This window comes from Protomyctophum bolini (assembly GCF_963924005.1).
Source record: "Protomyctophum bolini genome assembly, chromosome: 9".
Lineage (NCBI taxonomy): Eukaryota > Metazoa > Chordata > Actinopteri > Myctophiformes > Myctophidae > Protomyctophum > Protomyctophum bolini.
Genome location: NC_137870.1, coordinates 38,164,637 through 38,236,725, shown reverse-complemented (window position 1 = coordinate 38,236,725; position 72,089 = coordinate 38,164,637). Strand labels below are relative to the sequence as shown.

At 42.5% G+C, this 72,089-nt stretch overlaps 1 protein-coding gene across 1 annotated transcript; it reads right to left on the bottom strand.

The window, feature by feature from the left end:
- Window positions 1-34,938: 34,938 nt before the first annotated feature.
- On the bottom strand, window positions 34,939-61,051 carry tbx4 (T-box transcription factor 4; the record flags this gene model as incomplete). The annotated part of the gene is made up of 8 exons (XM_080771508.1): window positions 34,939-36,585; window positions 36,696-36,934; window positions 37,402-37,490; window positions 38,088-38,240; window positions 43,692-43,839; window positions 46,390-46,509; window positions 58,805-58,899; window positions 60,905-61,051. 8 exons carry the CDS (start codon window positions 61,049-61,051, stop codon window positions 35,912-35,914), a joined length of 1,665 nt encoding a protein of 554 aa, XP_080627634.1. The 3' UTR covers window positions 34,939-35,911.
- Between the last annotated feature and the right edge of the window lie 11,038 nt (window positions 61,052-72,089).

Below are 72,089 nucleotides of genomic sequence, written 5' to 3'. Positions count from 1 at the left end.
GACCAACACGCTCTGCTTCCTTCATCGCAGCTCAGGTCCACTACCCTCCAAACCCATCGTCAGACCAGGTGTGTGTGTGTGTGTGTGTGTGTGTGTGTGTGCACGTGCGCGTGTGTGTGTGTGTGTGCGTGCATAGATGCACACAACTCTCCAACACAGAAAGTAAACCTCTTAGAAACTACAGTACACTGACACAAGGCCTACTACAGTACATACGCTCTGGCAAATTTTGGAGTCAGTTAGACAAAATATGTAGTATTACTTGCATAAATTGTGTGTTGAGGAAAATGCAAATCTTGTCGGGAAGAATTGGGAGATGTGTCATGGACCATTTTCTTTTTTTTCAAAACGCGAAGCAGGCTATTGCAGCACCATCATGACGAAGATTTGAAAAATAATTGGGGTGGAGGGCGGAGGCTCTTCATTGGCCTACTGGGAGTGTGTGTGCAATGTTTCACACCGATCGGTACAGCAGTCGGGGGCGAAAAATAATGTCTGGCCTTTGGCCGTCCGGCCTGGTGGAGGTAATTAAGTCAAGTCAAGTCAATTATATTTATAAAGCACATTTAAAAACAACCAAAGGCCGACCTTTGGTGGCAGTGGCTCAGGGGTAGCGGGGGCCGGAAGACCGGACGTATGGGGAAACCGTGAGGTTCCCAGTTGGATCCAGGGCTCCCCCAGAGTTGGTGTCCAAGTGTCCTTGTCCAAGGCTCTGAATAATTGCTCCTGATGTGCAGGTTGGGGCCTAGCCTCGATACCCAGGCTTTCATTTCGTCTGCGTGAAAAATGAAAGCCTGGATTTACGCATGGGCTGCACTGGCCTAAAAGTGGGATCGCTCCAAATGATGTGACGTCGGGGCTCTGAGCGGTGTGCACCCCTCAAAATAACACTGAGGAAATTATTACCAGTGGAACTTAAAACGAGGCTATGCGAGGAAAATGAGAATGGCTGAAGAACCCACCACACCGTCTAAGAAATAAAAACAACATATGCCGACAATGTGGAAATAACTTTGACAGTCCGTTAGAATACTCCAGCAACCAGTGGTTTCTGCTTTTGGTAGACACAATAACAGTGCTGCACTGGGGGGGGGGGGGGGGGTAGCCTGGGTAAACCCCTCCCCCCTCGCCAGATTTGCATTCTGCCTGAGGGGAGAATGGAGAATGAAATGTTGTCCAGCAGGGGGAGTGGGTTTACCCAGGCTAGGGGGGGGGGGGGAGGGGAGGAGAGACCGGGGCTGACGGACTGATCGGTGAACCAATCAGGGTGCAAATCTGAGCCGCAGCCCTCCCACCTAGGCCAGAAAGGTCTAGCCGAGCGTTAGCTCAGGCTAGTTGGTTAGTAATGCACAATCTGCCTAAAACACTCGATAAAAGCACCATTTACAGGATTAAAAAAATGTGTACATTACATTACACAAGACATCAAGGTTAAAACAACAAATAATAATAACGGAGCATACAATAAAAAAAGCATAAAATAAAAAATGTCCAAAACAGGAGGCAAATGGCCGAGGAAAGAATGTACTGTAAGAGGCTAAGAGCACATGCATTTCTCCAAGGCAAGGAGGCGCTTTGATTTAATTAAGCGGACGTTAACTGCATAAACCCATAACTTACTTCGATAACATGAATCTTAAATGGTGGAATTGTATAACCTCAGTCACCCATGGATTTATTCATTATATCATGGTTGCAGCATTTACTATGGAGTCAACTACAGTATGTGGTTGTATACGGACGTGCAATATGTACAGAATACAGATTGATATTTTGGAGGTTGGCATTGGGGTGGCACAAGTATAAAGTACTCTCCCACCACCATAGAGACTGGGAGTTGAATTTCTTTGTTGTGTGCTCCAACAAATACAATTGGGTGTGTTCATGAGTGTGAAGCCGACAGGAGGTGGTGTTTTTTTTACTACACTAGCACTGGTTGACGGGGCGGGGCACCTGTTAACCAGAGAGAATGCAGAACTTGTGGATTGCTCGTGCCTTTGCATGTGTTTGACGTGATTGACACTGATTGTCTACAGTACACCGTGGCCAGGGCAACAGTGTGGTTAGCAGAGATAGGCACTGTTTATTGTGTGACAGACTGTAAAAACAAAAAACACGGGGCCGCAAAACTATAGTTAACAAGCCGGGAGTCTCGTTCGTTATCGGAATCAACCAGACAAATCACTCCAACTAAGAACGGCCATGCACCACCACCCACAGAATCGAGAAAAAGATAGATTAGAGATTGAGAAAATGGTCACCTACAGTACATGTCTTGTCTTAGTGACGGGCCTATCAGATGTCTTGTCTTATTGACAGGCCTATCAGAACACTGGTACATGTCTTGTCTTATTACGAAAAATGTTCGTCAACGAACATTTTTCGTCAACGAACATTTTTCGTCGACGAACATTTTAGTCTAGTTTATTTTTGTTGACAAAATATTTGTATATCATATTTAGTCATAGTTTCAGTCATCATAGCTTAGTTTTCATTTAGTTTTCGTCTGTGAAAAAAGGTAGTCGACGAACATTTTTCGTCGACGATTTTTTTTCTAATGGACTACATTTAAAAATCAGATATTTTGTATAGTGTCTTTGCCTCATTGTTTTTCCCTTCCTGGTGCTTAAAACCAGAAGTGTATGTGACAGATGGAGGTGGCATGCAAAACAATGTCTAACACTGTAATAATTGATTGGGTGCTTGATGCATGAAGATAATAAAATATTCCTGCCGGGTGTTCGCAACATTAAGCGGGCACTCTTAAATTAATCTGGGAACATAAAACAAATGACGTTAGATTAATGCTTTATTCTGGGGTTTGTAACTTAACTTCTCTATCGTGCACAAAGAGAACACCGGTTGTGCCTGGAGGCCTTTGTAGATCTCAATCAATACTCAGCCCCGCCTCTCACAGCTCCCAATCTGCCTTACAGTCAGTAGAAATGAGTTGTGGTAGAATTGAGCTTTCTGGAATGCTTTTGCATGCATGCATGTTTGTGTCCATATTATCGATTCACAAAATCCTTAAGCAGCTTTTGAGTCTACAGGCAGACGGAGATGTCCTTCACCTATAGGATCTGTTTATGTGGCATGGCAGTTAATATTGCATGTGGTCGACCACATTAACTTTATTGATTACTTATTTTTAATTGCGAAGCAGTGAGCACTTACTATGAGACCTAGCAGATCATGTCTGTCTGTCTGTCTGTCTGTCTGTGTGTCTGTCTGTCTGTCTGTCCCGCTTTTGTGCCCATATATGGAGCTGAGTGATTTGTGTCACCATGACTCAGCCATAACCATATAAGGAGTCCCCAAAGCAGCTATACGTCCAAAACCCAAATATGTATGAGCTGCGTTCGCTTCCCGCGTTTGCGCGTCTTACTGGTTATTATAGATGTTTATAGTTTCTTTCCGAAGTTAAGACTGTTGTGACGCCGGCATTTGGCCGGATGCGTCGACCACATAATCATAACGTCTGCGATTCAATTCTGCCTTGAGACTTGTATTGTACTGTATATCTGTTGCTCTCTCTGCCTTCTGTTTCCGAATATAAATACAGGGAAAATGTGTGTGCATTTCATTGATCATCAATGAAACACTTTGAAGAGGCACATCGTTATAGCAAAATTAAAGTGACAGCAGCATAACATTAAAATATTAGTTTTTATCTTGTTTAGCAAGTCGTACTAGTTTAGGGTAATTATTATAATGTATGGTTCAAGAATTTTCTAGGATTATTTACACTTGTTTAATAGAATAAACCATCCAGTTGGTGATGTGCAGTCTAAGGTGCTCTTTACACGAGGATGGTGTTCATAAAAAACGGCAAAATAAAGTATCGTTTGCTGCTGTCATTTAGACGAGAACCGTGTTCACAGGAGGTGAAAACGCAACGAAGTGAAACCACCTCCCAGAGTGGAAATCTTTTAGAACGCCCTTTCCTATGGTCTCCATATAAACAGGCAAAACGGTGGATACGCAAAACTTGTGACATCATGGCTTACGTCAGCTCTGGTCGGTCCGCCCCGTGTCCTACGTTTTTACATGGTGTCATAGGCATGCGTCAGTTGCTAGGGGAAACGAACAACAACAACCATGTCGGATAGTCCGGTTTGCTGGAGGTGTTGCGTTTGTTTACTTTCTGTGTAGAAGAAGAACGGAAGTAGTTCTGCGCATGCGTGACTTATGTCTATGGTTTATATAAGCGCTGCGTCACACGGACCCCACAAGGACACGCGCCATCTAGCGACCTGGCATATATATGCATGCACTTTGTAGCGTGTTCATTCAAGTGTGCGTTCTCATGTAAATGGTCCAAAAAAATGAGAACGCAACGGGACTTTGACGTGTTATATGGAGATGGTCGCCGTCTAAAAGAGGCCTAAGTTGATCGGTCGGTTGGTGCATCGACACATTTATTGGCATCCTTGGACTTGGTCTGGTCCTGTGCTGCCCTTGTCCTGTTTGTTTTTTTTGGTGTTTTTTGCCTTTATTGATAGGGTACAGTAATTTGACAGGAAAGGGGGAGAGAGATGGGGAGTGACGCGTGTCAAAGGCCGTCGGGCTCGGGAGTCGAACCCGCGGCATGCCATCCGGCTGCCTTAGAGGCCTAGGTGCCCAGACGGTTGAGAAAAAGGTTTTTGTAATGCTTTATTTTATTTGATTAATTATAATAATCTTGATCATCACAGAAAACTGTCAGGATTTGGAAGGCATTTGTAGAATCGTCCTCAGGTCGAAATGGGTCAATTGTCGATACATTGACCAGACCTAAATAAAATATACACCAATATTCTTATTTTATGTATAGTGATACTATTGTTCTTCCTTATTGTACACACCAAGGCATGATGACATTGTTGAGATTACGACAGTGAACTGTCAGATTAGAAAGATTAACCCCCGATTGACAGGTCAATCAAGTCAGGGTTAAACTGTAACTTTCCAAACCGTATACTACCTTCTGAGCTGTCAGTCTCCAACTACATTTTTTTATCACAAGATTTTTGTAACCCATTTTTTTCCCCACCCAGTGTCAATTATCTAATGTAATCCTAGGTGCTTACACTCCCTCTGCCAACCTGGGGCGAGCAACGGACTGACCTCATGCTTCTTCAGTGCATGAGGAGTCTTTTCACCTGACGGGGGGGGGGGGGGGGGGGGGAGTTTCCCCGGTTGGACGTAGCGAGTGGAAGGAACTGGGGATGCATGGGTCCGATTAATTGTAATACTATAGGATCAAAATTCATTATTAAAAAAATATCTAATATAATTTTATAAAAAATAGAATTTGTTGCAAAGGCTATATTGTCATCCAATCCCTGTGTGACTATGAGGATACCATTTATTTAGGCCTACTGCAGGTGACTTGAATGTAATATGGTGCAATGTTGAGTACAGGGCTACACATTGACTGTAATGGTATCTGTTATCACTAGTCTGATTGAGGCAACAAACTGATTTTATTATTATTATTTTAACCACAATTGATGCTTTTTATATGGTTTATTTTAAAAAGATACTCCCGCCCCCCCCACACAGAAAGGCCCTTTTGCCAACCCCCTCTTTTAATTTAGAGTCTGACGCGGTAACATTTTCGGGCTAATTGGGTCAAATTATTGATTCAATTACCGGTATAATACTCTTTGATGGACAGGTGGTGGTTTTTATTGGAAAAATGTGGTGACATTTGTTTGGTGACAGTGAATTGTGGGCGGAACTGTGTCCTTGTTTCCAAGTCATTTATTGGATAAACCCTTTTCAAATGACTGGACCACCTGTTTTCTCTGAGCAGGGACAGTTATTCAGGCGACTGGATCATATATTGACTTGAGTCTAGGAGATGTTTTCGGCACGTTCTGCTACGATTATGGGTTTCTGTGATCATATGCTTTTGTACTATTGACAAAAAAAATATTATCATTTATAAAATAATAATACATATTTATATCGGTATATGAACAGTCAAAATAACTCATCAATGAGTTCAGTATAAATCAAAAGTTTCTAATACAGTACCTCTAGTCTTGAACAAAGATGTCAAATATTTTTCTACATTTAATTCTGTACTCATCTCATTCAGTAGTCATTCAGTTGTGACAAAGGACATTTGGAAAAGAGTATATTTATTGAATACTCTATAAACATGCTTTGGGCCAAGCCCCTAGGGCCTATAGGCTTGTTTCCATTGTGGGTCCTCTGTATAATATCGGAATCGGTCAGAATCGGCATCAGAACATATGACCCTGCATTGGATATCGGTCATAATTTCATAGTCGTGCACCCTGTCCCCTATATATATTCTTTGTTTGGTTGGTGGGGGTCTTCTTGCACTAGGCGTTCGACGTTCCGGCTGTTGGGTTGTGAATTCGGACAGACACCATATTGCACTTAAACCTTTTGGAGTCTGTCTGCATGCAATCGCCAGACAGCTCCGGGCTGTGTTCTTGAGCCATATCTACAGAGTACAGTACACTTGACTACAGCATCGTTGGCGTGCGGCACGACACACTTCACCAAGTTTGCTTGGCATCATCAAACACGGATTCTAACACGTTAATCTGATTTGGTCATTGTTTTTCATATAAGCTCAAGTTGTCACGTGCGTTTCTTGACCCTTTGCCCTCCCCAACACCTGCTTTTGTTGTCCAACCTTTATCTCAGACTAGTTGTATAGTCACGTTTTGTTGTGGCACAAATTACATTTGAACAATGCGAAATTGAGATCTACAACCTCATATTTTTTGGGGGTCCTTGAAATGAAAATGAACGACTGATATAGAAACATGGATTTTTCAGACAACTGTCAGGATTTGGAAGGCATTTGTAGAATCGTCCTCAGGTCGAAATGGGTCAATTGTCGATACATTAAATTAACAAGAAAGAATTGTAAGAAATTAGTGAGAGGATCGAAAACAGTGGCTTCCCTCTACTTGGGTGTGACTGACTGGAGAATTACTGCTCCAAATATTTTTCCACACAAGACGTGACACAATCAATGAAATATGTAAATTACCTGTGGCGATAGCCTGGTGATTAAGGTTACAAGGTACAATGTGCAGTCACACATGGGCCCTAAAGTCTACCCCAGTTCGATTCCCAGCCGGCTACACTATTTGTTGCATGTCACGACTCCTAAACTCAGTCTCTGTGTGTAAACTGTCTCTCTCCATCTGACATAAAAGGCTCAAAATGAGGCCCCAATAATAACTATCATTTCCAAATGTTACAAATGTAATTGCAGATAAACAAAACATTGATCAGAGCGCCGGTCTGTCGTCGAGTTGCGTTTGAAACAGACTCCCGTCACTTCTCCCTCTCTCTCTCTGCCCCCCGATTTCCTGTCTCTCAGCTCTTGGTTACTTGAACATTTTGGACAGACCGACAGAATGTGTGCCTCATAACAAATGCCAGCCGAAAGTCTAATTAAAAGGGCGTTTGTGTGCAGTGGTACTTAACCCATTCTGACCTGAGATCAGATTCATACGAGGTTTCCACTGGACAACACACTGGTCTGATTAACCCATTCTGACCTGAGATCAGATTCTAAAAATGTCAGTCGTTCTTCGATTTTTCAAAAATAGCAGACCTACAAGCTCGTAGCGCGCCACTCGGTGGCGCGCTATGAGCTTGTAGATCTGCTATTTTTCAATAGCTAAAGCATGACATGATGCTAACACCAAAATGGGTGCCCGTTCAGAATGGGTTAAGGTGACTAGATAATAGAATTCATTTCTTTAAACATGTACTGTATAGCTCCGTCTGGATTGCTTGAAGAGAGGGGTCTTTTGAAATCCGTCTGCTTGAGCAGCTGTTAGATCTTGGCTTGAGTCATACAGGTTTGGAGCCCCTTGGATAATAAACCCAGATTTATTTCCAAGGGTCAGTGGAATTAGACACCTAATCTACCCTATGTGATTTCATAAGTCAACTAATCTTGGTATAGACATCCGTTATTCGGGCTCATCTTTGAGTGCTTATACACTGTAAGCTGCCTAATACGATAAGTGTGATTGTGGCAACCATTTGTCAGTTGAGGTCCTGAACTGATGCCCTTTTAGTTTAGTGCTTATTGTAGGAGAGAACTTATCACACTGTATGTTTTAAAAGATGTTACTCTGCCTTTTAATCTGATTTTCATCTTTGACTGACTGACTCCAGGGAGAACTGCTACTGTAGATGGAACTCATTGGTGTCATTCTATTATTCTGAAATGCAACTTGCTGCCTTTGTTGACAAAGTATTGCAACCTAAACAGTTAATTCTGTCTTTTTCCTGATGATGCTAGTCATGGCTACTATGTGGACTACAGTATGATGCATCAATGACATATTACTCCCCAATTTGGGCAAGGTTCCAGCCCTGTTTTTGTATTTTTATTTATTTCAATGGTTGACAATACAAATAAACCACTGAACAGTTCTAGCGGTTTGCGGGATTAGCCTCGGAGAATCAGACAGGCCGACCCATTTGAAGACATCCTGGGCTGTATTTTGCGCGTCTTAAGTAGCAGGTCTTATTCCCTAACTTGAGTAAACTAAAGACCTGGAGGCGTGGTCAATGCCATTTGGCTATTCTGAGTGGCCAAAGAGCATTGATCACGCCTCCAGGTCTTTAGTTTACTCAAGTTAGGGAATAAGACCTGGTACTTAAGACACGCAAAATACAGCCCCCTGTCTCTTACAGACACCACACCGTAAGATGGGCTGCACCGTGACCAGAGAAGGTCATGACGTCCAGCCAGACTGAAGGAGTATATCTGAGCTTTGATAGCAGAGCCTGGGTCTGGTAGTTTGAGTTTGATCAGCCCACCATTGATGTCCTTTTACTAATTGATGATTCATACAGTACGCTGAAAGATAATTGTATCGCTTTGCTCGTGAACTTTACAATGGAATCGGTTTCATCACAGATAGCTATATACCTTGACAGCTACATTAGTAGTTCATTGTATCAACCCTCTTTTCATTGCCCACTTGCTTTTAGAGGCCATATATTTTACAGAGGTACATAGTTTGCATTACTTAAAATGATGGTATCTCATAAATCTGTCTCTGCTAAACATTTGCTTCTCATTTGGAAGCAGGGCTTGGGTTCGATTTGAGGTTTTGGTGCAAGCGGATGACCTCCTCGGTTCTGTCTTTAAGCGTTCTTGCATTAGCTTGGCACGCTGCTAAAGTTAAGTGGATTGCCTTTCATCGGGACGAACTGAAATATTAACGCACAGAGCTCTGTGTAGTCTCCCCAAACTGCAGCCCCGTTGAGGAGGTAGGAAGACTGTGGATCTCATTCTCGTTGGAGAGCACTTTAAAGGCGTCCCGTATCTGCTGTTCGGTGGTAAATTACCAGGTGCCACAGGGTCTGGCTTGGCTGTGAACATGGCAGGAGTCCCAGCAGGTATCGGCGCGCATTCTCGGTTTCAGCCCATCCCCGTCCTGAGCCTGCTTGTAAATCACAACTCTGTGTCGGCCTTGCCTCAGGGAGCCGTGGGATTGAGGAAGTGATATGTAGATATCGCAGACTCCACAGCACCATACGTCTGTCCGCAGTGAGAGGTGTGTGTGTGTGTGTGCGTGTGCGTGTGTGCGTGTCAGTGACTGTGTGTGTGTGATTACATTTTGTGTGTACGGTATATGGCTGATAAATTCACAGACATCTAGGGATAATCGTTTGACCTCTGGTAGAACAAATGCCACCAATAGGCAGGGTCAGCTTAAACTTCCACTAATGTAACCTTAATAACAATAACCAATATACGATGCTCAATTACATTATTCTTAGGAGCACAGCAGCTATAACCAAGGTGAACTTGTGGGAAGCTGCAACACACCAGCAGATGTGGGGAAACTCCCACATATACGCTTAAGCGCTCACATTTGGGAATCCTTGTGCAAATATTTCAACAGATCAAACATGTAACTTCTCACTCATCTCCCTCCAAAAGCTCAGCTTTTCTGCCCTCAGAATGACGGATTGCATCGCTTTTGACAGAGTGTGTGGGTGAAAGGTGAAGTGTAAAAGCCGGAGCAATCCTTTGAATGTCATGTTAGAAAGCCAAGTGTGAATTCAGGGCTTAAAGATATGCACAGGGACGTGTTTGCGAGTGGGAGGAGAGAAGGCCCTGTGCCGTTGGTGGTCCCGAACCTGTGTAAATATTGTAAGTGCCGAGACGCAGTGTGTCAAAACACGCCACGGCTTCAAGGGGTCCGCTAATGAATGCAGGCCACATATATGTAATGTCCCTAGTGGGTTGTTTATGCAAATAGAGTCTGCTGACAGATGAGCATGGTAAACGGACAATGCGTAAGACCCTCGCGGCTGTGGTTCACCATGCAGCCTGTAAATATACAGTTAGTCAGTCTTGAAAGTATACCTGGTGTGTACCTGATACCTCTTACAACTACTACCGTATATCCTTCCATTTCCAATTAACTCACACCTAGTCCTGCCACCCACACACACACACACATACACACAAATCCCGGTAGAGCAGTGATGAGAAAGTTCTTTGTTCTGGCCTCTTAGTGGAATCTATTAGTGCTGACAGACACAACTATTTAAGAACAGGAGCTCTTAAAAATCAAACAAGGCACACTCACTCTGTATTTCTGACAACTTGCTCCAGAGCTTGCCCTGACTCATCACACTTTCAAAGCTCTCTGGCACGCCTCGTCATGGGAATGGCAGCTCTTAACCCCACGGGCTGTTTGAACAGGTTGATTCCACTTGCTCTGTTGTTTTGCGTCAGGCATTCACTGGCTTCCGCCACAAATAATGAGCGCTGGCTGATTGCAAGTGACCAAACTTGAAAAAGGGGAATAAAAACATTTTGTTATGTTGAATACAAGTTATGCATGTGCACATGTATGTTCATGAAGAGTTTGTGTGTGTGCCTGCCCACCTACACCTTCTGTTTGAAGCATGACTTAATCCAGTCGTATTGTTGACAACCTGGCAGATGTGCTAAGACACAATCCGAGAGGTGTAGAAGGATAGGTATTACTACAGCCTGCTCTGGGAGCCCCAAGAGTTCATGCTCAGTGCGTTTGTATCCGATGTACATTTCGCTTCGCTTCCCTACCACTGAATAGTGCTTCTCAAGTATTTTCATGGCAAGGACCCCAAAATGTATAAGGCCATGGTTCCCATTCGGAATCTGAGTAGTACGTAATAGTACGTGATAGTATGCCATCATTGGGCCAAAGTTGGTGAAATAATGCAGTAGTAGATGCTGCAACTGTCCTTTTTTGGTTGCAAAATCAGTAGGTGTCCACTAGTCCACACATCGGTGTCCACCCTCCTTCCCTACAACCCCTGTTCGTGTCAGCAGACAAAGGCCTTACAATACGTAGCCGCTGGGGCAACCAGGACAACACCTCCAAAGCAAACAATTCTATACTCGCTCTTTACAAAAGCACCATAATGCTCTGCCTTTGTGCTTTCCATCACTCCTCCCTGGTCTTCCATGCCCTGCAACAGGTGTCACTTGAAGGTGCCTTTCGGCTTCATTGTCTCCCCTGTTCCTGTGCCCATCTCCTCTTTTATTTGCATCCCTAGCAGACTTTGTAGGTGACTTTTTTTTCTATATGCACTAAGCAAACGTTATATGCTTTGATTCTGTGTGGGACTGTCAAAGCATGGCTCAGGAACAGTGTGTGTTTGTGTGTGTGTGTTTGTGTTTTGAAAGCTTCTATGAAAGATGAGATTCTGATTGGCACAGCTATTCTTCCCTGACGTTTAGTGAATGATCTGAGACATATATATATAATATATATTTATATATTAAATATATCTTATTGTACAGGCATAGTATAAATATGTAACCCTCTTACTGTAGGTTAATGCAGATTAATATTTACGTAATTTCCGGCTTCTAATGTTTTTTCTTCACAATATTCTTTATCTTTTTCCACCTTTTCTCGATGCAGTCTTTTTGCCAATTCCCAATTTTCCCCACACTCATGTGTGTTACTGCTAATCCCTACAGTTGGTCATGTGGGAGGGTGTAGATGAGTACATGTGTGGCCACCTGTTTCTTTTCAACTGTCAGTGAGGAGTTTCACTGGGAGAGTGCAGCATGTGTGGAGGAACACGCTAGTCTGACCCACTGTAGTTCCTCTAGGCCTGTTGAAAACTAACTTGTAGGAGTCGCTACTCGCTAGTGCAGCAACAGAGATTGCCCTCCCCACCCTTGAACACAGTCATGTGTTTATGTTGTTTTATCATTTTCTTTAAATATTTGATTCAGCATTGTGTATCTTGGACCAGTTCATAATAGTCCGGCAGCCTGGAGGGGGAAATTTTGTCCGGCAGCATGGAGTGGGAAATTTTGTAGTTTTAAAAAATATATATTATTGGCCTAAAATATTGTCTATATACATTCATGAATCCACTTGCTGACCGGCTGTCAGTATTGACCAATTTGTTTTATAGGGGTTTATAAGTGACCATACCATTGACAACCTACTATATAAGGCAAAAATGTCATACATTTCATTATGCTTTAAGTAGCATGTGACATGTCAAACTAGGAGGTTTTCATGATTCTGAATCCATCCCAAGCATTAGTTTTGCACACAAAAAATAAACTCCTTGGGCTAAAAACGTCCATTAGCAGTCATCACAAAATGTGATGAGGTCAGCACATTTGGGCTAAGTAGTTATGGCCGTTTTTAGCCCAAGGGCAAGGAGTGTTTTCTTTTTGCAGAACTAATGCCTGGAATGGATTCGGGATCATGAAAACCCCCTAGTTTGACATGTCACATGCTACATAAAGCATAATGAAATTCTATGGTCACATACATATATAAACCCCTATAAAACAAATTGCTCAATACAGACAGCCGGTCAGCAAGTGGATTCATATTATAGACAATATTTTAGGCCAATAAAAAAAAAACATACCAAATTTTCCACTTTAAATAAAAGAAGCCTGTTGGCTGCCGGCATTGGGAGTTTATGATGTAACAGAGAATAATGTAATTTTAGTATCCTTAATTGCTGTAAATATTTTTTACTTTAATTATCTTAGATGCAATAGGAGCTGCTGACTGCTTGTTGGTCGTGTCTAATCACCTCAGTGATGCTCAACAGTTCACAGCAGTTCATGCAATGGCCTAATGTAAGCAATATGTGATGTAATCAATACAATAAGATTATGTTCGTGAGAGGGTTATCCTCAGGCGCTGAGGTCACAGGCGTTAACGCAAAGGTCAAATGTAGACACTGATCAGTGTTATGAACTCAAGCCAGTAGAGCTTTCACTTGAAATTTGGTGACCCCCCCCCCACACACACACACACACACACACACACACACACACACACACACACACACACACACACACAAGATCTTTACATTTGTATCTCATGATTAGCTTCTATTCATATTATATTGTATTCTAGTCATCTGCGAATACAATCCATAATCCATAGGTAATAATGCAATTGTGCAGACAAATATTTCTGCTCAAAAGTGTATGAGAATTGAGAATGAAACCACACCACAATATTCTTGATCTGATATGCATGGAGGGTTTGTCCATAACCCTCAACCTATTATCCCCCACCATCCTGGAAGAAAATATAGATTGACCTGGTGGCCATGTCCTGTTCTTTAGGTCCCTAGTGTGGCCTCTTGCACCATATAATCGGAATCGGCCATAAAAATGCCATATCTGTATCGGATCGGTCTCAAAATAATCCAGATTATTTAGTTTTTCACCAGCAAAATAAAATATATATGACTTTTAAAAATTCATCAATGACTTCAATATAAATCGGACAAAAGTGTCTAGTCTAGAACAAAAGCCAAATAAAATATGATGTAAAATCTTGAGTAAAAATAAAATGTTCTACATTTAATTCGTGTACCCATCTCATTCAGTTGCGAAAACAGACACTTGGAGAAGAGTATAGGCTATTTATTTTTTGATTGACTACTTTATTAACAGGCGCGGCGCGTTTTGAGCTTGTATATCAGCTGTTTTTGCTATATTTTAATTGAAATCCTGAAAAATTACCTTTTTATTTCATTTCAAATTAATTTAGTTATAGTTACCGGCATGTTAACTTTATGAACTAAATCCAAACACATTGGACGTACAAAAGCTGGTCATGTTTGGATGCTTGGAATTGTAACAGCTGAAATCAATAATATATCAGTATTCTGATATTAACCCGCGGGCCGCATTAAGTGAAGGTGGGGGCCGCATGTGGCCCCTGGGCCGCTAGTTGCTCATGTATGCCCTAGGCCCTAGGGCCTAGGCTTGTTTCCAATATGGTCCTCTGTATAATATCGGAATCGGTCAGAATCGGCAGATATGACCCTGCAAATAATCGGATATCGGTCATAATTTAATAATTAGGATTTATAATTGTGATCGGGATAGTTTCCCCCAAAATGACTTTTTTTTCTCCTATTGATTGACTGAGCCAATCATTTGATGACCAGATCCCTATACTCCATATGGAGACACAAAGGAGACTCAATGCATAGGCATAGGAGCGAAAATAATCTAGTCCTTTGTTTGTGCCGAATCTGGTTTGCACATGGTTTGTTGAACTCCCTATGTAACTATACCATAAATGTTGTACAATGTTAGAAATAATAAATAGTATAGATATTGAGAAATACTGAAAGGTTACTACTCAATTTGTCTAGTCTCATTAACCACAGTTTTTCTCATTAATATGACATATAGACTTTTAAGGCTAAATATCACAGCTATGAAGATTATTAGGCAAACAAACCAAGATGGTGTTATTTTCTGTTAAATATATCTTCTCAAATTCATAAGGTTCTCAACACCCCTAGGTACTGTACAACCAAGTATATGTTAAGTTAATTATTATTCTGATGAATTTAGCCGATGCAAATCTTTTTTTAATATATATTTAAAAAATCACACCCGTGTGAAGTGAGGGCCGCTCTAATCATCGTACATCATCATCAAGAATGGCGGTCCCTTATTGGTCAATTTTAAGGGTTCCCACCGACATACATAATTATGCCGATTTGCTCAGACACATATGGCGTAAATTTTCCATTCATTGTCAATGGCAATTAATGTTTGTGTTCAACACAAACATTAAACACTATAGCTGATTATAGGAGGGGCTAGCACCCCTCAAAAACAAATCCAAATCTCCCCAAAATCTCAAAAGCATAGCCAATACACAATTTATTGAGATGTGTCAAGCAGCAATAGCATGCAGAAAACATGAAAAACAGAATAGGTACAGGTAATGGTAAAGACACGCACGCACGCACACACACACACACACACACGCACACGCGCACACACCCCCCCCCCCCCCCCCCATGTCTCTCTCTCTAGTCTAAAACAATGTTTGCTCAAGTGGGACAGAAAGGAGAGATGAAAGGCACCCACAAGAAAGTAAAACATGTTGGTAACTGCTGCTCAATTCATCCCTGAGAGCCCCATACATTCATTAACCATACAGCTCCTGCACTATAGTGTGAGCCACAAGCTACGGGATAATGAGTGTGCAAACATGTTCATTGACATAGAGACACAAAAGACGTTTTAAGAATAGTCTCATCCCAGCTGTGTCTGAACTTTCAGCTATAGCACAGCACACAGACATGTACACAGGGAGGCAGGACCAGGTGATACAGCAGTGTTATAGAGAGGATATTATGTTGATCTATTCTATACAGTACCACCCCACCCCCCCCCCCCCCCCAAATCCACATTTTGTATGCATGAAGCTTGTGATTGTTAGTGTCTTCTCCATGTGTTTTTTTTGGGGGGGGGGGATTATGACCCAGTTTTGGAGCGACAAGCCTCTTGCACCCCTGTTGTGCTTTTTAAGAGCTATGTGTCCAATTAACAGCCCTGGAAAGGGGGGGTGGGGGTGAGGGGTGGGGCTATGTGTTGAGTGCAGTGTCTGTTTTTATGTGCGTGCATCTGCCTGTAGTGATTATCAGGCAGCCTAATTATCCCTTTTCCGTGACACGGAGGTGTTGCGGACACGCTCACTTTGCCTCGGCCGTACCTCCTGTTTGCTTCAGTAAGCCTTATTGGCCTTGACAGCGTGTAATTCAATCATCTGCTGGTTGCCTTATCTCCTGCAGACAGAGAGGGGCGCTGTTCGCTCACGTAGCTTTTCTTGTTGGCTGAAAGAGACTTCCCTGATCAAACTTTGTATACTGCCTTGTGCACCTTTGCCCCTACCAGAGGCCCACAGTTGGACTGTTTGTAAGTTTGACTCTAACAAAGTGTCTGTCAGCACCTATAGGCATCTTACCTCTGCTTCTAAAAACAAATTCCGCTCTTTTGCCACCCAGACAAAGCTGTCTAAACTGAGAGGCTGCTGAGCTTACCTAGAGACAACAAGGCACGGCCAAACATCAGCTCTTCTCATTGTTCAACTGTTTTGTTTTACCAGCCCGTCCACTCACCAGTCTGAACTGGTTTACTCTTCCAGAACCGAGTAGTCTTAGAAGTGTTGAAACAAGTTAATCAGCTGGCCAAATGGGTCCCATGATGGCGTCGGCTCACTGTGTAAATTGTAAATATTGCGGGGCCTTTTCAGAGACTAATGGAGGCCATAAAACAACACTTTTCCCCTGGGGAGAGGTAGCATCAACACTGGTGACCACGAACACAAGCACCAACTGATGTATGGATGAGATCCCTGGCTCGGTCTGGGTTTGGCCCCCAAGCCATTTACTAGCTATAGCGCCCACTTTGGCCTGCAGGGGAAGAAAAAAAGAGACACTTTAAGATGGATTTGGACCAGACTTGTGTTTTCTGTTCAGGGCGACACTGAGAGCGGAGCTGAGTTTATTTTGAAAAGTGCTGGTGGCGATGACATCATTAGCAGCTCATCTCATTCACACTCCAGGGCTGTGTTTGCCTGGCTTTGATTTCCATCACGTGGATGTCACGCCTGTTTGCTTAGGTGACAAAAGGGATCACAGATGAGTTCCAGTCACGCACAGTTAGTTTAAAGTGTGAATGTGTGTTTGTGTGATCCGTTGGTGTAATACCATTTTATTAAGACCTCCTTAGCCTCCTTCTTTTGCTGCTGTGGTTGCCTTCTTCTGCTGTAGTTGTTGCAGAGTCTCACAGATTTACTAGCTATAGGTCATATGAAACAGATGTCAAAGTCACGACATGGAGTATATAAGACCTTACTGCCCACCACTGTAAACCGCACCAAAACAGCACTTCTGCTGCTAATGGCACCAAGGGTGTCAACCTTCGCAACACGCAGGGAAAACATAGGGATTCTCCAAAACACACACGCTGTCACTGGAACAAAGGCGTCCACACACACTCTCACCCAGTAGGCACACAACTCTCAACACAAACAGCAGCGAGAAAAAGCCAATGCCAAGCCAATGGGAATAAGCTGCAGTGCAAACAAGGGAGTGGAGTAAGAGAGACCTGAAGGATTCCTCAGGCAGCAGGCCCTGTGGCTGTTAGATCGACAGAGCTGCACCTCTCCCCTTTAGAATTATGTGTGTGTGTTTGTGTGCCCAGGCATTTGCCTGCCTGTCTGTCCCTGTGTATGTTTGCATGTAGGGATGGATAAACGTGTAATGTTTGCCATCTTGGCCTGCTTGACAACTGTCTCTCAGCTAAACACCCCCATTTCATCTTTGCCTTTCAGTAGGAATTGGTGCTAATGGAAAAATAAGCATGGGAATGAAAGGTAATTTGAGAGACGCCATTAGTTTCTGTCAGGCCTTTTGTGTTTGTTTGACTATGAGAAATGGATAGCTATGGATCACTGTCCTAATGAATTTCCTCCACCCAGTCCGTGTTTACTCCATATTAACGTTGTGCAGGTTGATTAATACTTCGACAAAGGGCAAGCCTGACGCAAAGAGATGCTGCAGCTTTTCCAGGCTATATAGAATCAGGGAGAATGAGGGAAATATTTACTGTATATTATTATGCCAGAATGCCATGCACACATGACATGATGCAACCAATGATAAGTATAGGGATGCAGAGAATTGCAGAGAATACATGAATCACTCTGAGAAGTATGTTGTAACTGTAAGATGCTACAGTACAATGTCTGTGTACAGTCAGCAGTGGGCAACGTTGAAGCCGCCAATGCTGGACAAAACTGGAACTGTAGGACGTTCCGGGACGTTCATGTGATTTCTTTCTACGTCCGAGCATAGACATGGAAACGCCCCGCCTGCCTCTGATTGGCCTACCGACACTGCTCGTCTTGCCTGTCCTCCGAGATGCAAGGCTACTCCGTGGTGGGAAATAATACATATATAAGTACAAGAGAATGACAACACGCGACAGTAACTTATAACTTAATTTTTTGTAGAAGAGGCACACTAATATTGTTTGTGCCGTTTGCTTTGATTGAATAGTTGATTGAACAACTATGATTTGATCTGGCTGTGTTCTAAATTAAAGTGTTATCTAATTATAGTAAACTAATACTAAAAAGATATTTATTTATTTCCCACCACTGAGTAACCTCGTAGCCTCGGTCCCATCTCATGCTTACTCTGCAAAAAGAAAACCTCGCGGCAGACTATCCAGCATGTAACCTCGCCTAACCAGGCTTTCCACCACCTCGGAGGAAAGCCTGGTCTCTGTTTCAAAAGTCTGTGTGATCCGGTCGGGAGCTCTTCTACAAAGAATAAAGTTACAAGTTACTGTCGCGTGTTGCCATTCTCTTGTACTTGTATTATTTCCCACCACGGAGTAGCCTTGCATCTCAGAGGACAGGCAAGACGGGCAGTGTCGGTAGGCCAATCAGAGGCCGGCGGGGCGTCACCGTGTCTATGCTCGGACGTAGAAAGAAATCACGAGAAGGAGAAGGGCATCATGACGAAAAGGGATCTCAAAGTTGAGACCGCTCTCAACTTCCACTCGAGCCAAACATAGGGTTATAATGGTACTTCCGGGCAGTCATCCGGGTGCTTCAAAGTACTTCCATTGAAATGAATAGCTGGGGGGCGGGGCAGTCCTCCCTCTAGTTTATATAATAAAATAACTCGATGGGAGTCGCTGGCTGCTGAGTTATGGTATCGCCGCACTGTATATGTGGATATACTATACAGTATGTGATGCATGAATCACAGCAGAGTTGTTTATTTACGTCATCTATCGAACTATAAATACACCATGTCTCTGTCTGTACATAGGCCTATACGTCTGTAATGCACGGAACTCGAGAACTGTTCGCCCCACCGACCTCAAATTCCCCCGCCCTCCCCACCACCAATACAAACTGACTGCAGAAATAACCTTAATAATAGAGAAAATACATCATAAATGAATACTGAAACCAGATATAATTAATATATAATATATAATTAATATATTAAGGAAAGTTTTTATGCATGCACCACATACTATGGAAACTCTTAATTTCCATTTTCCAGCCATTCAGTTTATTTTTAAAATAATTTGGGGACCCCCCCCCCAACATAATTTGGCGATCCCCCGAGGGGTCGCGACGCACGGGTTGAGAACCGTCACAAAAGGCTCCTGCCCAGGCTCCATATATGGAGCTGGCCTGTTCTGACACAACACTCCATATTTGAGCATGCCTGACACAGACATTCCATATAGGAATGAAGGGACACAGAGAGACAGATACAGAAATCTCCATATATATGGGCATAAAAGGGATACAGACAGATGGGTGGCCAGTGGCCACGGGTACTCTGACACGGGTACAACAGGTATTGCATAGCCGGGGGTGGGGCATGGATCTCCATTCTCCAACTTCCATCGTTGCCGACTCTACTTGGTGCTCTACAGCCGGGCACCGGTCTAGTTGTTATAAGGAGACACAGTGGTGTTGTTTTTCCGAGGGCAATGAGTACACTACTATACAGATATATGAGAGCGCAGACAAATAAGGTCCAACCATAAAGACACACATATTTAGGAATATAAACCTTCTGATTCATTAAGACATCATTAAACACTTCCCTGGGGAGATTTCACAACACTTCAATCATCAATATTATTATTATTATATTAATGATGGATTTATTTACGCGTCTTGACTGCCTTTTGCAGCCCATCCCTTACGGGATTAATATTCAGACACAATTTACAGTACAATATATTTCCTGTGCCAACACGTTGACACCCAAAATATTAAACAAAAGTAAATATCATACAATGTATACATAACATAATCAAGATTACTGTACATTCAAGATGCAACTAAACTTCAATAAAGCTTCTAGAAGTCACATACGATATTGCATTGTCACTACCCTGCAAGTTCACTTTGTTTTGTTGTTTTGTTCAGCTTGGTAAATACTATAGCTGTGTGCACGTGTGTGTGTGTGTGTGTGTGTGTGTGTGTGTACTGTCTGCCATCTATGCATATCTCCTCTGTCATCTCCTGGCCCAGGCAGACATTTTATCCATATGATCGTCACCCAGGGAGCTCTGGGTACCCGCACTGCAGTGCCCTTTGCCCACCCATCCTCCTCTCTCTTCCTCTATCTCACTCAATGTCTCTCTCTTCTCTCTCTGTCTCTCTCTCTCTCTCTCTCTCTCTCTCTCTCTCTCTCTCTCTCTCTCTCTCTCTCTCTCTCTCTCTCTCTCTCTCTCTCTCTCTCTCTCTCTCTCTTCGTATATAGCCTGGGCATCCGCTCTGGCCTCTCACCGGAGCAGACACGCAGTCTTGTTAATTTCCTGATTGTATAATTATATCAGGAGGTTGTTTGTGCTGTCTGAGATGGGCACTCATTGTATGGGATGTGTGTGTTTATATGAGATGAGAGCCAGCGATAGAGTGCGTAGCCGGCTCCGTGCTAGCGTTATCTCAACCATCGCAAGATAACGGCCTCACCACACACACACACACACACACACACACACACACACCCCTACTGTAGAATTGCATCCACTCGCTGACATGTTTGCATACTACCTGTAATCCTAACAAAGAACTTCACCCAACACCACCTTGTTCTTGCAAGGAGGATCGGGCTGAGGTTAAGGTGAGACATGGAGCATCGTCAGTGTTGTGATTGTGACGTGCGTCTTTCCCCCCCCCCGGCTCGATAATTTGGCAGAAGCGACGTGTTCGCAGGGCAAGCGGATGTTTTTATCAACGAGAGAAGACATAGATCGTATCCAGCCCATTAACTGTAATTGTGCTCGTTTGGCGCTCATTTGACAAGGAGAGGAAGAAGGCAGCGGAAGGGGAGGTGTCGTCCTCTCACATCAGACATGGGCCTTCTGAGGCAGGAGGAAAGAGGGGGTGCAGCTGGGTGTAGGCCGCAGGGGACAGGGATTAGAAGATGGATGTGATAAGTTCTACTGCCTTGGCCCACCCTTCCTGGCCCTGGTGATGATAATCGCTCAATTTGTTTTGCCACTGCTGCTCCATGCTAGAAGCCGAGGGCTAAATGACAGACTCTAAACAAACACTTTAGATGATAAAGGGCAGGCGACTGGCTCTCGCAAGTGGGACCAGCCATGCTCTAAAAAGGCTATCTATTATGCTGGACAGTGCTATAAGGGGCCTGTTGTTTGTTACGCGTAACACTAAGTAACTAAGTGCACAAAGAAATAAAGAAGTGACATCCTGTGTTATTTCATGCATCTCTACTGCCCACGCCACTAATTAGGTGTAAAGGTGTGCCGCCTGGCTGTAGTTTACAGTATGCTGTAGAATCGTAGATGCTTCTAAGGCCAGACTTATAATTACTTACTCTGGTGTCTCACACACCCGAAAATGTCAGATCTACAAGTGACTGGCAGCTGAGATATGATGCCAGGAGGAAATGACGTCTGCCGGCATAAGCTAGTATGACGCTGACATATACCGTACTAATGGAGCTTAAAGGAACCCTTGGCCATTTCTCAATCTCGTCGCTATACAGACCTCACTAATGCTCACTATAGCACGGCACCATTTCTGTCTCATTCGCTTCGTGTCTCAGAGGCGAGCTGTGCATAACTCAAAATTGGCATGGATATCTAATGGACTCACTCGCACAGAATGGGACACCATTTGCTTTTTTCCCTATAGGAGTAGCCACTGCTCGTTCTGGAGATAATGCTATGTTACTGTATACGGCACTTGACTTATTCTTGAATCACTGAAGTTTGCAATTGCATTATATACACAGATGGACACTCAATTCTGTATCGGTAATTCTCATTACTTTAGTTTCCCTTTAGTGCTTTTGTTGTTGGATCAACACTTTGGTTTTGCTCCTTCATACGAGAGGTGAAACAGGATTGTGCTGTGCCTCTATTGTCCGTTAAAAGTAGTATCTTTCATTGTCTTCCGCACTAAATATTGTACATTCATCTCTACAGTACTGCAACAAGGAAATAACTGTTGTTCATGAGGTTCTTCTACGATGATGAATGATGACGATGAATTTAGCGCTTTTCCAAACATAGTTACAAAGTGGTTTACAGAACATGTTAAAAACAGCAAATAATAGCAAATGCAAATAAAGAGAGCCTATAAGTAGCCAGCAATCAGAGCTGACATAAGCACATACACTAATGCTTTGTTCACCTGTTTTAGATCATGCCTCGTTCCCAATCCATCATAATGGGATCATGCTGTAATAGGCCTTCAAATGACCCATTGTTACACCACATGCCCCGGGCCACCTGCCTTGCGTTAAGCGTTAAGCGTTAAGCAGACACCTGATTTGGTGGCCACGGCAGTCGTGTCTTCACGGCCATATCAACGAGGATCACCTGCTAAGAGTCTTTGTAGTCTGAGCGGAGGTCTTAAATCCTATCTTTTACCTTTCTACCTCTGCTTTGGGCACTTACTGTGAGATTGGTTGGGGATTAGGATTCCTAGGAATGCCACCCGTGTGTGTGTGTGTGTGTGTGTGTGTGTGTGTGTGTGTGTGTGTGTGTGTGCCACTCGTGTCAAACTGGGATGCACGTTGGGGTCAGTCTGTGTCATTCAGCCGTGACCTGTTGCTGCTAGTGTAGCAACGGACCACTCCGAGGTTCGTTTTTAAAACCCTTTTCAGAGTTCAAATGTTGATATGTGGACTCTGAACACAACACCGTGAAACAGACAAATTATTATTCTCGTAATATATCCTGTCTCATTACCATGATGACCTGAATTAACACTGTATGTCATTCCTTACATTAAACACACCACTACAGTTACTAAAACAGAGTAGTTCAAAGAACTGGCCTCGGAAAGAAATATACATGCATTGCATACATGCGATTAATGGGTTTTATACATGACAAAGTTAAGAGTCTTCCCTTTGTCTATAAAGAGGTCCGTCTGCAAAGCCAGAATCCCTTTGACGTTGACAGTTGTTTGAAGCATTACAATAACATTAACCTCTTAACCAGATCCACTGTGTATATGAGGGTCTGGCTGAACGGCGGTCTGAAAGGCGGGGGGGATAGAAACCTGAGCATATAGTGTCATCAACGAATGCAGCTAATAACCGCTAACTGCACAAAAATTATATCAATGGCACGGTGTTGTATGGTGCTTTTTCTCTGAGGCTGTTACGTTTTTTTTTTATGAGGCAATGCCAATAGTAATCATTATCTCAGTGATCCCATCCTTTTGATCTAATTATTTAAATGATTGTTACTTTCTTAAAATATATTTTTGAACCAATTTTTAAGCATTCAGGAATTCCAGGTATACATTCACGCTAACCCCAACTGCTGCAACTCCTCGTTTAGTTTAGTCTAGATCTCCTCGCACACGCCGCGTGCAGAATGACGAGTACAGTTGTCTTGTGCCTCGTGCAACAGCCTTTCTTTAGCCACCTAATCACCTTCATGGGGATTGTTTCTCCTTTGGCCAGTCGGTATAGCGTGTGATCACCGCTAAGCCGCCTTTATCGAACTAAAGAGGAGATCCAGACTATAGGCTGGTGGATGGAGATGAACCCTTGAGGCTCAGAGCATTTCAACCAGAGACTTAAAAGAGGACAAACGTCTTAGTGGGTTATCTGTGGCCGCTTTGCCGGATCTGTTCTCTAGATCTTCCTACAAGCTGAAGATTCCTTGACGTACTGTAGCTGTAATCCGTCCAAAGAAGCTTTGTGAGGAGGTGCTGTTTCTGGTGAAGCTTGCAACAGACACTGATGAAGACCAGTGGATTTATTCCAACACACACGTGTCACCTACAGTATATAAATACATGTATATTTCTTTGGCACTGAATGGCACTTAATGGTGATAGTGTTTTTAAAATAATTGCTATTGCATGGGTTAAAGGAGAATTCCATGCTAGAAGGCTTTCTTACCTTTATTTGTAGTTGTTATGTCCCCACCAAAGAGGTCCAGGTGTTATTTTGTGCAAAAGGTATTGGCCATTTCCCCTAATATAAGCCCTCAATGGGGGTTGGGTTTTTGTGCTAATTCGCTTATTTCCATCTAACTAAGTAGTAAAGTGTGCCAATTCAATTTATTGAGGGCTTATATTAGGGGAAATAGCCAATAATGCACTTTTGCACAAAATAACACCTGGACCTCTTTGGTGGGAAAGTAACATTGTACGTACATTTTCTTCCGATTTATTGAGAACTTTTTAGTAGACAAATGACACAGATCACGAGACTTTAACTTAATTTGAAACTACAGTATATTAATAATGTACTATATATATATATATAAAGTAATTATGTTATGAGAGATCCAAAAAGTGTTTTGCTTGCTATCTCGTAGGCTGACTCACATCTAAAGATATTTTCAAAACTAAATAAATGATAGAAATAGTACTCATTAGTCATTAGATAGAAATGTAATGATATGATTAATACCTTTAAAGCTACAGTAAAATGATGCTATATATAACATACTCTCAATTAAATATTCTGGATGTTTTGGGATAAATACCTTTACGTCCAGTTTTAAGAAGTGCTTTCCACAGAAACTGAGATATCAAAATAGTTGCATAATGTTCTACCTCAGATATTATGTTTGGGAAATATGGCTCTGGACACACTTTGCTGTAGTTGCACTTTTTAGCCAGCAGAGGGCATATGCACACCAAGAGGAATGTCTGTCTCTCTGGTAAGCCTCATTATTGTCTCAGTAGTGCTGCCATGCAGTCAGGCAGATCCCTCTTATCACTGCGGCCCATCTATACACTGTATGTGTATAGCACTGATGTCATACCTCATTACAACACAACAGCGGGAGCTGCAGTCGTCCATTTTGAGAGCCGGCCCCCTTCCCCCCCCCCCCCCCCCCTTCTGTGCATCAGCTGGTGCAAGTTCATTTGTCACTATTGGATAAACAAAAAGCCTGCCCACGTTGTAGATGGATCTGTCTCACCCCCCCATGCAAAGGTCAGCGTCAACACCAGACCTTCTGAAACCAAAGGCACAATACCTTTAAAGGGGATGGTTGTTGCACTGTCACACAGACTGAGGGGAGTCTGTCTTGAGTGCCACCTTGTTTAGCATAGACGCAGGGCTGAAGACGGTTTAGTATAGTCATGGCTCTTACCACACCTTGTTTAGCATAGACGCAGGGCTGAAGATGGTTTAGTATTAGTCATGGCTCTTACCTATAGCGCGGCGGGTCTCAAAGTGGTGTCCCGGGGACTCCCCAGGGATCCTTGAGGGGGTGCCAGGGGGTCCTCACAGCAAAATCAGTTAAAGGAGAATCCCATGCTTTCTTACCTTTATTTGTAGTTGTTACGTCGCCACAAAGAGGTCCTGGTGTTATTTTGTGCAAAAGTGAATTATTGGCTATTTCCCCTAATGTAAGCCCTCAATGGGGGTTGGGTGTTAATTCGCTTATTTCCATCGAAATAAGTAGTAAAGTGTGCCGCTTGGGATACTATTTACTATTAAAAAAAAATGAAAATTGAGCGATGGAAAAAAGCAAATTAGCACAATGCCCCATTCAATTCATTGATGGCTTATATTAGGGGAAATAGCCAATAATGCGCTTTTGCATAAAATAACACCTGGACCTCTTTGGTGGGGACATACAGTAACAACTATAAAGGTAAGAAAGCCTTCTAGCATGGAATTCTCCTTTAATATTGCATCTTTATACATGTATAGCATGCACTTAAACCATATACGATATATATATAGGCTTTGTGAATTGTGTTGGATGCATCGTGAGCTTGTAGATCTACTATTTTTAAGAAAGCTTGGAAAATGAAAAGAAATTGGTCCGTGGCCAAATACATGTTAATTTGGGGGGTCTTTGACGTGAAAAGGTTTGAGTACCACAGTCCCACCAAGCCACACCATCATAGACCTCAGGAAGGGATTATTGGTGGACCCCAAAATCCAAATGGGTGTGCATGTCTATAAGGACAGTTTCTGGGGATATTCCAGACTCTTGTAGGGAAACACCCTATCATGTAAGTCAGTTTAAATGACTCATGTTTGTTTATGGGAAGCAAATCATTTTAACTCCTTAAACTGTGTTTTCCTGTTCAGGTGCAGTGCTATAATATGATTACCTGCAGCTGGGCTTTCCTCACACCAACAGCGTTTCCTTTGAAAACAAAGACTTTCTGAGGATTTCTGCTTATTCCATGAAAGCATTTGTTTTGCTGGCAAAGAAGGGAACATGGATAATAATAGACTTTACAGTCCAGTCAGTAATTACAGTCTTATATCACCTGTTGAAACACTGCCGTCTTCGTTTACATAGGGATTTATTGGAATCTCCCAAAAGTTATTGCCTATGCTATCCTATTGCTGCTAAAAACCTGGAATATACCGTAACCTGGCATTTACATGCAATTTGACACTATATAAACATATAATCTTACTCTTTCTAGACAAAATAGCAACCATAAATTACATAACATTCTGTGGGTTTGAATAAGTGATTCATGAACAATTCAAAGTGAGCACACAAATCGGTAGACAATGTGCATTATATTGATCCAGGTTAGAATTTGACTTTTCACGCTTTTGAATTCCTGCGAGACGAATGCATTTCTATAAACAACTAAACAAGTAATTTAAAAACAAATAAATAATACATCTGAATATAGAAAGTAATGTAATAAGAATATTATATCTCATGAACGTGATCAGCTCAAGTCGTAATACCAGCGCCCAGCTAGATAAGCTACTTTCCATTCACATTCCTAAGATTTGGAATGTATCTCTTATTTTGCCGCATGTTGTTGTTTTTCTCCGTGTGGAAGTCTTGCCTGACTGAGTTTAGCGATGCTTTTGGATTTAAATAACTTAATTTTTTTCAGGTTTATACGTTAAACTCGGTAAGCAGCTTTTGTCTGTAGTCTTGTAGTCATAAACCGTGTACAGTACATCCTGATTGGCTATCAGTATTAAGTAAGTGTTGAGGAGGTTTTTGTACAAAAACTAACTTTTTCTTATGGGGGAAAAAACAGAACAAATAAAAATAAATATACACACACACACACACACACACACACACACACACACACACACACACACACACACACACACACACACACACACACATCTTGGTCACCCCCTTTTCCCCCTCTACGTCAAATATCTTCATGCTCTGCCAGCTCTCAATGTGTTTGAGCATTGTGTGCTTATAGTTCAGCTATTTTCACAGAATGTTTGCCTATTTCTTGCTGAATTGTCTTCTATTATAACATGGCCAGTGAATAGGAGCATTAGGGTGCATGTGTTTAACACTAGCATGACTGAGACGTCATTTTGACCGTTTTTTTTTATTATTTTGAAGTTGATTATCTTTGCCCATGAAGCTTACAGAAGGTCCCCCTTCCATGACTATCTATCTCAGATTTTTTTTACATCTGAAAAATGTCCTATTTATTAATTTAAGCACATGCTACTTCTGTCCCTTTTTTCTAAGGGCTGATTACATGCCCGGCAATGACACCATTGTTGGCTGGCTTAGAAAAGGGCTTTAATTGGATCTTTGACAATGCTTGTTTCTTTAAAAAGATCAAGTCAAATGTGATTAGATGTAGTTTTGCCTTTTATATTTGTTTTGGACCAAAACCATAATGCACTTATATTGCTTTCAATATATCCATTGTTCTATGCCAGTGTCCCTGATTGGCATGTATTAGGATTAAACAGATTAGGATGTGGTTACTAACTAGCCAAATGATTATGTTGTTCTCGACCAAATCCTGTTGGCATTTTGCATACTATCCCAATGATGGGTGCATGAGCTCTATAAATTACTGAACAAATCCAACAAAGTATCCATTCACAAATAAATACCGTATAAACCCTAACCATGAATGCTAATGAAAGGGGCATAGTCATCTGGTGTAGTTCACTCATGCTATAAGAATCCAAACACATGTAACACCTGCGTAGAAATTCAGTCCATCTGCACTGAGAGGATTTAACAATGCTTCGTCATACAAACAACATCTGTCACACTTACACTACTGCACTCGTTGTGAGTCAAACCATGTTCTGCATGTTGCAGTTCAATAGTATTATGCAATTAGAAAAGTGTGCTCCTCGTGGGTGCAGATCTTCACCAGGCCAGGTTGCCTAACAGAGGCCTGTCTCAGTTGTGGGACGCAACCGTCAGCAATGTGCAAATCACTGACCGCGAGGCGACACAGGGAAGCCTCAGGAGAAATGGGTTGTATTACAAATATATCAACTGAGGCAACCCCGGCCTATGGGGTTAGGGGTTGCACTCTATAGAAAGCGCTTCACAGTGCACATATTCCAATTTGGTTATGATTGGTTGTTGTAAGAAATAGGCCCTACCCACAAATCTGTAAAGACTATCGCAGCAAAACGTATGGAGTATAGTGTATATCAAGTATATATTAGTGTACATCAAAATCCAACACCCTGAGCGGCATAAACGGAGGTCTCCGTCCTATTAAATAGTAACGCTCGGCGCTCAGGACGGAGATTAATAAAAGGACGAAACTTTATTGATATCAAAACCGAGTGCATCGCTCCACAGGCTGGGAGCGCCTGTCGGGCAACATTCGATGTCACTTCCGATTAGTGGATGAGACCGAAAATCTTAAAACGTGAAAAACTCAATCAATCAATCCGTCCAAATCTAATCAAAGATTATGTTTTTGACGGGCCATCACGGTCCCCTCGCTAGTCACGTTAGAATTAATCGTTGTTGTCGATCGCCTCAGGGTGTTTTGGCTAATTCAGCTACATCCAAGTTGGCGCCTGGTGCTCTTGAAATGTGCTCCCTAGCTGCAAATCGCTGGGCGCTCTGATTTAATGGTCCTAAATAAATACCCCCGGGCGTTCGGGGTGTTAACTTTGTGCCTAATTTAATTTTAATTTAATTAATTTAATTTGTGGTGCCGTGCCCATAATAGGTGGACGTGAAATCACTTTTGGCTCCGAGTTGTTTAGAGGCCCCTTACTTCAAATTTGGGGCAGATCTGATGCTACATTCATGATTGTTTTTTCTGCAAAACACAAATTTGGAAGACAGCAGACAGTACCGAATCAGAGTGATACATCTTTTGGCCACATGACTCCAGACATAAGGTGTAGTGATTTGCGTCAGTTTTTGGACAGCAAAAACAGTTTTGCAGAAAATCTTGTCATGTGGAAATGGGCCTGACAAGATGGAGAGTTGTATTCCAAACATGAAGTAGCCTGTTATAGCGACACCATGAGGCCAAATAAATCTACTAGTGGTCGGGGTTCTCCCATGGCATTCTGGGAGCGTGCGTCTCACGCCACCTGGTACAGCGGTGCTGGAGATGAACCTTTCACACACACGGACACACACGGACACACACACACACACACACACACACACAGATGGAAGGGGTGAAAATATAATCTCTGCCTCTTGGCCGTATACACATAGTATATTTTGTATCATTGTTTAAAGGAAGACGCTCCAACCCAAATGCTTCAAATATGTCTCATGGTGGCACTATACCAGTTACCAGGCAGCTTTATGTTGTGTCCTATAACTCACAAATTACACTATAGGTCATACATTGAAACAAAAAATGTCCCTCGATTCCTTGGAACATGACACAACTTCCAATATACTGTAGGTTACACCCATTTTGCCATTTAGCATTTTCTGCTACTGCTCGTCCATAGAGCTTATCTTACACTTACACAAATCGGAAATCGCTACACATCTCTACACCTTTATAGTTTTGAATCGGTCGAAACTTGAAATTTGTTTCCTTTTAGTTAACCCATTTTGACCTGAGATCAGATTCTAAAAATGTATTCTATATCCTGACAGTTTTCTGAAAAAGCTACGTTTCTGTCAGTCGTTCTTCGATTTTTCAAAAATAGCAGACCTACAAGCTCGTAGCGCGGCACTCGGTGCTTGTAGATCTTCTATTTTTCAATAGCTAATGCATAACATAATGCTAACACCAAAAGGGGTTCCCGCCCCAAATGGGTTTTAAGCTGCATACTTAAATAATGTCATGTCGATATACAAGCAACGCAAACATTACACCCACAAGGCAGCACTCACTGGATTCAATCAGAATTGCTGAAGAAATACAAAGACGAGGTCATGTGTGGACCACGCATCTGTGCAGTCATCAAAGAATTCAGATTTCCACCATAACAATCTATAATGAGATCCTGTTCTTCCTCCAAATGTGAGTGTATTTCATTGGGGTATGATTTTCGTTTGGGACTTGCCTTTTCACATTAAGTGCTATGCTCTGATTGGTTTAAAGGCTACTCGCAGCCAAAACGCAGTAGACTTTTCATTCTTCAACTTCTGCGCTTGTTTGTTGGTTTGCTGCTCTGCTGCCATAAATGCACATTGTACGTCAAGCCCAGAATCCTGGAATTAATCTGGTGGATAAAGTACATAATCCTATCTGCCTATTTCCTCAAAAAAAGGTCTAATCCAGGGAGTTCTTGTAATGATTATTAATTTTTACTGATGCTTTTATCCAAAGCCACTTTGTGATGTCGGAATCAAGTTTTATACAGCAGATTTAGCCCTGTTTTTACTGCTGCCAACCAGCTGTACCTTTGATCAAGGGACACTATACCACAGTTAAATGTCCCACCACCCACAGCCCCCCTTTAAGCTCAGTCGTCAGCCCCCCACTCAACTCCTGCAGAGCCCCACCCACTATTAGTAAGTCTGAGTTCCTATGTTTTTTTTTCTCTCTCTAACCACTTTGTGCTTGGCATCCCTATTTTTGGGCATGTCATTATCGGCGAAATTCGTAACTGTTTTTCCAAAATCTTCCATACATAGCAGATCTACAATTTCACAAGGCATTGTACAACACATACACTGTTGCACAACGAAAGTATGAAGTAGTAAAATGCCATGCCCTGCTGATCCCTTGTATAGAATTGTTGTCATTGTGCAACCATGATTTCTCGAAGCTTTTAAAGGGAAGAGAGACAATGAGAGGCTTGTGCCTCTGCCGTTATTCCGTTTTGTGGCATTGTCCTTGGCCGTTTTCCTGTACCACTCCGTTGCATCGTCGCCCTGCACTTTCAACAAAACACTCGTACTGTCCCGCCAAACCCAATGGCTCACCACCTCCTCCTCCTTCCTGCCTTCATAGCGGATCTCGCCCGCATGTGGATCAAATCAGAATCATCCACTAATTGACTATTTACAGGGCTCGGGAAAAGCCCTAATGGACTTGATATTAAATCCCCCCTCAAATATTTAAAGTGTGTTTTTTGAGTGCCTCAGCCAAAGAGAGGGGTCCTTGCCTTTTTTTTTTTTACAAGACGGCCAAGTTAAGCCCATCAGAGTGTGTGTCAGGAGTCGGCCTGGCCCAGCCCGGCTCGGCTCTCACGCGGGATTACGGGACGACAGCGGGGAAGGGCAGCGCAACGCAGGGGAGAGAGAGAGAGAGAGGGGTATGTGTCCAGATCTCTCCCTCTGCAATGAGTTCCAGATGGATGGCGGCCCCAGGTTCTCACAGGCAGATACCGGCACGGATATACGCTGGCATCCATCAGGGGCTTAAACTGGACTTCTTTGTAATGAGATTGACCGGGTTTTATGTGGAAAGTTAGATAACGTAAATCTCAACATGCCTGTCCTTTTATGTAGGCCCCGCTCTTAAAACCAGCTCGTCGAATAAGGGTTTGTTTAATTCTTTATCGATTTGAAATGTATAGCGTTGATTATTTGGATGCAAAGTGTGTGTGTGTGTGTGTGTGTGTATATTAATGAATGTATACACAGTCTCTCTCTCTCACACACACACACACACACACACACACACACACACACACACACACACACACACGCATACATACTGTATATAATTAACAGAGTAAACAACAAATCCCCCTGTCCTTACACACTCATACTTTTCATTGGTTTAATATAAACTCGCAGAAATACTTAACCAAGACTTCAAAATGCGTTGTGAGTTTGTAGATCAGCCATTTGCGAAACCTTTCCCGCACGACACACAATGAAGTATAAAATGTATGCAGAAAAAAAAGAAACAAAATGAAATATAAAGATACAAGGTCTCTGCCTGAAAATGCTATTATACGCAATCGTTGTATATTGATCATAAATAATACACAATACTCATCCTTAAATTATGAACAAGAAAGGTTTTGTGTTTTTATCTTTCTCTTCAGATATGGTTGGTTCCAGCAGCGGTCCACTTCTGTCCACTCATCCATCTTCAGTCTGAGTCTTAGAGAAGCCTCTGGCTGATAAGGAGACTATGATATGGAGACTTCTACACACAATTAAAACAGTACAAATTTAACCTGAAAGGGTCCATTTCTACACTTAAGTGTTTGGTATATTAACAAGTTGGTACCCTACCCTGTGACGATATCGTGCTTAATCCTTTACACTTTGCTTCATATAAAGAGACATCTTGTACCAACATGCTAATATAAAAGCTACAGAATATGCTCTGAAAATAAAATGCTCCAGTTTATTTTGTCTTCGATATACTGTATTGTGTATAGGTGGGAGGGGCGTTTTAACTTTTTGATACATATGCATTTGTAGAGTGACAGGTGAATTGGAGGGAGTGTAGTGGCGTGAAATGCAGCACATCAAACCGCGAACACACCGTCAGGCATTAGAGCCCATGTGATATTGGCGCCTTAACCATCCGGCTATCGGCTCACCCTTGTCGATATTTGAAGTATAATCATAGTAATACAGTACATATTTATTCTTATTACATTTCCTAAATATGTCAGGTCTTTCATACCTACATTTAAATGGTGTAAATGATATAAAAGTGTCACTATATTATAGCAGATTCAAGTTGTTGGCTGAGATCGACATTCAAACCGCGAGCGTTGACCATCTGCTACCGTAGCTAGCATTTCATCCCCTTCTGGAAGCCCCAGATACCTGACTGACTGCTGACTTGTCAGAGGGGTATAGCCCTCCGTTAAGGGCCTCCCTTCCCTGTCAAGTGCGTCAACAGCCTTTGGACAGAGAGCGGGAGAGCCGGTGAGGTGCTGACACGAGCCAGGACCTAACCATCATCATAACTCATGAGCCTAATGAGTGCTGTGTGCGAGAGAGAGAAAGCAGAGGGTATAGTGCCTTTGGGTTCTGAATGATGCCCTGATCGGTTTCTTCGTTCCTCGCATTACCTTATTGTTAACGTTGCAGGCATTGTCCGGTTTTAATCATTGCTACTGAGGCGATCACTGTGACGTGCGAGCATTTTTCTTTTATCGGAATGAATATCATAATATTCATAATCCTATCTCATGAATGTCGCATGCTGTACAAATCACACAATGTTCACGATGGTTTTGGAAGTCAGTGGAAAACACTGCCTTTTGTACATTTTCAACTACATTAGTTTGTATAATTAATGACTGAATTGTTTCACTCGGTGTGTCTGGGACAGGCTGAAGAATTCTGGTCCACAGTGTCATAATTAATTACACATTAATTAACGTCTAACCTCGGTATTGTAATCACTCCTTTTGTTCACAGTCACGCAAACTGACTGAACAAAATAACTGATCTGAAAATGACTGACGATGAGGACGGAGACAAATAATCTTTTGTGCAAAAAGGTCAAAGGTCACCACCAAGGCCACGGTCAAAATGGGGAATTGATTGGCACATTTTCATTGAACTTAACATTTTGGGTTGAAACACCAGGGTTTGCATCCCCCAGATGCATTCATTGAGTTATTGTTTAAAATACAAATAAGTATCCCTCAAAAGGTCCCGTTACTATTTTAGCATTTACTGCATTAGCAGAACTGAATCTCATGTCAGTTTGACAAATTATCCAATATAGGCTTTCTTGCTTGACCACACTTATACCTGTACTATTTGTGTGTGTGTGTGTGTGTGTGTGTGTGTGTGTGTGTGTGTGTGTGTGTGTGTGTGTGTGTGTGTGTGTGTGTGTGTGTGTGTGTGTGTGTGTGTGTGTGTGTGTGTGTGTGTGTGTGTGTGTGTGTGTGTGTGTGTGTGTGTGTGTGTGTGTGTGTGTGTGTGTGTGTGTGTGTGTGTGTGTGTGTGTGTGTGCGCTCGCACGCTAAATAGCAAACAATGGAAGGCATGAACATGTTTATTTATCAGGTGTGCAAAGACAAACCGTAAGTACTAAAGTAAGTAAATACTCAAGTACTCAAAATGTTAACACAAAAATAAAGGCATAATGCACATCTGTAGTATGTAACACCATGTGTTATCTTTGATTTATACTTTAGTTTCAGGTGTGCGGCGGAACACCGGAACTCGCAACTACTGTAGGTATAAATCACCCCTCGGAAGCCGCTCCTCCTCCTCCTCATCAGTGAGAGTTCATCGTCTAAAAGGTGAGTCTTTCCTTCATGTTTAACTTAGCAGTGCAGATCCTGCCCACTCAGGCTGTTATACATTTGCAGTCTTGTAAGGGTTTTTTCTTTTTTCTTTTTTTTGGGATTCCGTCGTTCGGGACTGGGATTTGTGTGCAGCTCTCTGTTCCTGTGCTCCATTTGGCGGTTAACGACGGTTCTTTAAGCTCCCATCTGGTTTCCCAGGGACCTCTTTTTTGCTGTCTGGTCCCTCAGAATAGCAGTGTGCACTGATGGGGGGGCGGGTGGGGGGGTTGTGCAGGCCATGAAGCACTGTGCTGCTAACCGCTCCATTGTGGCTCAGTCTTTGGCTAACACTGTGGCCCATTCTCAGATGTGTGCACTGTTTTTATCACGCAACAAGAGTGACGGGGGTTATAGAAGGAGAAGTTGGACGAGCGCCGCACGCGGCTGACTCATGAACATTATGGGTGGGCTTCTAGTGTTGGCTTTCTGTTCGTTTAACGGTCCCACGGACATGGCGCACAGCCATATCACTTATATATATATATATATATATATATATATGTTTATTTACCTCTTGCAGATACAATACATAGCATAGCATACACACAACTTCAACACCTGTCCCTGCCTTGTTTATATGATTAATAGCTGTGTTTTTTTGTTTTTAACAAAACACTAATGTCTCATGTTTGGCACACTCAAATATTTTGGACAGAAAATAATTATTCTTGGTATACGTTTTCGCTGCAGATGACTCGCTACAAAAGAAGCTATATCATCACATACTACAGTACTGTAATGGCACTTTGTGGACATCATGGATTCACGGCTTCAGAGTCTTCAGGTAAACATACCGACCACTCTTTGCTAATCTCATTACAAACTAATATGGCTTTTGAGTGCAACTTGGCAAAAAAAATCACCATGGCTTTATTAAAAGAAATGCATCTCATTAAAGTAAACATTGAGTCCACACATTGCTCGAATGCTACCAAATCTTTATCCGTAGAGTTGATTTGAGCAAAGTCTGCAGCTTTTTATCTTTACTTCATTGCTTTTTGCCCTGTGTCAATCACCTTGTAACTTTGCGTGTGTGTGTGGCTGTGTGAGCTATCAACTAATCGGGACTAAACGAATCTCAATGCTTAGCATTGCGCCTCAAAATGGGGTTTTAGGGGAACCTCGGATACATTTCCACTTGCAGACTGAACAAAATGCATTTCTCCAGTGGTCCACATTAACTGTCAGTCCAATGGCTCCCTGCGCTGCTCAGGCCCATCTGGTACTGATAGGACGCCTCCCTGATGGACATGGCACTCTGCGCAGGATAGGCTGAGAACTCTCGGTGGGGCCTGAGCGGTGACCCGGGCTTCCTGTGGTACAACGACGGCTGGCCCGCCCTGTCTCTGGACCCCGGGCCGGGAGGAGAGGACGACGGCGGCGGCGGTATGACGGGCAGACCGCACTGGACGGAGGCCGGGCTGTAGACCCCCAGGTCGGCCCCCTGCGGCCCCCGCGACGCCATGGCCCCCGGGGAGGGGTGGTGCGGCACCACGGACGTGACCGTGGCACTGCTGGTGAAGTGAGCGGTGAAGGGCTGGTACGGCACGGCCTCCACCGTCTGGACGCTGTAGCGAGGATAGGGCTGCATGGAAGCCCACATGTTGCAGTTCAGCGACGGGGGATTCAGGTCGTCCGCCGCGTCGCCCGCCGCCGTCCCGGGTCCGGAGTCCGTCTCCATGCCGCCGAACATGCACGCTTCTCTGGCGTTCATCGCCTCGCTGCAGTACGGGTGAGACAGCAGCGGCGGCTCGTAGGAGGGAGGCGACCGGAAGTAATGTTCATCCGAGACCGCGGGCGACGTCTCCAAATAAGGCCGTTTGCATCCCAGCTCCAAGTGTCGCGCGTTATCTGAAAGGTAATGTATAGTCACCCGTATTATTTTTCAAAAGAGTTTATAGACACGGCTGTTCGTTTCATTTCATCACACTGAAAAAAAGTTTTGAATAATAAAAACACACCTCTGTGTTTGAAGCGGTGATAAAGAAGCCCGGGGTCTCTGCTCTGAGGGAAGTGGTTGGAGAGAGGGTCTTGGGAGTCTGAGTTGGACAGAGGAACCCCGGTCTCGTACTGATAATGGGAAAGGACGCCTTGCGGATGGCCCGTCAGAACTCCAGCTCCCAGCTTCCCCGCCAGGTGACTATGTGAGGAGAGGATCCTTTGGCGGACCATGTTCTTAGAAATAACAGGATAATCTTTCCTGCTCATCAATAACGGCAACAACAAAGAAAAGGACATGGAATTAGCTTGCCTAGTCACAGCTGTGGAACTTTCCCTTGGAAGACACGTGTGGAAAAGGGTTCCTTATTAGTCGAATGACTATTAATTTAAAGGGAATTCTGTCATTGCCAAATTTCTAGATACTGTATGTCAATTTCTGAGATTAACTGAAACTTAACTAAAATAGACCGAATTCATTGCGAAGGCTTGGTTGTCGAGCCATTTTCCCCCCGGAAAACCGACGGAGAAACTCCGCTATGTGTGCAAACACCTTTAGTGGCAAGTGGGAGAATGGCAACTCTGTCACAAACTCACAATCTGTCTGTGGTGCTTTTGATTGGCTGTTTGTTGACAGACTTAGTACCATGAATTGAACATGACTCCTATACCAACAAAATCAATGGAGATAAGATAGAAAAAGTGAATAGCATGGATTTGTTAACCTACCCCTGTAGTCTTGAGACGCGTAGATCTCCCTCCTCGCTGCCTCGAAACCCTTTGGCAAAAGGATTGTTCTCAATCTTCAGCTGAGTGATCTAAGAAAAATAGCACACTTCATTCAAGCTTTCAAGTTGGCTGCTAAAACCCAAGCTATTGTTACATGCAATTGAGTTTGTTGTCATTAGGAACTGTGTCAAGTTTACACAGTTTACACTGTAAACTACGTGAATACAAATGTATACTGATAACGTATTGATATGTTTGTCTGCAGTGGAACTGCTTTTGTTCTGCTTTCCTAATAATATACATAATATTATATATTGTATTTTGAATTTGTTTTGTTCAGATAATATTAGTTTTTCTATATTTTAGCATATTTATTTTAGTAATAACGCACACACTATTGGTTGATTATTGTATAACACAAAGACCTGTTAGTTTTCTATTACTAATGAAAGGCAATACATTTAACATCCTGTCTATTCGAGGTATGCGGTCAAGCCTAGCCTTGGCTCAGGGAGGAGGACGCCCCTGCCATGCAGAGTCCCGTCGGTGCCTTGAGGGAAGGAGAGACGGAGAGAGCGAGGCCACTGGCCCACAGATGGCGCAGGAGCGAGTACCTGCAAAGGTGGGCCTGTTGCGATACCCTTATCGTATTTTGCATATAGTGGTCTCTCTATGTAGGGCTTTACCTTGTGGTTCTGATAAGACGTCACAGAGATGAAGGCGGTCTCGTGGAACACATGAGTGCAGTAAGCCGTGTTCTTGGAGCCAAAGGCATTGTTTTCATCTGCCTTCACTATGTGTAGCCTGGGCTGGTACTTGTGCATAGAGTTGAGGATGATCTGTAGAAGAGAGCAAGAATACAACATGTTTCATTCAAAAACCTGTCAGTGTTGATCGTGAATGAACCGCTACTGTAACCCTGGACATAAGGCCTACTTTCTCTCACTAAGTCTAGTTTATAGCTGTTGTGTAGATGCCAAATGCGCTGTCATTTCTAACTTGAATAGGCCTCATGGTTTGAATGACTGTATTAGTTGCTCAGGTTTTCCGTCGCTGGCTTTCCCCCCCCTAATATTTGGTATGCTAATGGTACCTGGCTTGATGTAATCAAGGCTTCTTTCTTTCCCCAGAGCCAAGTTATGTAGTTGGAGAAGGAATGTTTCTATTTGAAGAAGTCATAATTAGTCTCACATTTAAACTGGTGCTACCTGTAGGATTGCAGCTTTCAGTTGAGTGTGTTTGAAAGTTGAGAGAAGTTTTAAACTCTTGCCAGTGGAACTTTGTGTGGAGTCTAATAATACTGGTTTATTCTAACTTTCTTAGCATACAGTCATATATAGCCGCACTTAATTCAGTGCCTGCGATTCAGCCTTCAAAGTAGCCACTTAAACCCTATGTACAGGCTCTCCCAGGTCTCTCTCCTTGGCACCCTCATTTCTTTCCCTCTACACCGAATGTCTTTGCAGAACCGATCCACAAGCTGATCACAAGATCACAACGGTCTTGCAGATCAGCTATTTTTCGGCCCATAATAATGCTCGCCTGTTATGACATTCCCCAGGAATAGGGGCGCCAGGGTTCAAGCGGTTAACGATTTAGCTCAGTATCCCTCTCAGCCTCTTGTCTCCGTCACACTTGACTTGGAATCAGAGTGTGGCGTCTCCCCGGACCAGTCAGCATGTGTTGCGTGCGCCCACTGTTTGCTGTTGCCTGGGCCGGGGCGGAGGTAGGTCAGCTCGGCTCAGTGGCACCATCCTGCTCGCTGCAGCCGAGTCGCCGCAGCGCTCAGCCAAGCGTTAGCGGCACGGAGGCGCGGTCATTGTTGGCCCAGCTCTGTCAGGGAGGATGAGCATCAAAGTCCCCACCTCGTCCTCCCCCCTCTCTTCACCTTCCAGACACACTCGGCAAGGCTGGCTCGCGGGCTTTGAAAGGGCCCGCCCCCCCCGGGGGGGCTTCCAAAGAGAGGTGAAGGCTAAACGGGGCACGGAGGGGGGGGGGGTGGCTGCTAGGCTCAGGTTGAACCCTGAACGGCCCGACACTCACATGCTACGGCTGCACAGGGCAAGGCTGGAGACAGGAGAGATAAACCCATTGGCTGGTTCACCAGAGGCTCTCCTGTGACCTTTGTCTGGTCTGCCTGTCTGGCTGATGTCTGAGGGCAATGTTCTGTTCTGTGGTTGTTTGGTTACATTGATCAGGGCTGCCAGCCTCGGATCAATTAATTAATAATTGAAGCTTTGATCTGCCGTTCCCTTTCATTCAACAGGCATTTCGACACCAACGACTGTGTTATTTTTCCAGGAGTCTTCTGCACTCCTAAGGAATATGTGACAGGTGCTAGGATAAGTTTTCCTCACTTGCATTTAGTGATGTCAATGTTTCGAACCGTCATCAGGTCCTGACTTAGTTCTCCAAATAATGCTTCTTTCTGTGCTGTGAGGAAGACCGTGTGTGGCAGTTATTAGTTTCCCCATAGAGTCCTATATTAGAAATATGCTTTAATACAAAATATGAATATAAAAGCACGCTGAAACATATAAATCACACATCAAATCTAAAATAATCGTCGTGTAAATATAGATCAATATCCTTTGTGTGATTACGATCAAATCAAAATGAACAACCTAATTGTGTGTGTAGCCTACTTTTATATGAGCAGGCAGATTTATGTGTGGGTTCCGGGGAGCATGTCTAAACAGTAGCGGGGGGGGGGGGGGGGGGATCTGTTTTTACTGCTGATGCTGGGCAGGTCCATAGTGAGGAGATAAGAGGGAGAGAGTTAGGTGAACTTGGGTCAAATTATGGAGAGAGAGGATCTGAGGATCTGAGATTTCACAAGTGAAACTAGATACCTGTAAGAATCTATATGGCTAGCTCGGTTTCGACACATTATGACAAAACAAGACATATTTTAGCTATCAATATTAAGTTACTTCTATTTGTGCATATTGTGAATGAAGCCGCACAAATCCAGAGGTTGTTCTAAAAATGAAAAATTGTCTTCATTATTGGAATTAGTAGAAACGCTTGTCTCTTTTGATATGGCTGCTAACATATTCAACTCTCCCAGTTCCACTGCCTTTTGAGCAGGCACCCCATAGCCAATCTGTTAGGAGCTGCTAACGCAGTGACACAGAACAGAACAGGTTCCACTACCCCATTCCCAACACACGTACTGGTATAGGCTGGGCCTTAATCTGGGTTTAGCCTGGCCTCTAACTTGCTCTGTCCTCATTATTCGCCCTTATCACTGGCCAGGCGCTCAACTCAACCTGACAGTGGGCCCCGCCGCTGATCTGAGAGGCTATGAACCTAATGAGCCCGCCCACTGACAGGATGGCTTAAGACAAGCTAGCCCAGAGTTCCCCTGGGGAGCGCGGCCTCGGTCATGCTCTTCCCTCTACGACAAGCCTCTCTCTCTCTCTCGCTCTCTCTACTTTGTCTCATATTTTTTCATTTGTTTCAGGGCCTCTCTTACACAAAGACTTCATTATTTATTTAAGTATTGTACATGGTGATATATGGAAGTATTTATTTTCCCTCGTGTACCGTTGTGTGACAAGTACATTGCACCTGTTCCAGTTCATCGGCTATATGCTTTGACCTTCAGTTACTACTACAACTTAGCTTGTAGATCTTCTCCTATTTTAGATTTTTATATATATATTTTTCAACAAATGGCATTTACATTATAGTGATTATATGCTGTAAGTGGTTAAACTGTCCCATTCATTTTAAAGGACCTATAACATAAAATTCAACTTTTTCAATTTCTTTTGTGTTTTTGGACATATGTGTTTTCTATCCACAAAATTGAACAATCAGGCTTTCATATCATATAGGTGCTTTAATGGAAATTGCTCTCAGGAACAGCTCAACTGATTTTCACCAGTTTTTTTCACCCTACTTTGTATAATCCCTCCTCTTCTTCAGTCTTCAGTTCCAAATTTGCATTTCCACTTTGTTTACAATGTCCACCATTGTTGATTTTCCAAGCTGGCATGGAATGGAAACAAGCCTGGTTTTTATCTAGCACCAGTATTATAATGACACAAATATTAAATAATCTGCATATCAGCACCCCCACTACCTCAGGACATTGTGGTACTGCAGCTAAAACTGCTTTCAAAGTCCATAAAGAAATGACAAGGACTGGTTATATCAGAGTGGTGATTGAGGCTCAAACCATTAGAAATAACTTTGAGGGACATGGACAATATGATATTAAATATAATAAAAGCAGTTTTAAAATGCATGTTATTTTCGCTTTAAGATATATTTTTTTAAATACATCATTATGTATTCTATGTATAGAGGCAGGCCCAAAGAGACCTGGAGAAGATCGTGGAGAGAGAAATGAAGGAGTTGGGGTGGACCTGGGGCCAACTGCAACATTGGGCGGAAGACAGACTGCATTGGCGTTCGTTGGTGAAGACCTTATGTGCTACCTAGCACGAAGAGGATTAAGTAAGTAAGTAATGTATTCTATTCCTAATACATTCCTAATTCCTTTTCCTCTCTTTTTCAATGAGCGCCTCCTTAAGGTCCACATTTTGAAAACCTGTGAGCTAATTTGTCACTGAAGTTGTTCTCGATTGATCAACTGAAATGACTACTGCAGTGTATAAGAGCACGGCTGTAATCGTCTTCGACATGAGGCCTATAGAGCGCCTCAGGCCCGCCCCTTTCAGAAAAGCGAGTGGCCCAGGAAATGAAACCCCAATGCATTCTTCCATCGGCACTTCTAATATAATTTATTTAAAGACGGTTACGCCGCGGACAAAGCCAATTCGGATCGTGACGAATCATGATAATGAACACAATGTTTTGGGCCGATCAAATAATTTATAAGACGAAAAACAAAACAAATAGTGTTGTCTCCTGACTTTCTTTTCTTCTTTCTAATGATTTGATCGGCCCAAAACATTGTGTTCATTGTCATGATTCGTCACGATCCGAATTGGCTTTGTCCGCGGCGTAACCGTCTTTAAATAAATTATATTAGAAGTGCCGATGGAAGAATGCATTGGGGTTTCATTTCCTGGGCCACTCGCTTTTCTGAAAGGGGGCGGCCCTGAGGCGCTCTATAGTCACGCTGATATGATGCAGTATAACACTACTTTCATTACCGTATTACCGGTATATTCAGCGGCTTGGAATGGGTCGATGCTCTGAATGGGACATTACGACAGGCTATTGATTGGTCTAAGTACTGTAGGTGAGATACTGACCTACCAGTAGGTCAGTATCGTCCACAAAAAATAACCATCATCAACCCACAGAATAACAACACAACACCTAGTGGGCTCGTCGGTAGGTCAGTATCTCACCTACTTCAATAGTTTGATTAAACGTGATAATGTCCCATTCAGTGCATTGACAGCATCCGAATGGGATGAGCATTCATCTGTCTCTAGCATATTACTTCCAAACAAGATATCACAGAAACTGTCTAGATTACCATATCATTTTCCATGCACCTTCATGCTCCCAAAAGGGTGGCCGGCCCTTACTGATTTTGGTGAAGCCATGGCCTTTCCCGTAGCACCGCCATTAGATAAAAACCTTCCACACAAAATGATCGTTTGTATTCACACCTGCTCTATTGTTCATGCTACTGTAGGTTAGGTACGTTGCATTGTATTAAGCTTATTTTATTTTATTTTATTTGGTGGGCTGTGTCGACCCTGAACTTTGCATTCGCTTAAAAAGGAAAAGGTACAAAATGATCATTGTACTGTAACTTACTATGCTGGTCACATTTGAGAAAAAAGGAAAACGAGGGGTGCACTCATTTATGCTTGGGCTTTCTCTAGGCGAGGCATTAAAACGTGCTGTGCATATTCAAGCTTCCCTAAACATGAACACATGAACCTGTGGCCTTTACTCTATCGCTACCCTCAGGCCAAAATGTCAACCCTCATAATTGCAGGCTGAACCCTACAGTTTAATGCCTTTTTCCTGCCATGATACCAAGGCCTTATGTTCCACTACACTCCTCCCCAATTATGTCCCTAATAAGAGTTTTAAAGGTTACTTCTATTTCATGTTCTGTCTTCGTTATGAGAGCGTGAGGCTCTGTTGAAAACACTTTGGCACGGTTGGGTGTAATGGGCGCTAGTAGGTCTTTTAGACTGTCAGCCATACAAAGCAGATTGATATTTCACTGTATAACATTTTCAGCGTTGTTGTATACTTCATATCAGCACTCCCGGAATTCTTCCTGTTCAATGAAATAACTTGGCTGGAACTAACTTTATAAGCATTATTATATGCATATTTGTACTCACATGCCCAAAGGGGTCCAAGTGGTTGTTAGTAAGCTTGAGCTTTTGAAATGACACCAACTGCCTCATCCAGTGGGCTCCAGTAGCAGGGGAGTCAGGGTGCACGTACAGCCTGCCTGGCATCGCTGGCTCCGCCTTGCCCGCCACCATCCTACGGTCACAGGGAATGGAGGGGGTTGAGAAACACAAGTTAAGTCAAAACTCCCTTCTTCCTATAGCAACTGTTCTCTAGAGCAGTGTTTCGCGAGCATTTTCATATCATGAACCCCCACATCGATGTGCATTTGGCCACGTGTCCCCATTTGAAAAGATGTTGTGCTATAGGGATCCCATAAGAGAAGATCATAAAATAGCAGATCTACAAGCTCACAATGCATTGCATCATCACGACACATTATGAGCTTGGAGATGGGTTATTTTTGATTAGCCAAAAAAAAAACGAAATAGGGCTTAAGTGTTTTAAAGTGTAACTCATCTTGCTGGGGAACCCCCCCGTGCACTGTGCACAGTAAAAAAAATGTTATGAAACATACTGTACAAGAAGAATTTAGTAATGATTTTAAAAACAAACATCATAGCTCTATAGGTCTAATATCTGGAATGGCGACATATTGTAATAAAACCTCCCAGAGGCTCTTATACTCTCACGTGGACTGGACTATACAGTTTAGTGACAGCCGTGGAATTGTCCCTCATACTGAACACATGTATAGAATAATGACGCTGAGCGCTGGCAGCCGTTTCCAGCCCTCACACTAACAGCTCCGTTTGGACTGGGAGGCCATTGCCTCTGCTGTAACATCACTGCTAATTATGCAGTCCAAAGTGTGGCTGAAGAACACCAGAACCCACACTGGCAATGAAAAGGCCAGGAATTTGAAATTCCACGCCGTCCCACAAGATCAGCAACAACAAATGGCTGTAAAACAGCTTGCATCTCCTAGTCTGTGTTTCAGTGCAGTTTTAGTGGCAAAACATGTTTATTTGTGTGTCTCTCCATAGATACAGTCATTTAGTTATTTATGCAGTGCCAATGCTGATGACATAAGTGGCTGCAGCATGGCTATGGTGGCATTAACCCTATATACCCCCAGGAGGGGGACAGTGCATCACCGCTATTGTTTAATGTAGTTTCAAGGGCTTCCTTGCCAGTCTCCTAGCAACAATCTACAAAAAAGACAACAATTTCAATATGCTCTATTATAATGGGATAAACATACAACTTTATATAATTGCATTCTAATGTATCATACATTTGCTCAGAATGGAGAGAAACTGCATGCTGCCAGTAGCTTAACCCATTTTAGGCGGGAACCCCTTTTGGTGTTAGCATTATGTTATGCTTTAGCTATTTAAAAATAGCAGATCTACAAGCTCATAGCGTGCCACAGAGTGGCGTGCTACGAGCGTTGCAGGTCTGCTATTTTTGAAAAATCGAAGAACGACTGACATAGAAACATAGCTTTTTCAGAAAACTGTCATTTTCAAACAGACATTTTTAGAATCTGATCTCAGGTCAGAATAGCTTAAGGTCACAGCCTCTGTCCAGAGATGCATGCATCAGCAGTAATACACGATAAGCAGTCTGTCATTGTCATGAGCTCTATCATTGAAAACAGCATGTCTTGTGGTGGGAGGGGATTATGAACTTTTCACTGATGGAAAGAAGTTGCAAAACAATACGTTGTTTAGCCAACAAAATACAACATTTGGCCATGAATCATTGATGACTAGAGGCGCACGTCCTCCATTAACCCCATTGACCCAGTACAGGCTGGAGGGCTCGGTGCCATAGCAGAACTGAGACACTTGCCCAGTGTTTCAGTGCGACCAGGCTTGTCATCCTTCCTCGCTGTTCTCTGTGTTCTATCGCCATTCATTATGTCGTTCAGTTTTATAGGAATGTGTAAAACGCGTATGAAAAAGGGGGGAGGAGTGGTTGAACACCGCAGACCTTTCAATTTGCACGCTATTTACAAGCTTTGCCAGAGACGCCGATTTTCTGCAAATGGCCAAACTGCTTGCAAATGGCTTGTTTTCCTGGTGAGCAGGCAAAACAGTAGTGATTAAAGAAGCTCCTTTCATTAAAACTCATCTGTTCGCCCATGTCTAGACACTCCACTCGTAACTGTAACTGCACTTCCAACAGCCTGGGTGGTTCGATGCCCCATCCATGAGTACGTCTGTCGACGCTACATATCCTCGCTGTCGGCCAGAAATCAGCTAAACTCCATTTTTCGACACTATTGAACCCCCTTTATGTCTGTGTTGGTTGAAAGAAAAATATTGAACCAATGAAAGTATTAAAAAGTGCTTCTGACGAAACCAGCTGACTCCATTGTATCCTCAAACTGTCTGCTAAACCAGCTAACGCCAGTTTGTTTTGCCCTCTCCCCTGCAGCTTAGAATAGCTCAGAGATCCATTGTCAGCTGTTCTTATCAATTATGATGGACAAACTCCACTTGAGCTCGATAGGGGTAAAGTGGTGATAATATAATGAGTCTGACACATGTAGTATCTGTCTGACAATATATATATAAAGTCATAATACCAACTTTGATGAGGCAGTATTGCTTTGTTTTAAATATATAATTCCTAATTTCCTGAAAAGTTGGTTTCTGCCCGACAGCAGAGATGTATACATTGTAGTCAACAACCAATCCTGAGGTATCCGTTCATCCACAACTTCTTCTGACTCACCACTTGTTATCGCAGAACTTGTAGCGGTGGTCATCTGCTGGTACAATGTCTGTTAGGAGAATGTACTTGGTCTTAGGGTTCATTCCTGACACTTTGACCTTATAGCTCGGGAACATCCTCCTGTAGACAAACGTGAGGAGAAAGGGATTAGTAGGGTTTAAAAAAAAATAAGCTATTTGTCTTTCAAACTTAAAGGTTATGAGAGATATTTCTGCACACCTATATCTGTTCTGAGTTTCACTTAATACAGTTGACATGTGCCCAACAGAGTTAACCTCAGAGGTACCATGCGGTTCACCGTCATTGACTTCAAGCTTTAGGGGTAGGCGCTGATCTGCTCTTCACTGAATCTTTGCGGCTTAACTCACTTTAAAAACTGCAATCTGAAACGTATTTTAACCAGTAAAGCCCTAACCACACCAAAGGGTCAAGACGGTTTTAGCGTTGTCCCTGCGGTGTGATATGTCTTGTTGCACGTTGACCCTAGTGATTCAACGCATGGAAGTCAATGACCCAAACCACACCAAAGGGTCGAGACGGTTTTAGCGCTAACTCCTCTCTCTCTCTCTTTCTCTCTCTCTGGTGAAGGCACATGCTAGGTACTGTATGTGTACCTCCATACAGTATGTTGTCATGTTCAGTTTGTTGGTGTTAAGCAGATGGGCTTTTATAGCAAGGTGTCTCTCCATCCTATGCATGTGTGCACCTGTGCATGCATCAGGTGACTCCGTGTCTACCTGTCTCTGTCCGTCTGTCTGGCGCGCGTGCACGTGTCCTGTGCGTCATACTGAAGGTTGCATGGGATATGTTGACACCTTTGGTATGTTGGTGACAATCAGACGTGGGCTTTATCTTAACGATGGGACTCTCCCATGACCATACGTTTGCGTGTCCACTCTGTGGGTCTCTGTATCTGCATCCATCTGGCGATTTGTATTCACTTGACCAACTGTAACTTTTAATCCCACGATTTTGCAACCCATTTTTTCTCCCAGTACTTGGCCATAACACGTATTATCAACTACAAGGCAATAGTTGCACCACTTCTGGCATAGTGTAGTTCCCATATGCCGGAGAGACAGCTTGGCTGATTAGCTATTGGCACTCCACATTGTCGCAGATTTGCATCCTGTCCAGCCTCTTAAGATCATGAATTCACAGAATGAATAAAGGTGTCGTGGACCAATGCGAAACAATATTCAGGAATTGAGTTCCTTGGCCTGCTGGCAGTGTGCACAGGAAAAAGTAAATTGACAATTATCCAAATGTAGTTATACTGCTTCCTTTTGTATTCTAGTCTAGTCCCTTGTCTCTACTATACCTCCTTAAGTTTACCCTATAGGAAGAGCACAGACAATCATGTGTCCGACATGTGTAGTTAATTATTAATTATTAACCGCCGTTAAGAAATTAGTCGGTAATCGTTAACGGGTAATAACTAATCGTAATTAATCGAACACTATGCGGTTCTATCATTGGTTGGTTTTCTGTGAATGTAATGCTGTCTGCGAGCGCGTGTGGCAGAGGAACGCACATACAAAGATGCCATTGCCTGTCCCTGTATCGTCAATGGTCAAATTAATATTTGATTATGGAATATAATATGCCTTTCGTATTATTTCTGTATATCAGCAAAATGTAGATTTGTATGTTAGACATTGAGGGAAATTAAGATTCTCAGATTTTTTTTACAAAAGCACAGCTTATCAACTAACCGGTTTATCGATCGATAACCTTATCAAAACGTGTCAATTAACTATGAATGCATTAATCGATAATTCACAGAGAGGACGTAAAGCATGCTATAGTGCAGAACTATACAGTACAAGCTTAAAGGACCACTTCACCCCTTTTTAACCGGTCTTCATTTTTTATTGTTCCTCACTAATTGCGAACGTAACTATGAGACCTAGCAGAACATGTCTGTCTGTCTGTGTGTCTGTCTGTCTGTCACGCTGTAACACCACCTGCCCGCCACCACAGGGCACAGCTGTAGCACACAAAAAAAAAAAGAAAAAACACACACACACAGTCACATACACACACTAAAAGAAAATCTTAAAAACCTAACTTAAAAAAAATCTTAAAAAACCCCAAATATGTACGAGCTGCGTTCGCTTCCCGCGTTTGCGCGTCTTACTTGTGTATAATATATACATAATATACATAATATCGTACCATTTGTGTCTACTCCAACTGTGTCTCAGGGGGCTGTGGACAGTTCTGAAACCCGAACATGCACCCTATCCTCATGCACGTCGGTGTAACAAGTGAAGCGACAGAGATCAGCTTCCCGCTAGCCTCTTTGGTGTTGAGCAGCAACACCAAATATAGGTGATAGATAAGATCCTCTATACCCAAGCACCCAGTCTATCAGCAACGAGTATACGTGTGGATATATGTACGGCGTTGGCCTGTCAACAGTACTACTACTTAGGTACAATCTATCAACAGCCTATGAGTGGATCTAAGTACAGTCTCTCAACGTGTCCTTAACGTGCATTTGTTTTATGACATAATGTGTCTACACTGATCGGATTAGAGCAGTGACAGTGGATCAGCCATGTCTTTAACCCATTCTGAACGGGAACCCATTTTGGTGTTAGCATCATGTCGTGATTTAGCTATTGAAAAATAGCAGATCTACAAACTCATAGCGCGCCACCGAGTGGCGCGCTACGAGCTTGTAGGTCTGCTATTTTTTGAAAAATCGAAGAACGACTGACATTTTTAGAATCTGATCTCAGGTCAGAATGGGTTAATCAGACCAGTGTGTGTCCAGTGGAAACCTTCGTATGAATCTGATCTCAGGTCAGAATGGGTTAAGGAATTGGGAGTCACAGAAGCCTGTAGAGATCAGTACTGTCGGATCACTGAGACAACATGGAGAGTCGGTCGAGAGATGTGCCATTCTTATAAACACAGGCACGATGAGCAAGTCCTCTTTAAGCAAGATAAGATCCACTTCCCAACAGCTTACTGTAGGACACACACCTGCCACACTTTCTCTGCTGCACTCTGTTTCTGGTACTCATTTACTTGCCCGCAGGCATACACACAGTATATGACGGAGAAGAATACAGATGCTTTTTATTTCGTTATGTTTTGAGGGGCAATTTTTGCTTTTTTTATAACATAATAGTGTCGAGAAACCAAAGTTAGAAAGATTGGTGACGTGTGACGAGACGTGATGGGAGTCTGATTCGCGACAATGTACAATTTACAACATGTGGGCCGTCCATGCGCACGCGTAGACAGAGATGCTTTGATAGTTTTTTGAGTCATAAAATAAAAAGAGTATATATGTCTTACATCTGTTAAAGTGCCCCGAGGATTGAAAGACAGAATATGCTAATATAGCAGACAAGCCCATAAAACATATGAATGAACGCTACCTTCCATGACCCCCTCTTATGCTGAAACCAAAAACGTTTTCATCTCCATCTGCGTCGAAGCAAGAAGTTGCAGAGGGGATTCTGCGCCCCCTTATAAACCCCTAAGTGCTTTTTAATGGTGGGCCCGGATCGGACAAGCAGTTTAGACAGCTGAATCGCCATCGCTCTAGAAGTCTCCAGTCAGAAAGTGTATCTGTTGACGTTTTCCCATGGAAACATGTTCAAATAGTGGAGCGAGCACGCACAGTCGTGACAGCCTCGCCTGCTCTCTGACAGGACGGTCCGGCGGCATCAAGCCCCTCTCTTGGCTCAAACGCGCTACTCTAAACTTGCTGCAACAAACGCCCATCAAAGGCTTTGCGCTTTGACTGACACCATGTGATCAGGTTACTGTAAATACTATCCCAAGTTAAGATAGACAGGGGAGGGCAGATAATTTAAATCTCTTTCCCAGGCCCCCAAATCCAATCAGGAGGTAGAGATCAGTCCCGGTATCATCCTCTCTGGAAGGCGGGTTAATCTGGGAGGAACATTCAAAACAGACCTCTGCTCATCCCCCTGCCTGCCCTGCATGGCCCCTATGGCGTTATCATCCAGCCAGAATGGAAGTCTGTGTCAACACATCAAGTGGTCCCCACGTATCTACAGTATATAATGTGAGCCTCAGCTACTGAGGACGGTCTGCCATTGCTCCAGTCCAAACCATTCATTTCAACCATGACCCCCCCTGCTCTTTCTCTCTCTCACACACACACGCACACGCACACACACGCACGCACGCACGCACGCACGCACACGCACGCACATGCACACACACATACATACACACGCACGCGCACATTCACGTCCAGATGTGCATTAATCAAACAGGAATTGCTGAGTCAAAATGCACCGCTTAGATGCATGGATATCGGATACTTGATGGATTGAATATAAATCCTATGTGCAGTAAAAAAAATAACAATAAAAAAAAACTGTTTTTATATGCCTTACTGGCTGAGAGTCCTTCAAATAATCTCACTGTAGAAGCCCCGAAACTTCAGATATATTCTTAAACCGTTGTTTGCTTTCCTATTTAGACAGGACAGCATGTGGATCAAAGCGTGGGCCGATGTGTTGTGTGGCTGACGTGTCATCTGCTGACGCAGCGGCCTGGTTGCTCTTGGCAGGTTCTGGCATGCAAGACTCTGGCATTAATAATGTGGGTGATGAGAGGACTATACTGTTACACTACAGCATATTGCACTGACTACATGTATAATAGAAGAGCTGAAGTTTGATCTGGTTTGACCAGTATAGCAGTGTGAGCTTAGTTTAAGTCCGCCAACAATGTTGTAGACGTACTGTAGTGACCTGACCTATGCTGTGTGGAGGATGTCACTACAGTATGCCACAGTGTTGCCTTATGCCAGTGGTTCCCAAAGTGGGGTCCGGGAACCCCTAGGGGTCCTTGAGAGAGTTCCAGGGGGTCCCCCAGCTAAATGATAGTTAGGAACCAAATGGACCCTTACGGGTCTGTAACTCAGAGAGTGTACAAATGGGCCCTAACAGGTCCATTTGGTTTTATTTGTACACTATCTGTTTTTTTTTTAAATAATATAAACATTAGGGTCCCAGAGATAGAAATGCCATTAAATAGGGGACAGTACCCTAATTCATGTTCAACTGGTCGTCCTTGAAATTAAAATGGTTGAGAATCACTGCTAGAGCTGTACAATTCTTCTCTCGTGGGTGTCCCTGGCATATATTTTCTAATGGGGGTCCGCCGGGGGCTTATAAATGTAAATTTGGGGGTCCTTGACCTGAATAAGTTTGAGAACCACTGCCTACATAGATGTATACTGTCTTTATCATCTGAAGTTTACATTACAAACAAAGTATGGGAAGCTGCAAGAACCACTCCGATAGGAGCAGGCTTGAGCCCTGTGAAGCACACCTGATCATCATCAGGTCATGATCACTGTGTTAGTAGAGCGAGTGTTATGGGCGGACTGTCAACCCAATGCCGTCCATTGTATACCGATAGGTTGGGAATCAATTATAATCTTGAGTTTTGGAAGGAAACCTGGCTAATAAGACAAATATGTCTTAAAAAAAAAACATTATACTTGCCCTCTACAACTAAAATTAAAAAATTAAAACACCTTAAATATTGTATTTCTTTCATGAATAAAGAATCTCCATGTGGTCTAGCCCTATGGAATGTATGGAGTGCATTGCATGTGCTAATAAAAAACAACTTTATGCTTCCTAAGGATAAGGATGAGCATCAAAGCAATATTTTAAATACTTTTAATTAGCATGTGCATTCCATATATTCCATAGGACTGAACCACACATAGACAACTTGTGACAGGAGCAGTGTCTATTGAGTGAAAGATTCTCTATTTATGAAAGAAATAAAATATGTAAACTGTTTTTAATTTTAGTTATAGAGGGCAAGTATAATGTTTCAAGGCATATTTGTCATATTAGGCAGGTGTTCCTTTTAAGTTTAGGCGCTATATGGTTAAACACAATTACTTGGGTTGGCTATTAGCTTTGGTTAAGATTAGGTGCTGTTACTGCGCTGGTTATAGTTTGTTTAAAGGTAGGGTAAGTGTTAAATACGTGGGAAAACTGTGTGTCTGTCTGTCCATCCGTCCCCGTGTGTGTGTGTGTGTGTGTGTGTGTGTGTGTGTGTGTGTGTGTGTGTGTGTGTGTGTGTGTGTGTGTGTGTGTGTGTGTGTGTGTGTGCGCGCGCGCGCATGTGTACATGCACACGCACAGACATGGACTGGTGGGCATGTGAGCATGACTCAGAAGTGTTTGTGTGAGTTAGGGGGAAGCATGAGAAATGGAGGTGGGGGGGGGAGTGTGTGTATGATATCACTGTCAGGGTGTGTGTGCGTTTCTGTGCCCGGCCAGCTGTTTCTCTTAACAGTCCCGCACGCTTTGGCTCTTCAGAGATCCATTCCCTCTCTGGGAATCTGCCGCGCCGAAAGGGGGAGATCAAAAGGAGCGTCGGGGGGGGGGGGGGATGATGGAGCACCACGACCCCGCAAAGGCGCTGACGATTGCGGGCGCGGGACTCCTCTTATCACCCCTCTCTCCACCGCTGCCCTGACGGGCTGTGTACAAAGAGGGAGAGTGAGGGAAGAGGCAAACGCTCATGGGCGCTCTGGAAGAAAGAGGGTTACAGCCTGGTCTGTGACACTCACAATAACAAAGTCTTCTTGGTTCGGCTAGGTGTTCGCTTGACTGGACGAGCATCCGTCTTGAGACACGCTCAGAAGCTTGACTCGCCGGTCAAATGCTGGGTGATTTATGATCTCACTCGGGGGCTGTATGCCTTTGTCTGCAGCTGTCTTTTAGGCTATCCGTTTCAATTAGTTGAGCTATGTATGCCACTTTCCCTGCAATGGCATATATATGCATGTCGCGTTCCGCAATGGCACAATACGCTGTATAACTGTCAAATCACGACTCAAGGTCATTAAACTATATTAGAGATCTATAGCTTGGTATCTGCTATTTGGTCGTCAAAGGTCAAGGTCGGAGATGATCCAAGTTGCTCAACTATGCACATTGCACATGCAGCACACCTCTAGGTTGCCCTTGCTTGACCTGTAGTTTACCCAGCAATCACTTTTGAGATCAAAAATCTCCTTGGCCCCCATACCAGGGCAAATACATGTTTCAGACACACAACCCATATCAAAAGTCTCCTTGGCCCCCATACCTGCAGGGCAAATACATGTTTCAGACACACAACCCATATCAAGTTAATAATCTGCACAAAATAGACGCGTTCATGAAACAATAGTGCAATAGTATCAGCTCTGGATCTTCAAGTGTTGTCAAGCTGATTTCTCACTGGCCTTAAGTTAAAGGACAACTTTATTTTCATGTTTTAGGTTGTTATTAGAGAAAGTAAAAGGTGAGTGTAATTTTTTTTCATTTGCTGCTTTCTTTCGTTTTAGGGATTTAGCTGTTTTTGACAGGGGGGGGATTCAAGCATGGGGCTAAATATGTTTTTCTTCACAAAATGTTATAGCGATTTATTTTTGTATTATTTACTATAGTCCTACCAGACCCTTAGAAATGATCTCTGGCCACAAAAGATCACGTGATCTACTGAATGTGTCAAACTGACATATTGAGCCTATGACATACAGTGTGGCTTCCCCCCAGTAGGCCTCCTTCACATTCAGTAGATACTGTGATGGCCAGATGTAATTTATTGCGGTCTAGTACTATAGTAAATAATAAAAAAAGAAATCGCGATAAAACGTTGTAAAAAAATACATATTTAGCCCCATGCTCGAATGCCCCCGCCCTAAAGAAGTCCCTAAAACGAAAGAAAGCAGAAAATGAAAAAAAAATCTTTTACTTTCTCTAATAACCTAAAACATGAACCTTGGTTGAAAAAAACTAAAGTTGTCCTTTAAAGGGATAGTTCAGATTTTTTTTAACTTAAGCTGTATATGAAATACTTGCCATTAATATAGTGGTTGCAACTGTATTCATTGGTTGCCCGAGTCCCATGGTGGGAGTTATGCTCTGGTATTGGTGAAATATTAAGTAGTTCCGGTCATTTTGTGGGGGGCACAGGGGGCCACGCATTCAAAGTAAATGAATCCACAAAACTAACGTTATTTGTATTGTTGACCTATTTCTAAAATATCAGTGCAACTTTCGTACATTTTTGACCCCTCTATCACACAGAACTATGTTTTTTGTGTCCATATCACTACGCCCAAAAATAGTTCCAAGTGATAGAGGGGTCAAAGTTGAACGAAAGTTGCACTAATATTTTGAGTGCAAAAAGTATTTATATAAAGACGGTTACGCCGCGGACAAAGCCAACTCGGATCGTGACAAATCATGACAACCAACACAATATTTTGTGCCGATCAAATAATTTGAAAGAAGAAAATAAAGGCAGGATACAATACTATTCGTTTTGTTTTTCTTCTTACTAATTATTTGATCGGCCCAAAACATTGTAATGATTGTCATGATTTGCCACGATCCGAGTTGGCTTTGTCCGCGGCGTAACCGTCTTCATATAAATACTTTTTGAAAAGCCTATGGAGAAAATTAATGGAGAATCATTTCCTGGGCCACTCGTCGTTCTGTTAGGGGGCGGGACTGCGACGCTCTATAGCGCAAAGTAGTAATGGAAGAAAATGGAAGGCGGGTAAAATATATGACCAACGGGCCCAGGTGATGCAGTGCGCAGTGATTTTCACCCAGCCTGGACCATTGTGGGCATGTCTGTGCATGTCCGTTTGCTTCTGCAGCAGTGCGCTCGGCTCTGTAGTCACTTGACAACAACACCATGGATTGTGGGTTTGTTTTTATCAGCGTGAGAGCGCGGCCGATGGTGTGCGCACCAGTGAAAGCGTCGTTATAGGCGAGGTATAGGCAAGGTTATAGCGAGGTTATAGGCTGATTCATGGGTATATATGTGTTTTGGTCTGGATTTCTCCTTTAATCACACCTATATCACCTGCCGCGCAAAGCCATGGACATTCATCATTTTCTCCTGAGCTCCTGACACTAAACCCTTAACGCTATAAAGTGGCACAGTGGCTCAATGGTTCACACTGTTGCTTCATAGCAAGAAGGTCCTGGGTTTAAATCAACTGTGGCATTTCTGTGTGCAGTTTTCAGAATTGTGGAGCATACTGGAGCTGCCCACTGGGTGTTTTTTTATGCCTTTATTGCGACCGCAGATCACATTTACTAAGAAATCGTGCATTTCCCGTCAGTCAGTCAGTCAGTTGTTTGGTTGGTCACCCCCAGGCATGACCATATACGTGGTCATGGCTCATGACATCACGTGACATCAGGGCTGGAGATCCCTGATGTCATCAATATTGGCGAGCAACTCTACATCGGACCTCAAACCCTTAGCTCTCCATATATGGAGCTGACCTGTTGTGGCATTCCATATGTTGATCCTTCCCCATCCATTGTTCCTCTTCGATGTCTACCTTTTGACTGATACCTGTCCATTTAAACTTTAGACGGGCCTGCCCCAAAGTTATTCGTGCAGTCGCGCATGGCAGCCGGCAAAAACTAGAGTTCTTAACAGGCCCAAGAATGAAGGCCCGTCCCTACCTGGGCCCTCATCAAACCCTTGTACACTCAAGACACTGCCCCCGCTGCCACCCTTAAATCTCCATATATGGAGCTGACCTGTTCTTACATTGATGTTGATCTGACCTCATCCAACCCTGTACACTCAAGACACGCTATATGGCCAGTACATAATTAATTCCATATGTTGATCTGACCCCCCCCCCCCCCCCCCCCCCCATTCCAAAAGCGCCAGCGCTCGCCCAGTAGTCTGCTGTCACCCAGGCGGATGCGTGCCGTCAGGCTACTGGTTAGATAGTACAGTAGTCTGACAGGAATTGGGGAGTGACACACAGCAAAGGCCGCCCGCGATCGGGACTCGAACCCGCTGTCAGGTGGTGCCCGGACCACTACACCAGCCGTCTGGGCCAGACTTTTAGTTGTTGTTGCGTTATCAACGCCATTTCATTGGCCCGAACATAACATTGAATGCCATACAGTGTCAAGAGTGTCAGAGTGCGAGTCAAAAAGTGAGACAGAAATAAACAACGCAACATTTTAGACGGAATTGGGGAAAGTAGTGAGATGCAAGATGCTGAAGACAGTGATGGAGAGGGAAGCGCAACTCAGGGCTCCAGCTAGAATCAAAACAGAGACCTATAGTTGGTTATGTGGTTGAGACTATATCTGGTCAGCTACTGGCACGTCCCAAACATGGCAGAGACTGCAGTCCTTTCTCTCTCCTACTGAGCCAGTGTCACAGAGTGCAGATATTTGGATATTTAAGCCTTGTAGCACAATTAAGGCTTAAGCTTAACCATACTACCCTCTATACTTTGTTGACCCCCCCAGGGGTCTAATCTACATCCACTCCTTTTTTTCCCCTCTACACCAAATCTCTTTGCTGAAACTTTCACAACGTGTCACAATATGGCGCATTTTGAGCTTGTAAATCTGCTATTTTCTTTTTTTTTTGTATTTTTTGACCAAAGTTTGCATATTAAGACATTGCCAAAAAAAAATCCACATTTCCACCTCTGCTTGTCAGCTCTGTGGTTAACCTACGCAACATAAGTGCCACTGCATGTGTAGAAGCGGAAATGTAACCCCACATTATTTGAAACCTAGTTTCAAGCCATAATTACAGATTGAATATTTAATGGCCATGCATGCAAGAAGAGAATGTGCATGTATTTATTGTAATCATATTATGTATAGTGTACATACATTTCCATGCAATGCAACACGTATTTTATTATTTAATGTAACAGTGTACTTCTTAAGGAGGTTCCATCTTGCCCTGTCACTCTGCTATGAGAACATGGCGAGTATCTCCATACACTATTCATACCCCTCAATTAATAATTCACTCTGGTCTGAATGTTCATTTATTGAGTTGGCAATCCGGAACGACAGTACAGTTTCTTGTGACCCGTTCCAAACATAAACGGGGTCTCTCAAACTGCACGCTTGACAGTAACGGCGCGTACGTCTGCTCGCTCAGGTTTTCCAGGGCAGCTGCGTACTGTAGCTAAAGCCCCCGCTCGGTCCTTCAAAGAGCTTTGAGGATTTCAGAGACCACTTAATCAGCTGGACAAGGGAAAGCCCATCTCTCACGCTGATGCGGCATTAAAGAAAAAATGTGGTGACCTTTAAAAAATGTCTCTCTTTACTGGAGGCAACAAAAAAAAATAAAAGAACGCCCCATGAGGAATGAGAGGCGGAGGTGGGTTTGAAACAGCCTACTCATTCTCTGGTTAATGTCCAGAGGCCTCCCTATCTAATCCTCGGGTCGCATTAAATCTCGACGAACGGAGCAGTCATTTGTGTTTTCAATTATGTATTCATGGGTACGGGAACTTCATGTCTCTTCCTGAGAGCAGGGGTTCTAACTGCCCTGTGTTACTATTAGCTGTCTAAACACGTGCTCCTGCTGAGCTATGGCACTCACATCGTGTGTTGAATCCCTAATTTTTATATAACTTTTCCTGTAATTTTCCACAGAGATTGCAGTTGTGCAATAGTACAACTAGTAGTGTTTAATATAGATACAAATTATATCTCCCTTTTTCAAATTTGTTTTGACTATACGTACACGGTAAGTTGGAGCATGTCTTCATGTGCGTGTAGATGTATTTTATATACAATGACCTCGGAAAGCCACAACGCATACTATACCAGCAACACAATCACACATGAGTCACTCTTAACTATCATTAGCAGCTATGCTGGCAGCTATGCTAAGTAGTTATTGTGAGTAGGGTTGCCAAGTAACCCACATTTTGTAATTATATTTTTTATGAAAAATAGGTTCAGTAAAACTCTTGGGCTAAAAAAGGGATAAGACAAACAACTTCCTGGGGACTGGTTTCCATACTGGTCCTATGTTATGTATTCAGTTAATCAACAATGCTTGTTGTAGTAGTACTTTTTACCAGTGGTGGGAAAAGTACTCAAATGTTTTACTTGAGTAAACATATCAATAATATAGAAATACTCTGTTTTCCAGAATTCTAAATGTACCAAAGGGAAAAGTACTTCAAGTATTTCATTTTTGATCTGCGTGCCTCACATCTTGCATATCGGCTATTTTCAAATGGCCAAAATGTATATAGGGCTGAAGTGACTATGTTTTGTAATAACAATCAAAATCTGCAAAGTAACTAAAGTTTACAAATAATTGCAGTGGAGTAAAAGTATCATAATTGCCTCTGAGATGTAGTGGAGTAGAAGTAAAACTACTGGAAATTGGAAATACTCAAGTAAAGTACAAATATCTTAAAATTGTATTCAAGTACAGTACTTAAATAAATGTAGTTAGTTACTTTCCACCACGGATTGTTACCTTGTTGTTATTGACATTGTATACTAGTGTTACTGTGTTTTAGTGTTTTTACTAGTGTTTTCCTGTATACTGTGTTGTAGTACTAGTAGTGTTAATACGTTGTACTCACCTGCCTGCTTTAGTAATGATCATCTCTGTTCCAGCTTCATGGAACTTCTTCCACAGTTCTCGCTCGTGAAGAACCACCTTGATGCTCTCAATATTCTGGAGAAATGAGTGAGGAGATGTCTGTTAAATGGTCCAAACACACCACCATCCCATGGAACTTTACAAAAAAACGTAAGTCACAACATTGTCATATTACATAACATAACTTAGCAATAGATTATTTATAAATAAACGGAATAATTCTATGTTGATTCTTGTTTATTTAGTGTGTAGCTTATGTTTGTGTACTGACGTTTAGTTAGTTAAATACACAGTATAGTCTCCCAACAGACCAATGAAATGGCTTCAGTATAATATACAGTACAGTACATGGATAACAAACAAAGGATGAAGACCCAAAGACATGCATAGTGTATATTACATATCCCTGCCAGTGCCCATAAGCAAGGTGCTTCATAGCCTCGGAAACCCAGGCGTTTTTATTTGTCGAGGGGGTGCCTCAGAACTGGCGCTGCTCGGTGGCTGTTCACGGCTCCTAACATTTAAGATGAGTCCAATTCAGAGGATGAATCTCCCCTCAGGGATCTATAATGTATAAGTTAACTAACCTAAAAACAGTAAAGCGGCCTCTAAAGGGATTTATTGAGACCACAGTGTGGTCACTTCTGACTCTCTTCCTCATGTACAGTATATTAATGAAGGTTTTATATTTATCACACATGTGTGGGGTTTATAAGTGATTCTTGCACTTTGTCCATTTGTTTGTGCATTATTACTTTTAACATGAGGCATATTGAGTTTAGGATATAAAATGTGCTTTACAAATATAATTGACTGGACTTGAGATGAAAAGTACAAATACATTTAATCAAAGTTTACCATTTGAAAGCAATGGCTGAAGCAAATGTAATCATGCACCCTGGCCAGAAGTCAGATATTTTGAAGCCTGCTACAATATTGATGAATGGCTACTTCTGAGGATTTCAATTACTTTAAGTCAACATTTCTTAAACTGAGACTTTGAATTTCTGATAATAGGTTAAAACAAATCCAAGTGAACTTTTCATTGTTTTCTTTTTCCAACATTATGTTTTGATTCGTAGTGAAACTAATAAATAACTAGAACTGCACTCTGTCGAGTCCCTACTTGCTTGTTGCACACTAGTGCGCAAGCAGAGCGCGCAAGTACTGTCGACCACTACAAACTGTCAAATCTCAGCTTCTCTGTGAAGGAACGTTTGAAATGTTGAATTATTAGGTTTAGCTATTTGCTACCTACCTACTTTATGCATGCAAAAAAGTAGTATTATGAAGTATGGTACAAGTTTCTATCTATAAAAGAAATACAGTTTTATCGATTTAGAATTATTCTGGATCCCTTTTTAGTTTCTCAAAGAAAAATAAATCATCGATATCCGATGAAAAAAAAGGTATATAAACTGAAATAAAATATGTTATCACGTATACAGTATAATTATTTAATTATTTCTTTTAAATTGTCAATTGCTTTAAATTTACTTAATCTTAGACTATAGTGATATTAATACTAAATGCCTCTGTGTATATGTATATGTAATTTGTAAATTGATTAGCGGTATACTGTGGTTACTTTGCGCCACTTTTGATGCGTATGCACCGTGCCAGCATATTCGATGCGTATGCACCGTCCCAGCAAATGACGTAATGACTGCTTGTGCCTGATACGGCAGTGGTGCCAGATTATATACATAGGAGCATTACCTTTAATCCTCCCGACACTAAAACATATCGTCATTACGTCACCATCGAAAACCATTTACACTCTGGCATTGGGTCCTTTAATCCACATCTTTTCACGTCATCATTGAGAGCTAGTTATACCAGTTATACCCTGACGTCATACAGTATTATGCTGGGACGGTGCATATTACGCATCGAATATGCTGGGACGGTGCATACGCATCGAATATCGTCCTGGGCGAAACTACTACTTGCGCGCTCTGCTTGCGCTAGCAATTAGTAGACGCTACAGCTTAAGTTATCGCAGGTCTAGAGTGTCATGGTAAACAACAAATGGAATCAAGAAACGTCCGGATGGTCACACTGTGACCCTCAGCTATACCTGGTCGGTCTCGCTGCCACTGGAGATGCTGGGAGTTGTGGGCAGGCCCAGGTGCCCAGGCGGGTCAGCCACGGCCTCTGAGACACCTCCAGGCTGGGCTCTGGTGGCACTGTCATCGGGCACAGCCGATGCCTTCTCTTGGAGCATCTCTGGATAGGATTACAAGAAAGAAAACAACCTATTAAAACAAGGAGCCCGCCAGAACCGTAGTAGTAACCGTAGGATTAAATTAATCGTCTAGCCTGCCCAGAACCGTGTATAGGCTATACGTTTTCCAGGGTTTATATTCTTTAATCCATGTTTTTATCTGATCGAATTGTTAGCTGCCGCTCGTTAGCATAACAACAACAAGTGGGACAGTTGCCGCAGACTAAGAAACGGTTTTAAATAAAAACATATTTAGTTCAGTCGTCAAGGTTCGCAAGGTGCTGAGGTTGTTCCCGGGGCACAGCCGACTCAGCAATGGGTTCTAAGGAGATACAGTAACTGCCCTCATTGCTCAGCTGATCCAGTCAATAAGCCACTCCGACCTATGGATCAACTAAATAGCAATGTTTTTGCTGATGTTATTCTGATTGTTTTGGGGTTTTTTTGGTCCTGGGATAAAAGATGAATGGAAGTGTACAGACACCCATTCATCATTTTGCATAGTGTGTGTTTTGGCTGACAGGACACATCTACTTAATGCATGGCTCCAGTTAAGCGTGTGGGGTTTTCTCCTCTTTTTTTTGGCCTGTGTAGTAGACGCTGCGGCAAAAATATCTGCATACACTGTCCTGTATAATATCAACATTCCCACATGACACTTGTTGGGATAAAGATTGTAGTTTCCTATAATAGTGAGCATTATCAAATGTACACTCAAACACAAGCTCAGCTGCAAGGATACAAGTTATTGGCTAATAACTTTGCCAAATGCAATGAATTCAACATGATTATTTGCTCGATATGTTAAGACAAAGCGAAAAAAATAAACATTTAGAGATATGAAATGGAAATATCGAATAAGAAAAAAATATATATTCCAGTGAGTGCTATGAGTTATGTCCATGGTAATAGCATTGCAATGACATGTCTAAGCCGGTAGGCGTGTGTGGTCAATTATTACAGGATAAAACGACAACAACATACAGTATTGAACTGGCTGTAGCCTATATACAGAATTTGAACGGGATATACCAAACAATACAATAACGTTGTGGCTGTGCCGAATTGACCACTTTACAACCCAAATACCACACACCCGCTTTTCAAACTATGTGGGTGCTCACCATTTAGTAGCAAAATATGCATTGCATCACATCCTGTGTTTTGGTAAATGCTAAATCTTTGTCTAAACACCAAATGCTAACACAGGACAACACACTGGCCAACACTAGTCTACACGTCCTGGACTCTTCTCCCTCCTGGTTCCCAAGCTGTGTGGAATGAATGACCTCCTCCCCTCAGACAGACTGCAGACTCACTCCCCATTTTACGCCGTGCCGTAGTCTGAAAACTCACATCTTCAGACTACCCACTTCAGCCCCTATAGCACTCTGCATTCCTTGCATTTTTGATATAGTTATACTAGCATCTATGTATGCTGGTTTCTTCTTTAACATGCACGGTAGTTAGACATAGCTGTTTGCTCGTACGCAAATGCTAAGTAGGCGACATTAGTTAGTTTCTTTTTCATGTTTACCTGGTATCCTTGTAACTTTGTATCGCTTCATTAATTTATTTTCTTTACTTAAATTGCCCCTGTCATTTGTTGACTATAGGGTTCATGCCTCTTAATCTGATTTTGCACATTGTAAATCACTCTGGATGGGGTGTCTGCTCGTATCCAGTTTTCTTTACAGTGTAGGCCTACAGTCAAAATGGTGATATTAATCTTAATCTCACACTTTATTTCCGTGATGAATTCTGTGATGAAAGTGCACTTTGAACTATTATGAACTGGATTATGAAACAAATATCAAACTTGTAGGATCTAGTTGCAGGATCAGCATTGGAGTGATACAGATCAACTAGCATGCTGCAGATATATGTGCTTCAGAACTGAGCTACCATGAAATGAATAGCAGTTTTAGTTCAAGACATAACGGTTAGTTGCAGAGTAGATTAATGAGTAGAATGGTCTACTGTTTTCTCTGAATGTCAAGTAATATTTCATATAAAATATGGTATAGCGGTTCCATTCTGTTAACAATAAAATAGAATCAAATCAGATTAAGTTAAGTGAATGAAAACTATATGAGCTCTGGGTGCCCATCTTATCTGTATTGTCAAATGACAAGAGCATATACATTTCTGAAATTTAATTTGAAAGCAAGATTTTGATTTCAGCCACAAGCCACTATTATTTATCTGATTTGGATTTGGAGTCACTTTTTTTTGCTGAGATTGTCTCTAATCTCATATTCCTTTTCAAAATCACTTTTACACACTAAAATACCGTGAATGTAACTATCAGAGAGAAAAATGGCTCAGCTGAGTCATATGTCTTGGTGAGCCATATTGCTCTGATAGACAGACAAACAGTGTATCATTCAGAATCAGATGACACAGGACCGGACCGGCCTCTATAATGAAGTGAGTGAATTCCTCACTTGTTAGCATATAAATAACATGAAGCCGGGCCACCTAATTACTCAAGATGACTTTTCATCATTTGTCCTCATGACAATACTTGGATTAAATATTTACTTTCCGTGCATCACGACGATCCTCCAAGCTTAAATAACAAACTTAAACATTGTCTCTTCCACTAGCCGCCAGTCTGGGCCAATTCCTTCTTGGCCCAGACTGCCCCCCCTTCCCCCATCCCGTCCCTGCACCGAGGCAAACACCACAGCCATCCAGCCGGGGCCCTGCAGTATACACGCACAACCAGGGACGAATTAACCCCCATGAGGGGCCCTGGGCCGGTAATCTTTGCAGGGCCCCCATAGTGCGCGTGTGACATTTTCGTGTTTTTATCACCTTTTTTACCTAAATTTAACAAAATCAATGGCCAATGGAGGGCCCCAGGAGCCCTTTTCAGGGCGTCAAACCCAGTACCTCACGGTCCAATTTCCCTGAAGGGTCCCTGAGAGCAAAGGGCCCCTGGGCCACGGCCCCACTGGCCCCAATGGCTAATTTGTCCCTGTGCACAACCATCGCCTCAGCTCCGTTCACACTCATTCTCCCGCCTCCCCTGTTTTTGCCTGTTCCTCGTCTTTTAAAAAAATCACACAATTGTTAATTCCTGTACATTATACACTAACTCCGACACCCCCCCCAGCCCGCCGCCCCCACCGCCTTAATCTTACGCGTGTAAACAGAGTGAGTGCACACTCTTAAGGATGAAAGGAGAGACGCTGCGCCCACTGTAAACTCACTCGGACATTTGCGAAAGCTAATAAAGATAAGGGCTGACAGCCACAGCCGAGGACAGCCTGCAAACACGCAGGGTCCCACTTTTTACAGTGTGAATTTGGGCCCTTTCACTTACCCTGTTTAACTGAGCACAGTAAGGCAGCGCTCTGTTTATGTTCACGTCACTCTGGACATATGATCCTGACTAAACTATATAGATGGCAGATAGGCCTGTGTGCACAGTCCTCACAGTCCTCACTGCACTGTTCTCTCCCCCCAACATTATATTGGATCCCCTTTCTCCATATTTGATTAGAAGCTACAGCAGCATTATTTTACGTGGCATCTATATATGGCTATTGAGAGAATCGTTACGATTATTGAAAAAATAATGAGGTGTGTGTGTGTGTGTGTGTGTGTGTGTGTGTGTTGGCCCATGTAGGTTAAATGGATGCATCTGTGTATATGTATGCATGTGTGTCTTTGTAAAATGCATTACTTTGAGGATGGTCATAATGTGTGTGTGTGTGTGTGTGTGTGTGCATGTGTGTGTGTGTGTGTGTGTGTGTGTGTGTGTGTGTGTGTGTGTGTGTGTGTGTGTGTGTGTTACTGCGTGTGTGTCACTGTGTGCGTGTGTGTGTGTGTGTGTGTGTGTGTGTGTGTGTGTGTGTGTGTTGGCCCATATAGGTTAAATGGATGCATCTGTGTATGTGTATGCATGTGTGTCTTTGTAAAATGCATTACTTTAAGGATGGTCATAATGTGTGTGTGTGTGTGTGTGTGTGTGTGTGTGTGTGTGTGTGTGTGTGTGTGTGTGAATATACTATGTATGTGCGGGCACGCATGCAGGCCTATATGCGAGTTGTCTCACTGCTGGTGTGGTGTGGCTTGAAATGTGAGGAATATGAAACATGTTATTGAGACAGCTTCCATAAATTTCAATCTGGCCGCCATTTTGCGTACAAGTGTGATTGCCTGTGGTTAGCCTACTGTGTTTCAGAGAGAGAGAGAACGCCATGCAGAGACCTCAGCATAATGTGAGTAAACCTCTATATGTGTCTCACCATTATCACTTGTAAAATAATAATAATAATAATAATAATAATAATAATAAGCCAACATAGCCAATCATCATAGTTAAATAATTAAATTAATTTGCTTAAATTTGCAACCAAACCTTTGTTACATTATTAGCCAGGTACTTTAGGTCTATACTGACACAAGGCAATTAAGTGTCTTTGACAAGTGGGTGAAGTTAGAACATGCATGCAGGACACACACACACACACACACACACACACACACACACACACACACACACTCACTCACTGGAAAATAACACTGGAAATTCATATTTTTCTAGTTATTAAATAGAATCACTATATATGATTCCTCAATTGTGAAAACTTTACAAAAGCCAAATGTTCTAATTTATGCCACAAGTTGTATAAGTGTTGTCAGTGGGTTAGGGTTATTCAAAGGCTGAAATAAAAGGTCTAGCTTAAATTAATATTTTAAATTAAATATGATTAATAATTTATAATGGTAGACTTCACTAAACAGATTTTGGTTGTGGAAAAATATGATTGCAAGTGTTACATAGCTTAATAATAATAATAATAATAATAATAATAATAGCCTAATAATAAATAGTAATTTAGGCTATGTCATTATAACCCTCCATTCCATTTCAATGACTGATTAATTAAATAGTTATTCATAGCTAGACTATACTTCAATATTTCAGCTTGCTATATTTTGCTATATATAATTATATGCACCTGGTTATTTTGCCCTCGCGTGATCCTGAAATACCCTGAAATAAAACAGAGATTGAATTAGCCCGTATATCATTATTAATCTTATTTTTCTGCCTTATTGCTATAATTTCTGACAAGCTAAATTATAAATAGTATAGACCTGCTGCATATATCGTAATATCTGAATATAACATCACTTTCACTATTGCTTCGGGCAAACCATTCCTCGGTCAAAAACAAAAACAATCAGGCCTAATCGCATTCACGCGTGCTCAAAAACAGATAGGCTACCGTTTAGCATGGGCTATACTCAACACAACAAGCAAGGGGATTAATTAAGAGCAATCAGTGATAATAACGCATGGGTTATACTATACCTCGTGAAATACTCTTATTATATGCTTAAATCCATGCTCTCCAACAAAAAGTTCCTTATTCTGTCTTCACAAAAGTATATCAGAAATGTCTGCCCATCGGGGACGAATGCAGGTGGTCTCCTCCTCATCACATCATCATCATCATCATCATCACCAGTTCACCACGTGTAAACAGAGTCTTTAGGTTATCTTTTTGCTGAGATAGTATCGGTGTGTGTGTTTGTGTGTGTGTGAAGTCCCTCCCGCCCCGGTCACCTCGCGTTAACCCTGCCGCGATACGGTTCAACGTCTCGGTGGAAACTGGAGCTGTGCTCTGCGCCTGTGCAGTAGGCTGGCTGAGTTTGAGCTCGCAGACATGTACTCTCTCTCTCTCTCTCTCTCTCTCTCTGTGTGTGTGTGTGTGTGTGTGTGTGTGTGTGTGTGTGTGTGTGTGTGTGTGAGAGAGAGAGAGAGAGATGTTTTGGAATCACAAATGCAGTCTCTCTCTCCCACTCCCTCTCTTTCTCACATACAAGCCCAAGGGTGAATTATTCTGGTTGTGCACCCCCCCCCCTCTCTCTCTCTCTCTCCCTCTGTCTGAATGTCTGTCTCTGCCTCTCTCTTTCTGTCTCTCTCTCTCTCTCTCTCTCTCTCTCTGTGCTGTCTGTCTCTGTCTCTCTCTCTCTCCCTCGCCCTCTCTCTAAACACACACACACACACACACACACACACACACACACACACACACACACACACACACACACACGCACACACACACACACACACACACACACACAGTGTCTCACCGCCGTGGTGTGCTGCTTCCAGTGATGATAACGGTCGGTTGGGTTGGTTGGATGTAGACCAAGCATCCCGCATTGGAGCCGCATATAACGGGCTGTGTGTGTGTATGACATTAATACGAACCCCCCTCTCCCCTCCTCCTCCTCCCACTGCTCAATCGCGATTGGTTGCACGGGTTAAAAATCCTATACGCAATTTTAAATGGCCCGGGACTATTCCACGCCTGATATCTGTCTGACATGAGCCTATATTATTTTTGCATTTGTAATATGCATTTATTTATTCATTAATTTACTGGGTTGAATTTTGGGGTGGCCAGACTGTGTGTCCGTGCTTAATTTCACTGCACAGGCCTCTATAGTATTGTAGCCTAGTTGCTGTTGTATAAACCACTTTAAGTCTTAAACCATAACAAAACGGACCAGAGTTGCAAGTGCACCTGGACGGCTTTCCCCGCGTCTATCTTCGCCAAAAATAGCAGCATTGCGATGCGTCGCGTTGTGTGAGCTTGTAGATCTGCTTGCATGCGGCTAATGTTCCGCTCAGAATATGGATGCGCATGCAGGCCAGGGATTCGAGCGGTTTATATAGGCATGTGTCACTCGGTGAAATGTAGCATTGGGTTTGGATTGTAACCGAGCCGTGCACTGTGTGAGTGACTGTGAGGTGAACTGGGTCAGGGTTTCAGGTCAGAGAGGTGGTCTGTCTGTCTGGCATCATCACGAGAATAGAGTAGACTGTCTGGGATGATGCTGGGATCCGTTCAATAATCCGCAGTGCACTTCAGTGATATAGCCTGCCCGAGTCAAGGCCTAAAGCAGCGCATGGTGGCCTAGCCTATGATTTACTCAAGTTAAGTAGCATATACTTTTAAATTACTTTATGTATACATTTTTATTTTGCAAATATTACTTTGGCTATACTCCACTAATAGACTATAGCCTATACATCTCAAGAGGCACGTCACCACAATTATTTGACAGCTGTGAGCTGTCTAGCTTTATGTATTAATAAATACAAGATATATAGCATACATATGATGTGGTGTATTAGTGTCTTAGTTAAGCCACGTGCAGGCTTAACCAGCACCAATTAAAGTAATTAATATCAACTGCACCTTTGCTGAAACATTATGACACATGCATAATGCATTAGCAATTAATTACACTGCAGTGTGAAATTGGCCACTCCTTTGAGTGCTGGGTAGCCCATAGGCTACTTGTAGGCCTATACGTTTGGCGGTGTGTTTTGACGCCAATATACGTTTGGATATTTTTACAGACCTAGCTGTTAATTAGGCTATATAGGGTATATTAATCCACATTATGGTATTGCATTAGGCCCGCCGTCTATCTATATGCAGGCTATACACAATACAAAGTCAGGTCGAGACGAGTGGCCTAACTTCCAGACCAGCGCTAACCCCCATAGCATTAGGTTAATCGACACCTCTATCGGTAAACGGATCTCAAGCCGCACAGCCGTCGCACTGTAAACAGCCGTCGATGAATGACATCAAAACCCAGGTGAAATATGGTTTGTGGTTTTGGGGTAAATGGGTCGAAGCATGCGGACTGAAAATACATTATAAATCACAAAAGAGTCGGAGGGAGAGTGACTTATATCTGCTGGTGACACGGCCCCAAATGAACGGTGACGGCCCAAAACGTCCAGCACCAGCGTGATCGTTTGTCAACACTGTTGTGTTTTCAAGCCTTTCTAAATAGTTCTTTAAGTAGCCTTGATGCTATAGACTGGTGAAAGACATCAAATGATTCAATGGCAACGACTCTCCTCCCTGCATGCATGGGCTAGAATAGCTTCTGCTGCACATATAGGTTAACAGATTAGATATTCCTATCGACTCATATCATATAGTGTCTATTGCTACTGAACATGTGAAAGGAACTGGTCGATTTTCGATCAATCTGATTAAATATATATATATTTGCTATATGAAAAAAAACCGTTAGCATTATTTTGACTGTGGTCTGCTCCCTTTGATTTGTGAGTTTCTTGAATTATTATCTCACCAATGTTACATAAACATGGACGATGTTTATGTTAACTAGCGTTACACGAATAAATTACGGGTGGATGGAGTTTTATTTTTGTCCTCCCCAGGGCTGCTTATTGCGCGTCCTACACACTCATAGAATAGCATAGAAAACGTGATAGAAAGATATGCACAGATCATGTAATTAAATGTGCATATTAAATTACATAAATAGCATTTTTTTAAATGATAAGCTAGACAATAATGCAGACGTTTTTTTGTATCCTAAAATAAATAAGAAACAACACAGGCCTGTTCTAATTTCTGAATCTATAACCGTTCGTTAAATTAATTAAGGTCATAACCTATTTATATAACCGATATACTCATAATAATTAGAATGTTCAATTAAAATTCCGAACGTCGCCAAAAGCGCAAGGCCCGATGCTTGTGAATGCTTTGGAGAAGGCATTCATTTAAATATACTATATATCCTTCACGAAGCACAGTTTATAATATATCCAGTGAATTAAAATAATTTCACCTTTGATTAGCCTATATTCTTGAGTGAAAATGTATAGGCTACTTTTTTATTTGTCTATTCGATAGTATTTAGTTTTAGCTGATATGCAGCCCGCAGGAGGCTATAACAATTTAGTTAACTTTGCTTCAAAGTCACAGCATGTTAGTCGACATCACGTGGCGGCCTGCCCTTACCTCTTTGTGTAGCCTTTTCCTATAATGAACTTGACCTCCGTGATCCGTTCAAGTGACCTTCAGACCTCTCGACGCTACACAGTACCGCAGAGTAGCCTACAGTTAGAGTACAGTAGTCCAGTCCAGTAGCCTATACACACGCTCTCTGGCCGCGGTATCCTGCAATAAAACAGTAGTTTTCTTTATAGCAGCTGAATTGAGCTGGGCTGCTAAAAGGGAATTTAAACTTCACTCACTCCCACCGTCACGTGGTGCAGAAATTAGGAACAGGAGAAGTTCGAGAGGAACTCCTATTGCCTGCATGCAAGGCTGATAGTAAAGTGTAACACTTTATATCACATTTTATTTTAATCTTTTATGGGCAATGCATTTTGTTTTCTTATATATGGGAGGAAATTCCTTTTCCTCTATTATGGACAGAATAAATGTTAATGATGTTTAGCTCTCATGGCCATGCATTGCTGATAGGGCATAGTTGTCTTTTTGAGAACTCTTGTTTATTTGCTAAAGAAAATATACCGGTAGATTAATTTGAACATAACAACAGTATCTGTGCATGCCTTCCTGATTAAATGCAATACAAGGGAGCCTGATTTTACCACCAATTTATAGAGAATCTTAAAAACATTTCAAACTATATTGGGAATATTTCAAAGTATGCAAACACAAGTATTTTCTTTCCCTGCATGTTTTCATATATACCTGTTGTTTAGACTACGATGATTCATTTTATATTATGATCTTTCTTTGTTCGAGGCAAGACTATAGAAATCCTCAGGTTTATAGAGTTTAATAATCAGTGGGTGTAATTCAGTCAGATAAAAGTTTTAGTCAGAAAAATATGTCCTGTCTCTCCATCTTTTACATACAGCATATATGGCCTTTTGACTGTCACTTTAAAGCAGAATATACATAGTGTATTTAAAATTCCGGCCTCATGTATAATGCCATGCAGCTGAAGGAGGTTTTATTTTATTGTAGCCTATTATTATATTCAGGGCTGTATATATAGCATAGATTGTTGTATTGTTTCACCAGGAAGATAATTTATTCATGTGTAATATGAAGGGGTATACACAGCATGTCATACATTTTGGGTTTGCTGAAAACATCTCTCCCATAACAATAACAATATAGATATTAGACTATACTTATCTGCAATGTTTTCTTTCATAATAATTTGTAATACATGTAATGCCATTAATATAGCAGTTAATACAACAGCATATATAGTGCTCTGACCATATTCTGTTTCTGGACCCAAATCTGCATTACCATTGCAAAGAAGGAATAAATGTTCAAACAGGAATTGAATGTGAATTTACATACAGGTGTATTTGGCCTACATTGTATATATAGCGCATGACATTTTGCTTACCACTCCACAGTTTAATCTGTTTCTTTTATGAAGACAAAAATAATGTTGGGAGGTATTTTGTCCTGACTTTTAAGTTGAACTCTCTGAGACGCCAAGACATAGAGCTGCCATATTCACCGCTTTGTGTGTCACATGCAAAAGTGTGTGTGTGTGACTGTGTGGCTGTGTGTGTGTGTGTGTGTGTGTGTGTGTGTGTGTGTGACTGTGGCTGTGTGTGTGTGTGTGTGTGTGTGGTTTTTTTCACTCAAGCTTTCTATTCTTGCTTTTACTCTTCAACACTGAGCCAACCTGCTGTTGCACTGGCATGTGTTTCGACTTTAAAATGGACCCTCATGTCCATTGTAACTGCATTAATGTAGGCCTATAACTCTGAGAATTAGAAATTGACCCTTTTTATAGATCTATTGCTATACAGTGTTAATTTAACTCTGGGAGTGTAAAATAGACTCTCTCACACTCTCACAGGGGTCTATTTTCTTTGTTACATCTTTGACTTAAATCAACAGGGCAGTGTTCAGTCAGTGGCTGAGCTGTAAGTGAGGGAGTATACAGACCTGAGCCTCGGTTGTCCAACCTCTGATTTACACTGATGGGAGTCAAGGTTCCTCTTTCCTTGGGAAAACATTTTCTTGTGTAATTGGGTGTGTGTGTAAAAGAGAGAGAGGGGGGGGGGGGGCAGGCTAATAAACAAAAGACTCAGGCGATGTCTCGCCCCTCCACATCACGTTTTCACACTCCGTTCCAGAACCGGAGCTGATATATTCTAATACATTAGCTCTTTATAGCTATATATATATAAGCATTATAGCTCTGGTTTTCAAGTTAAAATGGT